Source organism: Lygodium microphyllum, chromosome 27 (assembly GCF_053477565.2).
Source record: "Lygodium microphyllum isolate KBCC chromosome 27, Lygodium_microphyllum_v1.1.10, whole genome shotgun sequence".
Classification (NCBI taxonomy): Eukaryota; Viridiplantae; Streptophyta; class Polypodiopsida; order Schizaeales; family Lygodiaceae; genus Lygodium; species Lygodium microphyllum.
This window is the reverse complement of record NC_141161.1, coordinates 69,804,464-69,876,552: the sequence shown is the minus strand read 5'-3', so window position 1 is coordinate 69,876,552 and position 72,089 is coordinate 69,804,464. Positions and strand designations below refer to the sequence as shown.

Here is a 72,089-nt window from a genome sequence, read left to right as displayed (position 1 = left end):
ATGTAATGAAAAAGCTTTAGGACACAATAAAACCAATGGGATTGTAACTGAATTGTTTTGAGTGCTAGTTGAGTTTCATACGTGTATGGGCTCAAACCTCGAGCTATGCCCTAGCGAGACCATCTAATTGCTCACAAAAAACGATTGTGGTAGAAGATATGAAAACCTTCAGTTAAAAGTTTTAGAGGGATTTTTAAAATTAAATTACATGTATTTGGCCATTTTTCAAACTATAAACATTGCAAAATTCATTTGTAAGTTCATGAGCACTCAACTATCAAAGCATGTTGAAAATGTTTTTTTGTGAACCGTTGGGTGAGTGTGAAAGTGGATGTGGCCTTGATAACATAGAGCTTTGATAACAAAGTTGTTTTAGATGCGAATAGATTAGTCCAATCCGAGAAGCATAACTCGGGTAGAAATCGAACTGGCATAGAGCCTCGATAACAAACTTTGAGATGCAAAATATTGTTTGTATTAATTAAATACTAGGCGCTCTGTGCCTAGACTCGCCCCGACGCTTTGCGCCAGGGTGGGCGCAATTTTCGCGGCGAGGGCGAGTGCTGGACGCGTGGCACCCGCCCCTAACCTCCCCTTAACTAATAGTAAAGATAAGCTTATATCGACAATTGTACTCAAGGGACACCCAAACCCTTGACCACAGATTTTACTAGTCCTATGATAACATCCATATTGGTGACTGACCTACTAGAGCCATAATTAGGTTCTTATATCCTACATCATACAAGGTGCCAAACTACTGCCTCTAGGACACAACCCATGACCTTGGGTTTATTACACCATTTCGCTACCACTAGAGCTAGCCATTCTTGGCTCCATAACAAAGTTTTTTAAAAGGAAAAGAGAACGTTACAATAAAGTTTCTTTTTAATTTTGAAGGAGGTCATGAGGGAGGGACTACACACTCGCGGTACATATTACATGATAATACATATGATGATACACACCGCCTCTCTCTTGCATGTCACCGGCCAGTAACCAGCTCACAAGAAACACAAAAACCAAGGCCCATATTCTCTCTCAGAGTAGAGTAGTACTGGAGGAGGGCTTCTCCGAAATTCCCCCACATGCTCTCTCTCTCTCTTTCTCTCTCTCTGTATATACATATATAAGCACATAAGACCCCATGATGTCTGCAGAATCAGCTAACTCAACTCTTTCCTGTTTAAATCTCGTACTTCTTCACCTTATACTTACCTTCCGGCTCCAGCTCTCTTGTTATTTCCCTGGGCAGCCGGCATTGATCTGCCATAACCCACTGCGCCCCACATTTGAGACTTCCAGACTCGTATTGTAAATACTGCATATCAGTCTGCATAGTGCTAGCTAGCTCTTCATCTGCTGGTCGTTGAGACTCAACCCGCGGCATAATCGTCGACAGCCATGGAGGTATGCACAGCTGCTATATTCCCTACGACAGCTTGCCCCATCTGCTTGTAATGATGCATTTGCTTACCTTTCCAATTCAACATCTTAACTTTGCAAGAATGTAGTGTAGCTCCTGAAGCGGTTTTACTCTGCGCCTTAGCGATATTTTGTTAACTAACTTGTGGGGTATAATTGCTAGTGCAGATGGTGGAGCTTCTGGTCCGAATGGACTGTGCCGGTTGTGAGAGAAGTGTGAGAAAGGCCCTGGTTAACCTCAAAGGTACAGGCAGCTGTTTCTTCTCTTTAATATGTTATGCTGCATGTGAATGTAAAGAGAGTTAACGTGTTAATGAAGACTGTGACTTATGAGCGCTCGTTAATCAACTGAACTGATTTGGAGATCACCAAGATTAGCTAACCAACTGATGAGATTAGGGACGTTTATGTTGAACGGATCAGCCCAAACATTTCTGAATCCTCAAGTGGTTATTGCCTATCAATAGAGCTGTTTGAGGTGTGTTAAATCAAATGCTGTGCTTAATCAGGGCATGTTCAGTGACAGTAAATGATCTGATGGTCTTAAATTCATGAATGGCAGGGGTGGAGAGTGTGGAGGTGGACCTGAAGAGATGCAAGGTGACGGTAACCGGCTATGTCGATAGAAAGAAGGTCCTCAAGGCAGCCAGGAAGACCGGCAAAAGGGTAGAGTTCTGGCCAGAGGCCCTCAATTATAGCAACTATAACAGCAGCGGCTATAATTACGATTATGGATCCGATAATTGCACTGACAACATGAATACCACCAACTATCACCAGCATCAACAGCAAGCTGCTGCTGTTGGCACAGACGGCATTGACACGGCAGTGAGCAATTACTTGAAGCACAGCAAGTCCTTTGCGCGGTCGTACAACTACCAGAAGCACGGCTACAACACTAGCAACACTAACGTGATCGCCAATCCTTCTCAATATGGCGCAGCCCATATAAATTATTACCAGAGCAGCACAAGTAGATACGGTGGACGTGATGACGATCTTGCGTCCACCATGTTCAGCGATGAGAACCCAAATGCTTGCTTCATCATGTAGATACAGAAACAGAGAACATATACCACCCCGCGGCCTCAGCCAGTGGACATTTTTGAGATCCACAGAGAATACAAGCTAACGGACGTTTTGGCATATTCCATGGTATCCTATCATAACATTCGACAGACACAATGTTGGCATCCTTTCTACGCGTGCATGTTGTCATGTCCCTTTCAATCAATAAGTGTGGCTCGTAGACTATTGAATGTTGGGATTTGGCTCGAAAGATGGCTTAGAATTTGGATTTGTGTTTGTTGGTAAAGTGGGGAGGTCGTGTTCAAAATCTACGAAAAGAAAATGGAACAAAGTGATTTTGATTGAATCTTCGAAAGTTAGAATTGAATTGCTTTGTACCGCAGTTACCGTTGCATTTTGAAACACAGCCTTTTAATAGCATTTGCAAGATCTTCCGGTTCATGAGGTAACCATACGTTGCAAACACTCCATCATCCATCTCTGATGAGCGTGTTACGTTTGTTTCCTCCTACATAGAGCTGGGTCAGGAACCCTTTTCAAGATTGTGCGAGAATGAAAAAGCCTAAATACATAGTTATACCTATAATTTCTCAAAGATATTGTGAGGATCAGTTAGAACAATCCATGTTGGGTTAAGTGGTTATTATCAACCACTCTTAGAAACACAAGAGAGAAAAAGAAGGCATCATCATGTATTTAAAAGATCTATTCAAGCTCCTTTTACCCTATCTTTTCTTCCATATTAGGCTCTTGCCAAGTTGGTAGCACTTGCCACATGGTCTCCCCTTAGCCCTCATAGGCCACATATGCCCTTGCAAGAGGAAACAATGTATGCCCAACATGAACAACATCCTAATATACACATGGAACAAATGATGCCTTCAATCAATTCCATGCTCTATCAAATGAACACTACAAATCACATGCTTTCTTGGTTTAATTATTTTGATCATATGACAAGCTATCATTCATGGATTGAAGAACAAAAAACCAAAGAAATAAGGACACTTCGAAGAAATAGCAACCATGTGGTATATTCAATAGCAAGAACATGTTAAAGAAAATTGGTAACAATTGAAACAATATCAGAATTGATTGCTACCTCTTCTTGATGAGGTGGAGGCTAGACGTGGAGGCCGTTAAAGCCCATAAAGGGCATTAACTACGCCTTAACTCCCTCCTCCGACTCGTGTTCTCCCCCCACTCTAAGCTCGCTCTCCATGCATGCATGGAGGCAAGAGAGGTGTCGATGGAGCCAATGCAAAGGAACAAACCATGATGGTGAAACAAAGAAGGAAGGATGAAGCTATGGAGGTCAACTATGTTGCTATTGGTGTAGATTTTGGCAATCCTACAAAGATTGAAAACTCATTGCAAGCTAACCAAAAGGCCTTCAACCAAAGGAAGAAGAGTGAGCTTGGCAAGGATAAGTTAGATTCTCTACTTTCCTAGATTCTTACTTTCTCTGCAAAGAAGGGGAACATTTTACTAGAGATTATCTACACAAGGAAGCCCCTAAGGAGCGCAACTCACAAGACAATGGGAAAAAACTAGACGTGTAGGCCATGCAATAGAAGAGCCTAGGATGCGAGAAGAAGGTAGAGAATGGCAATCATCAAGATGCCTTAGTCCAAAGAAGGAGCAAAAAAAGGTCCATGTGGCACATACAAGGGGTGAAGCTAATCAAAAGAGTGAAGAAGGAAACAAAGAAAATGTGCAACCAGCCACCAACAAAGCCAAAGGCAAGAATAGGAAGAAGGTTTAACTCCAAAAACTTGCCCGCAATTAGCCACTAGTTAACAAAAACTTCTATGTCATTCTTGATAAAAACGATGGTAAGAGTGAAGCTGCCATGTCAAAAGTCACAATGGTAACTTGGAATGTTAGGGGGCTTGGTGCTGAAGCCAAGAATGATGCATGTAGGAAACTCCTCGGATTGAGAAAGTGGACATGTTGGCTATTCAAGAGGTCAAGATGTGCACTGAGGATGCTAGAATACTAAGCTTTAAGGGATACAAAATATTTGGTTATCCTTGAAAGATTGTGAATACATTGCTAAAGTAATGACTAATCATCTAGCTACAGTACTACGCACAACCCCATACATGTTTGCAAATTATCATGCCAAAGTTACAACGTTCTTGGAGCCAAGTCAAGGTCTGTGAGAGAAGCCCTGGCACTAGTGAGGCCTTTCTCCAAAGAAGAACTCAAGTTTGCGGTGAAGAAGATGAAGAGGGACAAAGCCAAAGCCACAAGAATAGATGGCATTCCCTCGAATTTTACCACACACTATGGGATGCTTGTGTCAAGGATCTTATCAAATTTCTTGATCAAGTTTGCAAGGATGGCCACTTGCTTAAGGAGACCAACATTGGACTCATCAAACTCATCCCTAAATCTTTGGATAGAGCCAAGTTGAATGCTTGGAGACCACTCATAATGATGAATGTTCCTTACAAGATAATGGCCAAGGTTTTACCACTTACGATCAAATTCCTCCTTAGGCAGCTTATTCACCCTAACAGTACAGCTTCATCCATGGTAGGAAGATTCATGATAGAATTCTCAACTTAATCTTTTCAATTAACTTTGTTATGTCTTGTCGATCAAATTACCTGCTTATTAATATAGACTTTGAGAAAGCATAAACAAAATTAGCTAGGAGTTCATCCTTTAAGCAATGATAGCTACGGGCTTTGGCTCAAGCTTTGTGAACATGATTTGAACGCTCTTCTCTAATACTATTGCAATTGTACAAGTGAATGGGGTGTGTTTCAACCCCTTTGAGATCAAAATCGATTAGACAAGGATGCCCCCTTGCTCTTCCCTACCATCATTGACCCTCTCTTGAGATGCCTCAACCTAAAGGCCTCGAAGGGATTAATGAAAGGGCTCCCTATCCCTAGAAGCAAGCAATTTGTAGCCCAATTCTTTGCTGATGATAATTCCAACATAGTTATAGTTGAAAGACAATTGGTCCAAGAGCTGATTGCGCTCTATGAGGACTTTTGCAAGCTCTCGGGCTCTACATTTAGTGTACCCAAAACTGAAGTGGTCTTTCTTGGATTCTCCAATATCCTATGATGGGGCTCAAACTTGGGGTTCCAAACCATCCCTCATGAGCAAGTTTTCATGCACCTAGGTCACCCTCTTGGGGTGGAAATTTTAATGAAACAAGAAGCTAATTAGCTCCAAAACAAGGTCAGTGACAAATGGAAAGGGACCCCTACAAGTTGGCTAGTCAAGGTAGTGATTGTTAAAGTGATGCTTACATCCCTTATTGCCTTCCTTACCATGATCCTTAACCTAAGTTAGAGCCCTTGGAATTCCATAGAAAGAGACTTTGCAACCTTCCTCTAGCACAAACTACTTGGCAAGAGGGGATGGAGGTCCATCTCTTGGTCACTAGTAACTTCACCAAAAGTGGAGGGCAGATTGGGGGGTTCCAAGGTAGAGAGTGGAGGAAGATCATCCCTAATCAACATTGATTAGGTACTAGCTCTACAATTGCAAGATCAGAAGCTTGCCAAGGGGGTGATTGGTTGGATGGTCCCCATCCTCTCAAGGCAAAAACTAAATCTTATGGAAGAGGCAAAGTGGGCCGATGCCAAAGATAGATGAGGTGACTCCTCCCTAATGCAAGTCATATGGACCTCTTACTTCACCTATGACCCCCTGTGTGAAAAAGTGAACTAGAGAGAGTGAAAGAAGAGAGAGAAGGCTACACATGAGAGAGGAGTGTAGGAGAGAGAGAAAGAGAGCGATGAGGAGAGAGAAAGATAGAAAGAGGTGAGAAGCCATAGAAGCTGTGAGCAAGGTAATGAGGAAAGAGACTGTAATGTATTAATGTTTCAAAAGATGTGAAAAGTTACATGTCTCTCCCTTTTATACCTATGTCAATGTGACATGGTATAGGATGGATGGAATAGAGTACTACTCTGTTTTCAGCTATACAAATAGGAAAATGAATGAAAGATTAAAAACATATGGCCTGAAATGAAGGAATGAGAGTAAGCCTCAACTATATACATGATCAAGAGTGCCTCAAAAGTACTTGGATCCTTAAAGTCTTCAAATGATGGACTCAAAACGAAGTAGACAACTTGCTATAAGAACAAACCCTGCAGAACTAAATCTGCCATAACTTTTGATAGAAGTAACCAAACGAAGCGTGCCACATGTCAAAACATAGCTCTTGAAGAGTACTTTGATGCTATATAGGTGGTATAATTCTAAAAATTAAACAAAATAAAAACTATTCTAAAAAAATATGCTATCAAGACCTTGTCTACATCATAAGTAGCTCCATATCAGTATAGTTCAGCTACCAATGTGTCGCATACGTAAGAAAACTCATCTAGTATAGAATCAGGCCTCCAGGAATCTTACTCAAGTGGTGGCAAACCTCTCCACTTGATCAAATATTCAATGATAGAGTGAGAGCAAAGCTTCTTCTCACACTGACCTATGACATCCCCCTAGAATGTACTGAATAAGACCTTGTTCATCAATAGGTGACATCTCATCAATTATATCAACAGAATCACCATACAAAGGCTTGAGCTAACTAACATGGAATACATTATGAATCTTAGTGGAAGAGGGTAGCTCCAATCTATATGCCAAGTCTCCAATGCGCTTCAGGATCTTGTAGGACTCATAAAATCTGTGAGCAAGCTTATTACTAGTTCCATCCTTCAAAGTAGAATAACGAGACTTGGGCACCTTCAACAAAACTAATTCTCCTTCTTAGAACTATAAGGGTCGTCTTTTCTCATTTGCATATATCTTCATCTAGTCTTGGGCTTTCTTAATATTCATCTTACACTACTGAAGAAGGGTCTGCATTCTTTCCTATTCTACTTTACCGTGAGGATTGATTCTTTCATTGAAGATGACTATGGGTAAGGATATCTGATAACTATACATAGCCTCAAAGGGTGAAACTCCAATGCTAGCATGAGTGAAGTTATTGTAGGAAAACTTAGCCAAGTGTAACCAAGAACCCCATGAGTTGCGCACATTATAACAGAAATGGTGAAGATAAGTCTACAACCACTTGTTTACCCTTTCTATCTGTCTATCAGTTTATGGGGATGGTAGACTATAGAGGGAGCCAACTTAGTACCCATGGATGTGAATACTGCCTGCCAAAAGTTACCCATGAACTTTGAATCTTTGTCATGAACATTCACCTGCGATAATCCATGTAATCTGGGTCTTGGTTGGAATGAAATGGGTTGTCTTGGTGAGTCTATCCACCACCACATATATACTACTTCATCCCTTTTTGGTAGTAGGCAAGCCAATAATGAAGTCCATGGTAACGTGCATCCATTTGCTTGTATGAATAGGTAATGGCTGCAACAAACCACTTATCTTATGGATGTTATCCTTATTCTACTGACAATGCATGCATGACAAGGCATGCACTTCATAACAAAATCTTTGACATCTTTCCATAATCCCTTCCAATAAAAGCTTTTACCAATCCTATCATAGGTTTTGAAAACTTCAAGGTGTCCAACTAAGGCATAGAATGCAACTCCTCCATAATTTTTTGTAATCGAAAGGAACACTTCCACCTAGATCAAAAGAAAAAGTGTCGACAGGGCCATAAAAATATTCTTATCCAACTTCTTCCTCAACATCTTCATTTTCAGCAGTAGATACAAGTGCATTGACCTCATCAATGTCATCTTCAAAATCCTCAAAGACTAACATACTATGAACCTTGGCTTTTGCATTTTTGTATACACATTTTTTGTGGTGTGATCAGCTGTATACTTTTCTCCACATTTGAAGCATAATCCTTTTTCCTTTCGTTCTTTGTAGAGGTCCATAGGAATAGACTTTGGATTCATATTGGCTGAAATAGATTTAGGCTTGTTAAGTTGGCACTCTTAAGCTCCCACTTGGTGCATGATTGCTACCATAAACATTGCCAAATTGTCCTTGTTTTAAAATAGTCCTTGGTTGTCCATAACTAGGCTAAAATGGAAACTCCCTTCTTTATTTCCTTCCATAGTGCTCTACAAGCTCAATAGCTAGATTGGTAGGGTTTTGTGCCATAACATCAGCTGCTAATAAAGAAGGTTCTAAACCATACATATACTTGTGGAGTTTAGCTTCATCACTAATTCTCTCTACATACATGATAAGATTGAGGAATTAGCTTGTATAATCCATTATACTTAGGCCTCTTTGCTCTAGTCCATACCATCTCCGTGCCAATTTCTCTTTTTCAAGAGGAGAGACAAAAACCTCAACCATAAGTTTCTTGAATGCATTCTAATTCTCGACAAGTATGTTCTCCTTCTTAATGTATATCCACCAAGTATGTGCAAATCCCTTCAAATGCAAATATACAAAATGAATCTTCATATCATCAGTTCTAGGGAATATATTAAAGTAAGATTCCAATTTTGAAATTCATTCCTCTAGAACGGATGGTGAAGATGATAACCATTGTACTTAGCCAAAATGATCTTATCCTTTAGCTCTCTTTCATGAAAGGGTTGTTGTCCCAAAACGGACAGCTCGTGAGTATTTGAAACTCCAAAATAAGATGGTACTCTCCCAATAGGTGGCTGAGAACTAATATGAAACCTTCCCATTGGTAGAGGATATCTAGGAAGTTGGGTATTCAGTCCAAAAGCTTGGGAGTTAGTACCATTCAAACTGCCCAAATAGTCATTATGCCTTTGTGAAGTTTGTTCATGTTGATCTCCATGTTGCTTATCAAGTTGATTAGTATGGCAAGACCAAGCCACCATACTATTGCTTAGTATAAATCACATGCTGTAACAAGCAATGCTAACAAATTATGAACAATGTGATGATGGAAATTAATGTATGACTCCGATTGGTTCACATAGAAATAAAGGGATACATAAACCTCCCTAGTGTGTCGGAAGTGATTGGCAAAGGCCATCACTAAATCCACTTTTATGAGTTTAAAAAAGGGCTTCACTACAACAGAAACGAGGCATAGACGCGCATGTTAGACGCACAAAGTCGGGCGCATCTATCATTGCGTCTATAAGTATGTGTAAACGTGCATGTAAATAGACGTGAATTTTGCGTCTATATATCCGCACAAATAGATGCCAATATAGACACGCTAGCAGACACACAATTATTTAACCACCTAAAATTGCAATTCACATAATTAAAAAACCAAAGTTAATAATTATTTAACCACCTGAAATTGATTCTTGAGCATGCACGTGTGCGCATGATAAAAACCATAGAATTAAGAATACACACTGAATCGTTGAATTAAAAAAATAGAGTTAATAATTACTTTTTCATTGCTCTCTAATGAATGGCAGTTCCTCAAGTTGAAAAGCCTGATATAAGTAATTAGCGACAAGTGACAGAAACCTTACAATTAGTAGCAAGCATTGCAATATATATCTCGTAATTTCTCTACTTGAAGATGATAAAAAATACGTTCTTTTTATCATGGAAAATTCAATTTAGCTTTAAACTTGACTATTGATTCTTGAGTATGCATGTGTGCGCATGATAAAAACCCATAGAATTAGGAATACACATTGAATCAATAAGCAAATTAAGTATGTTACAGTGAATGATCCATCTCATCTTCAATGAGATCAACCCTTGCTAAACTATCTACTTCTAGGTCTATGTTACCAAGAGGTAACGAAACAAATAAGTCTATCCCACTATCAGATGTGTTGCTATATTGCTTAATAACTTCATCAATATCATCGACAATCACATTATTGTCTTCTTTGCGTTTCCTTGAACATCCTCGCGAGGTTCATCTTGTACTATATCACGCATATCATCCATTATGGTGTCATCATGCACATCATCATTAATTGTTGGATTGTCATCTGCTATCTCCATGTCGGTAATATTACCATATATTGGTTTTGAACGGTTAGATATAGGGATGACATACCACCATCAGTTATTGTTTACCATTGGATGATACACAACCTGTATTTGAAAAACAAAAGTAAAAAACTTAATTGTACTTATTATATTGTGTATATGTATCACATGTATACATATAAAAAAATTAGCCTTTGCATATATACTTGCTCGCATTGTTGAGGTAGTACTAATGTGTCATTCTTGTTTTGGTGAAATTTTGTAGAGTCAATGATTAAAAAAACCACTTGGATTATGTCTGATTGTACAATGCTCACCATTTGTTACCACTTCTTTAAACCACTTCACATCCAGTACATATATAAAGAATCATTTGAAGTCAAGCTTCAGAATATCTTGGATCAAGCCACAATAACCTTCCATGGTACCATTGGCATCCTCGAAGTGAGCAAGGACACCACAATCTTGGGTATTTCTCTTTTCATCTATACGTTGAGTTCGAAGATGTTTACCCTCACACCAAAGTGCATTGAATAATGTGCACTAGTAGTAAAAGATAAAAGATCAAACATGTCAATTATTTATATAAAATAAAACTTATAGAAACAAATTAATTGATAGTATGTCTCACCTTTGATAAGCAACCTCGTGCGTATTCCCACTCTTCTTGAGATATATTAATTTCCTCCTCTTTTTCCATTCTCTCCATTTCCTCATGTAACCAATCTATATCAATATGACGTGGGAGCGCATTTAGATGATCTGGAAATGAGACATTACGTCCATATCTAGTGCGAAATTCTTGTCTTTCGCTTTTTCTTCTTACCCTTGCTTCATTATATAGTGTCACCCATTTGCTCATTACATCACTATTGAGCACACAAAAACTATTTAACTTACAAAGTTCTTCTTTTGTTAGCACTTTACTCATTCCTTTTCCTTGAGGTACTATAGAGGTCATCCTCAAGTCTTCATCATCTTTCCATAGTCATGGTTGAGAGGGATCCACTTCAGCAAGATATTCAGAGATATAAACAAGGGATGATTGCACTAACCAACCCTCAGCCATGCTTCCCTCAGGCCGTGCTTTTTGCCTCACAAAATCTTTCAAGGTTTTCATTAAGCACTCAAGAAAAAACATCCACCTTACATGAATTGCCCCACAAAGTGCGATCTCATCAATCAAATGTACGAGTAAATGTAATTGAGTAGTCAAAATGGATCGAGGAAAAATTTCCTCCACCAAACAAACCACCTCAACAAATAATACTCGAGCATCTTGCAATGTGTTTGGAACAATTTCCTTCGAGCTCACGTATCTGTCAAGATGTATTTGAGAATTGTTTATTTTTGTGTAGAAATTCAAAGATATATAATGAAAAAATACAATGTATACACACCTCACAAGCTCTCCCATCTTGTAAATGATATCACCTACATCTTTGGATACACAATGGGATATGCTAGTAGGAAGTACAAACTGAATGTAAACAATATTCATAGATCAAATGATTAGTTGAGGAAAAAGTCATCATACCCTAAAGTTTACACATAGTTACTCCACTAATTACTTATATATTCATGGTTAGAGATACCCTTACTTGAATCATTTTGTGCCAATCGTGGGACTTCAAACCAGATAGTTGCTCCACACCTCTTTTCTTTTTCTTTATGAAGGCTCCCTTGAGACATCTCATACATCCTGTGGGTGTTCGAAAGCTATATATTTGTTCCTTCACTATTTTTTCCTCGTTCTTTGACAACATCCAAGGTGCATGGGTAGCTCAATCTTTCCTCTGGGTCCAATGTGTGGCCAAGCTCGTCTCATGCGACCAATGTTACGTAAATCCTCCCTTACATTAACTGAATCACGAGCCCCTATCAAGTGATCCCATAATGCAGATACAACATTTTTGAATATGTGCATGGGGTCCAACACATGATTGATCTTGAGTTCAATCCAGTATGAAAGACGAAAAAATATAGAGAACCTAACAAACAAATAATATATTATGTAAACAATTCATCATGCTAAATACTTTAAAGTCAATCGAGAGAAATGCACTTCTTACCGACTCATGCCAAGTGGAGGGTTGCTGTCGGCATTAATCCATCTCTCCTTCCAATCTCGAATGGTTAGAGATTGTGGAGTCATTCCATTAGTAGGGAGAACATATTTGGGATGGTCAATAGGAAGAAATCGATGATGATTGTCGTAGATAACCTTCTTTAAACGTGCCGGCCTAGAGGAAACTAGAGAGGGACCGCAAATAGGACATGCATGATATCCTGACGTGGTTAAACCTGAAAAAACAAGTGAATTCATAAAATTCAATTGGTTCAAGTCTTGAATTTCAAATATAGAGTTATATACATGTACTTGAACACTCTCCGTATCTTGGAAAGTCGTGCATGGTCCACAACAACATGGCCTTCAATGTGAAATCTCTAGAGGATGCAGATGCACTTGTATCTTGCACCTCAATACCTTCCCATAACATTTCTAACTCTTCAATCAAAGGCTTTAAGTAAATGTCCATGTTTTTTACCTTGTGCTTTCCAAGAATCAGAAGGGACAACATTACATGTCCCTTTTTAATTGCCATGGATGGAGGAATATTATAGTTCACCAATACCACTGGCCATACACTGTATGATGTGATTTTGATGCCAAATGGATTGATTCCATCCATACCTAAACCAAATCTCAAATTTCTTGGCTCTTCTTTGAAAACGGGCCACAAATTATCTATATGTTGCCATGCTGGTGTGTTTGTAGGGATCCTCCATTTTCCATCACTTGAATGATGACTAGCATGCCATGACATGAGCTTTCCAATAGACTTACACTTGAACATAAGTTTTATACGTGAAACAATCAAAAAATGTCGCAAAACCTTATGAGGCACATCCGTTGACTTCATCTCCACTTCGTTTCTTGATTCGCCACAAACAGGACACTCTTGTGCGAACTCATGAATCCCACGAAATAAGACACAATCATTGACACATGCATGGATCTTGACATAATCGAGGCCTCCTAGAGATGTCAAGTAATGTCTTGCTTGCTCTCTCTTAGATGGCAATTTGTTTCCTTTTGGAAGCATTTATGATAATAACCTACATATATTTTTGAAAGTGAGTTAAAAAACCACCAACGTCATATATTTCTGTCTGATTTCAAAATAGAATAATTAATATTATGATTTATAAGCCAAACTGAATTGATATCTACTTCAATAACGCATCCAAACTGACATTACTCCATCTATAAATTGTTTGCAAGTTAAGTATCTCGAGGGACACACGAAGAACGGAGTACGTACAACCTTCATACAACGAAGTAGATGATCTACATATACTGGATCATCTGGCTTCGTAGAGTGACCTTCTCCCTGAACCGGTTGCGAAAATAGATAGTGTACCGTGTTGTCCAAAATCTCATCCTCTACGACTTGATGGGGCATTTCATGAGGGCTACTATCATGGTCGTCAGTCTCTACTCTTCTTGAAGACTCTGCCTCCTCGCATCGACGTTTTGCAACCTCTCGACACCCGGAAGGGAGCATCTGAGAATGTGGCACCGCATCTTGCTCAACCACAAAAGGGAGTTTCATGTACGTTGATATATAATTCCCGTAACATAGACTAGCAATCTTAGTGGTAAAAAAACAATGAATACCGGTCATTTTTCTCGGTCCCATTCTCCATACAAGCTGAGGTGTGACATTGCAATTCAACGTGCTCGAAAAATACACCCTCGACAATGATCACACATGCATTTAATTTTTCATCGTAGCCATGCATCTCGATTATGAAGAGGCAATGTTTCATCCTCACTTGAGGATGTGCTCATTGACTCATCAGCATGCACTGCACTAGGTGATGACGACGACATGATTAAATCTAATTCATGACAACATCAAATTAAAATATTTGTCATTCATATGTTTACATAAGATCTCAATTTTAAATACACAAAAATCATCATAAATACATTAAAACTTATGATAAGAATTCACTATTAAAAATTATCTTAAAAATAAAAAATTATGATAAAGCCTAAATGTGCGTCTATATTCGTGTTTACCTACGTGTCTATATTCGCGTCTATTTCCACGTCTATATTCGCGTCTGTCTGAACAATAGACGCGCATACACACACAAAAATAAACGCACACGTCAAAATTCAAACCATACTTAAATCATTTCTTTTCAAACTGTGCCTTTCCTTTCCTGCGTTTTTTGTGGTTCTGAAGCTTGACTTTAGCCGACATGCAGTCTCTTCATGCCTCACCTAGTCTCTTCATGCCTCACCTCCTCATGACTCACCTCTTCTTTCATTTCAAACACACAAGAATGGAAAAAGGAAAGCCAAGGAGAGGAAGAAAAAGAGAACAAGAGAGAGGAGAACAAGAAGAACTAGGGTAAAGGATGGTTAACCGGGCTTAGTTAGAGACTAAACTACAATTACTTTTCAAAAGAGGTCTTCCTTTCCTATTTCTTCAAGCTCTGCCCAAGCTTCCATGGAGTTTGCTGGCTGAGAACTCTTCTTTTCTCACTAATCCTTACTCTCCATCAGCAATGGCCTGCATAATGGCACTCTAGACATCAAATGCAACAAATAGAGCACCATTTCATGCCCTGTTGAAGCTGCCACGTGGCCTGGACAGCAGCCCGAAATTTGCGCTGATTTTTTTCAGCCTGTTCTTCATCTTCCCTCAGTTAATCCTCAGCTATGGAGCTTCTAACTCATCCTTGGCAGTGATTCCTTCAAGTTCCTGGTGTGTTTACTCCAAAATAGAGCTATATTTCTCAGCTTTTCACTCTCTTGAAACCCTACATGAACAGTCCATGGGCAGCCATGAAAGCTTCAGCCCAAGCTTTCATTTCTTAACAATTTCTTGAAGATTCTTCATCCTTTTGGCCCGTGGAATCATCTCAGCAAGGATTCTTCAACAAATTGCAAGGATTAAGCACGGAATGGTTAAAGATTGAAGATCAAGAGCTTCTATGGAGTAAAAATTTGGGGGAAACGGGTTTAATGCTTCAATTTCAAGCATTTGAAGCTTCAAGATTGGTCTCAAGCACCAGATAAGCAAGCCTTATGGATTATTTTACCAACATTGGACAACCGGGGGCTCTATCAAGCATTTGAGATTGATCAAGTCATCTTCAGCCATGTCAAAGGTACTTTTCTTCAATTCTTAATCTCTCTCATTAATCCAATTGCTGAGCTTAATCCATTTGATTGAGAGATTAAAGAATTGAATATTATTCATTAAATTCTCAGCCAACCTTTGCTTGAATCCATCTATTCATGAATGCAATGCTTGCTTAATGCATATTAGTTCCAATCAGTGAATTAGAGGCTTCAATCTGAAATTTCAGCATAACACTTGAATCCTATTGACTGAATTCATTGATTGATGCCTTTGTTTACTCTAATCCAATTGATTGGCTGAATTTCTTTTGCCCAAATTGAAATATTGTAAAAGGGTAAGTACTAGCAATTAGTGAGTCACTGAATTGCATCGGTAAGACTCTTCTCTTATCCCAATTGTTCTAATCTCAATCAATTGCATCTCATGAAAGGCTAAATGAATATTTCTGAATTGCTTATCATGTTGATTGCTTAGCACACTAGCCTCTGCCATGTTGATATTCCTACCGAGGAAAAAGGTGGATGCCGGGGGAGATAGTGGGACAAAAGAGAGGTGACCCTCCCTCACTATCGAAGATCTCGAAGGGGTGCAACCAACCAACCCGGGGGGAACTTTGCCCACCTCCCGGTGATTCGAAGCCCGTGTAGGGAGCCTGTCATGCCGTTTTATCCCTCACACAGGTACAGCGAGTGGAGGATTGAAGATTGAAGACTTTCCAAGGACTCAAGTACCTACAGGACCAAAACAGGGTAAAACAGGGAATTTACAAGTCACTTACAGGGTATTTACAGCTGGTTATAGGTACACCCTTCATTGCTGAAGCACAGATGCAGGTACTACAGGGTACCCTCAGGTCCTATATACCCTTTTGGAGGGTTTGGTAGCCATTTGGGGTTACTATCTTGCATTACAGGGTCAAAATAGGGCACTTACAGGTCTAGACAGGTTGCAGGACTGGACAGTTCAGACTCTGAAATCCAGCTACAGAATTTTTTTTCCTAAACCTGTTATAGCGTGCTATAGCTCATCTCGAAGAGGACATTGTTAGCTTCGATTCACACAAAAAAGTTTTGAAATCGGAGCTTCCTAGCCAAATTTATAGCCATTTTACTGATAGGGGGTACTGCAGGACTGCACTAGTATGGCAGGACATAAAGGCAAAAATAAGGTCCAGGAGCTCAGCAAATCAGGGATTCCATGATGGATAGCACACTTCAAGAGAACCCTGAAGAGCTTCAATAACAAGGAGAAATCAGTATACTCACTGATACTTTGTGTGCCCATGAACAAAGACATAGGGAACGACATGAGGCCATCTTATCAAGAATGGAGCAGATGGTTCAATCTACTGGTCAGACCAAGGCTTCTATTGATAAGTTGGTAGAATCCAACGACCAACTCATGGCACAAATCTCTAAACTCATACAATTGCAAATGGCATCAAAAGAAGCTAATGAGAAGGCTTGTTCAAATAGTGGCCCTTCAGTCCCACTTCAACCATCTAACCAAAATGGTCATGGAAATGGGATTATTGGAAGAAGAGGCATTCCAAATAGTCAATATGAAGTAGGAGAAGCTTCACAAAGGCATGATGACTATTTGGGCAGTTTGAATGGGGCCAATACTCAAGCTTTTGGACTGCATACTCAAAATTCCAGGGGTACTTTGCCGACAGGAAGATTATATAGTAATTCTCAGCCACCTGTTAGAAGATTTCAGTCTCAATTTGGAGGTTCTGTACTTGGAAATCCTGATCAGCCAATTTTGGGACAGCAACCCTTTCATGAAAGAGAATTCAAGGACAAAATTGTTTTAGCCAAATTTAATGGCCAGTCATCTTCACCATCTGAATTAGAGGAATGAACCTCTAAGATGGAGTCTTACTTTGATATATACCTTAAAACTGATGATATGAAGATTCACTTTGCTTCCTTGCATCTAGAAGGATTTTCCCATACTTGGTAGAGGTATATCAAGAAAGAGAATGTACTTATTGAGAATTGGGAAGCTTTCAAGGCACTTATGGCTGAAGTCTTTGTTTCGCCTCTTGAAAAAGAGAAGCTAGCACGGAGATGGTATGGTTTGGAACAAAGGGGCCTAAGTGTAAGAGAATATACAAACCAATTCCTCAACTTGACCATGTATGTAGAAAGCATCAGTGATGAGGCCAAGCTTCACAAGTTTATGTATGGTTTAGAGCCATCTTTGTCAGCTGATGTTATGGCGCAAAATCCTACTTCACTTTTCAAGGCTATTGAGCTTGCGAAGCGCTATGGAATAAAGTATAAGAAAGAGTCTTCATTTCAGCCAAGTTATGGACAGCCAAGGACTGTTTTAAAGCAAGGACAAGTTGGTAACATTTATGGCAGTAATCATATGCCTAGTGGGAGCTTACGGGTATCAAATTATCCTCCATTCAATGCTTCTAGGTTTCAAAGTAATTTCAGGACAGCAAACAGTCCAAAGGTTGAATTTAAGCAGGGTGACAACTAGCCTAAGTCCACTTCAGCTAATACAAATCCCAAATCTATTCCCATGGATCTTTACAAGGAAAGGAAGGACAAGGGTTTATGCTTCAAGTGTGGAGAAAAGTATACTCCTGATCTTGCTTCAAAGTGTGTATACAAAAATATCAAGCCAAAGCTCCAGAGTATGCTAGTTTTTGAGGACTTTGAAGATGACATAGATGAAGCTAATGCAGTGGCAATCAATGCTGAAAATGAAGATTTTGAGGATGATGGTGGACAGGAGTACTTTTATAATCCAGCCGACTCTTTTCCTTTTGATCCAGGCGGAGATGTTCCGTTTGACCCTAGTGGATTTTGTGATGAGTCGCTTGCTGCCACTAATTGTTCTATCTCTATGGATGCTTAGACGGGATCTAAGAGCCCTAATAAACTTCGTATGAAGGGAAGTATATGTGGAAAGCCAGTGTTCATCCTAATAAATAGTGGCAGTACTCACAATTTTGTCAATAAGTCCATCATGGACAAGTTAAATTGTGTTCCCACAGACTTACAGCAGTCCATTAGAGTACAAGTGGCTAATGGTGAAGAAGAAATCAGCACACAGATTTGCCCAGAGGTTTCTTTGCAGTTGGCTGAAAATTTTGAAGTCAAAGTAAACCTGATCACTTTGGAAATGGGGCCCATAGATATTGTATTTGGTTGTGATTGGTTGATGACATTAGGCAGGATCACTATGGATTTCTCACAGTTATATATGGAGTTTTTCTCCAAAGGACAGCTCATCCATTTACAGGGAATTCCTAGTAGATCTGATTTTCAACTTATCACCATTCAACAACTCAAGAGAGAGTACAAGAAGCGCTCACAGATATTTGTTTTGCATTTGAACAAAGAAACACAGGATCAGCCCAATAATTCAACAAACCATCCAGCCTTGATAGCTCTTCTTGAGGAGTATAGAGATTTGTTTGAAGTACCTACTTCATTGCCTCCTAAGAGAGCGGTGGATCACCCCATTGATTTGGAGCCCAACTCAAAGACAATCAATAAGCCACCTTACAAACTATCAAAATGTGAACGAGAGGAAATAGCCAAGAAAATCAAAGAGCTTCTTGAAATGGGATTCATTGAACCAAGTTCTTCACCTTATGCATCTCCAGTCCTGTTAGTCAAAAAGAAAGATGGATCTTTCAGAATGTGCATTGACTACAGGGATCTCAATAAGATAACAGTGAAGAATAGGTATCCTATACCCAGGATTGATGATTTGCTTGATGAACTTAAGGGGGCTCGATTTTTCACGAAGATTGATTTGAGATCAGGGTATCATCGGATTCACATGAGAGAGGGTGATGAAGTCAAGACTACTTTTAGGACTGATCGTGGGCTCTATCATTTCTTGGTAATGCCATTTGGCCTTACAAACGCTCCAACTACCTTTCAAAGCCTGATGAATAAGACCTTGCAACCTTTCCTCTTTCAGTTTGTTTTGGTGTTCTTTGATGACATCTTGATCTATAGCAAGACTTTACAGGATCATTTATCACATATAGGAAGGTTTTTGATGTGTTGAGACATCATAGGCTTTTTGCTAAGGAGAAGAAGTGCTCTTTCATGCAGACTGAAGTGGAATACTTGGGGCATATAGTCAGTGAAAAAGGAATACAGGCTGATTCCAAGAAGGTGCAATGCATAAGAGATTGGCCAACGCCTACTACTACTACCTCTCTTAGAGGATTTCTTGGTCTATCTTCATTCTATCGCCGATTTATAAAGCATTATGTGGCAATTGCAGCTCCTTTGACTGATAGGTTGAAGAAAGAGGCTTTCTTTTGGGATGCTCTTGCAGATAGCAGCTTCAACCAGTTAAAGGAACTACTTACTTCTGCTCCTATCCTAGTATGCCCGGATTTCTCCAAAGAGTTTACTATACAGTGCGATGCTAGTGGCCGTGGCATTGGGGCTATTTTGCTTCAGGAGCATGGAGTAATTGCATTTGAGAGCCGTAAGCTTACAGATGAGGAGATGGCCATGAATGTTTATGACCAGGAAATGTTGGCTATCCTACATGCAATCAAGAAATGGCACCATTACTTATATGGCAGTCGATTCAGAGTACATAGTGATCACCGGGTACTCAAGTATTTCCTTACTCAGTCAAATCTCACTCCAAAGCAACGTCGATGGGTAGCTACATTACAGAATTATGACTTTGACATCACTCATACAAGGGGCAAAGATAACATAGTGGCTGATTCTCTTTCTTGTATGTGGGCCTGCAAAGTGTCAGCCATGACAGAACTACATAATGATTGGATTGAAGAACTGCAGGAGGCCTATCTTTTAGATGAGGAATTCAGCCACATTTTTCAGAAATTACAACAAGGTCTTATGGAAGAAAACTCGCATTACCAGCTTAAAAATGGTCTTATTTGGTGGAAGGGCAAGATTGTTATTCCCTCTACTTCTTCTTTCAAGCGAAAAATTATGGAGGAGTTACATTCTTCGCCTTTAGCTTGACACTTGGGAGTTTTCAAGACTTATGACAGGATCAGCAAGAGCTTTTATTGGAAAGGACTGTGGAAAGATGTCAAGGACTTCGTTATGAAGTGTATGCCTTGTCAACAAAATAAGGATAGCACCCATAAGCCAAGAGGTTTGTTATAGCCATTGCCTATTCCTACGGGTAAATGGACTCATATTACTATGGACTTTATCACTGGCTTACCTACTACTAAGAAGGGGTGGAATAGTATTTATGTGGTGGTTGACAGACTCACCAAAGCAACTCATTTTATCCCAACAAAAATTCAGTTTACTGCTTCTCAAGTGGCCAACCAGTTTATGGAGCATATTTTTAGACTACATGGATTACCACAGGTGATTGTCCATGATAGGGACTCAAAGTTTATGAGTAACTTCTGGCAAGCGGTATTTACATCTATGGGCACTAAGTTGGCTCCATCTACGGCTTATCATCCCCAAACTGATGGACAGATAGAGAGAGTTAATAAATGGTTGGAGACTTATCTTCGCCATTTTTGTTGTGATGTCCAAACCTCATGGGATTCTTGGTTACACTTGGCTGAGTTTGCTTACAAAAATTCCACTCATGCGAGCATAGGAGTTTCACCCTTTGAGGCTTTGTATGGTTACAAGGTGCCCTTACCCATAGTCATCTTTAATGAAAAGATCAATCCTCATGGGAAGGAAGAGTTGGAAAGAATGCAGACCCTTCTTCAGCAATGTAAGGTGAATCTAAGGAAGGCTCAAGATCAAATGAAGATGTATGTTGATGAGAAGAGGAGGCCTTTAGAGTTTCAAGAAGGAGAGTTGGTTTTGTTGAAGGTGCCCAAATCCAAGTACTCTACGTTGAAAGATGGATCCAGTAATAAGCTTGCCCACAGGTTTTATGGCCCTTACAAGATCCTTAAGCAGATTGGAGATTTGGCTTACAAACTAGAGCTTCCCTCTTCTATAAAGATTCATAACGTCTTCCATGTTAGTCAGCTCAAGCCTTATTATGGTGATCCAGTGGATATAGTTGATGAGCTACCACCTATTGGTGAAGATGGTCTTGTTCAGTACATCCCAGAGGCTGTTATAGGTCAGTGCGAAAAGAAGCTTCAATCACGTTCTATTGTGGAATATTTGATCAAATGGAGAGGTTTACCATCGGAAGAGGCTTCTTGGAGACCTGATTCTATATTGGATGAGTATCCATACTTGAGGGAGACATTGGTGGCTGAAGCCTATTGCTTATGGAGCTAGTATTGATGCAGACTGGTTTAGGACAGCACGCTGTTTTAGAACAGTTTTTATCGTACCTAATTTTTAGAATTAAGCTATCTATATGGGCTTAAATTACTCTTCAAGAGCTTCATTTTGATATATGGTACATTTCATTTGGACACTTCTATCAAAAGTTATGGCAGATTTGGTCCAGCAGGGACTGTTTATTCAGCAAGCTGTCTACTTTGTTATGGGACTATTTGTTGAAGACTTTATGGCTCCATTTGCTTCTGAAGTACTTCAAATCATGTATATAGTTAGCCCTTACTTCCGTTCTTCAAATTCAGCTCTTGTAATGGTCATTCTTCATTCATCTCCCATTTGTAAAGCTGTAAAACAGAGTAGTACTCTGTTCTATCCATCTCCTCTCTAGTTGTTTTTAGGATTGTTTTTTAGGACAAAAACTTTTGGGAAGGGATGGATTGTAAGAAGCTGGGAATAGCAAATAAGTGTTAATAATGTTGATATTATGCCATGTCACACTGATATTGGTATAAAAGGAGAGAATATGTAATTTTTCACATCTTTTTGACATATTAATACAATTTTAGTCTTTCTCTCCCTTCTTGCTCACAGCTTCTATGGCTTCCCCTTCTTTCTTGTCTTTCTCTCTCTAAATCTAGTCTTTCTCTCTCCTCGTCACTCTTATTCTCTCTCTTCATGCAGTCTTTCTCTCTCCTCTGCAATCTTCTCTCTCCTCTTTCTCTCTCCCTAGTTCTCTCTCTGACAGTAAATCATCAATGGCGGTCGTCGGGCTAAAATCAGCCGACCAAGCGCGTCTGATAGTACGTCTAAATTTCAGTGTAGACGTAGATATAGACGCGAAAAATGTTTCCTCTCCTAGCGTCTGAGGGCGTGTCTTAGAGCGCGTGTGCTCTGCAGTCTACACGCGATGATACACGCGCGTGCAGAGCATTGACCTGGAATGTGCATCTGACAGCGCATATGTGCTACATCTTAGATGCGAATATAGACGCGCTGGACAGAAGGTTGACTTTGGGAGCACGTTTGAGGGCGCGTCTAACTTGCAATTTAGATGCGGGGATATACGCGCCAGGTCTCCCAGTTCTGATAGTAAACAATATATTTTTGCAATGATGAATGTGACCAATCCCATGTTTGTGTTTATTAGTTTTCTTGTTTATGAGAAGCATTAACACTTAAGTTTTATGCTCAATGTCTAAAGAAAGCTCTTTGAAAATGTAGGTAATATATAATTTTTTGTATCCAAATAAATTTGTCTTTTTCCTGTGTTTTTCTTGCAGATGTCGTATCCTGGTTCATCTAGCAATGACCCGGATTTGGATCGCATGAATGATACATTGGCCTCGTTTGGTAGGGGGGTCAATGCATTTTTTGGAGGTTTTCCTAGTAGGGAAGACTTCATGGGAGAGATGACCAGACACCTTGGCCGCTCTCCCACAATGGACGAGGTGTTCAGTGTCATGTGTGGAACGCCTCTGACGTCTTTGCCTGGCACTACTTCCCAAACTCCACATGTAGGTACTCCACATGCAGGTACTCCATATGCAGGTACTCCATGTGCAGCACCTGTACGTGCATCGGCTGAAGCACAAGCATCTGCAGAAGCACGTGCATCTGCAGAAGCTCGTGCGTCCAGCGAGGCAGAGGGTAGTCGACAGAGAGGGAGGAGGGAGAGTCAAGGGGGAGGACGAGGCTTGTGTGGGGGTTGCCTAGGAGGTGGCGAGCGATCACCCTCACCAGTAGATCATGTAGAGGAGGTTGTACGCCAGTACTATAGAGTTACAGATGCTGGTGGCATCTTTCATGATGATGAAGGAAGGGATGTGTAATGGCGTACATGAGGAGCGTCGTGCATGCGACGTATAAAGATTGTTTCATTGCCTTCAAAAATCAGAAAAGCGGCTTGTGACAGGAGGTGTTGAGGGCAGTCCATAGGAGGTACCCAAATCCTGAGGGTCAGCGATTCTTGGATGATTGGGGATGCACAAAAGTAAGGGATATGCTTCACAACAAAAGATCCCACCTCATGACACAGGCCAGGGACTCACTACGGAGGCAGGAGGAGGGGCGTGGAGCCTATAGCCAACCACCTATGTGCCACCACATAGAGTGGAAGAAAGCCAAGAAGAAAGCAGTAGAGAAAGTGAAGAGTCGCTAGCACGCAGAGGTGCGACGAATCCAAATGGAAACCATGGGATCATCGCATTACGAATCGGGCGGCAGAGAGTCGTGGGAGGCAGAGTTTGTAAGTATATTTTGATTTTTAGTTTTTTAAATTTTATATTTCTTTCAATTCTTTATATATTTTATTCTAATATATTGTGACTCATAATTGTTTGTATATATCGTAATTGTTTTGCAGACTACCATCGTTGGTAGAATACCTACTCCTAGAGAGGTAGGTTACCATCGAGGCCATAACCGCACAGCCACATGGCTTCACTTCTATGAGGAGGGTCTCATCACTGAGGACCAATACAACCGGGCCATGAGGATTCGACAGCCAGAGGAGGTATGTTTTTCTTACTTTCCTATTAAAAGTATAGCTAATTATAACTTTTTCTCCACCATGTCTATGTAAGCAACCTTGATCTTTTGTGTGTGTAGGCGAACCTGGATGTGGAGCATAGCGAGGAGGGGGATAGCGATGCTAGTAGCCATGGTGGTACTAGCGAAGATGTTTCCTCTTGTGATTCATAGAGGAGCACCATACCTCCTCATGAGGCCTTCTTTTCTTGTATATGTATGATCCATCTTTGAGCCTACTACTTGCGGCCATGCTTTGGGTCGCAAGCACTTAAACTTCCCATGTAAATGCTTTTGATCTATAATGAATACATAGACTTTTATTTTCAATTCTCGTGCCCGTAAGATACATTGTCTTTTTCCCAAATGCACAATCTGATGTATGTTTTTTTTTTCCAGTTCTGTTTTGCGCGTCTATCTGTACGTCTAAATTGCAAATAATCTGTGTTTGTACGCGTGTCTACACTGCAGATTACACGCGCTTATACACGCGCTCCATAATTCAAATTTAAAAAAGAAATTAAATATATATATATATATTTTTAATATCATTTTTTATTTTTCGTTCACGTCTACCAGTGCTTGTAAAAACGCGTCTACCAGCGTGTCTATATGCGCGTGTATATGTGCGTCTATTGCGCGTCTATTTTTGCGTGTAAATTCGTTGATACATGCGATTATAGACGCGAAATGGTAGACGCACAAATAGACGGGCGGATAGATGCGCCCGTAAGATTTTCTCTATATTCAAAAACCGCGTTTAAATGTGCGTCTATGAGGCCTTTTTGTTGTAGTGCTTCTTTCATTATCTACAAAGTGCTCATTTATGCATGACTGTATCGTCCATTTGTATGAGGCTTGGTCACCATAGAAACATCACCAAGAGAATAGTTACTTGCTTTTTGTCTGGGGTAAAGAAAACCTTTATGTTAGCTTTAAAACTATTTCCCCTATCATTCCATTCTAGCTTCTATAAGACATGTAGGCTTTCACCTTTCGGCATATAACCATACAATAATGTATAGTCGTGCAAAATGCATGTATATGTGCGTGAGTGAATGCAGCTATGGCAATGCTTATTTTCCGCAATTACAAGATTGTGAGATATAACATGGTGGGCCATTTATTATTGAAAAACATGGCGATGCTTATTGTTCGTTTCAGAGGTATTGTCTCATATGACTCGTTATACAAAAGCATGCATATGGAAAGGGCAAGTACATGCATTCCACCATGACAGGTAGTCTCTCATAAAGGTTGATGAGACTTTTACATGCTACGTTAAAAACTATGACTAGTTAAGGTCTCTGTAATAAGTCTGACTAAATTTGATAGTCTTGAAGAATTTTTGAAGAAATAATGGTAGATTCCTGGTCATTTTGGTGGTTTGTGGTCAATTTGGGACCATTTTGAAGGATCATGGACTTAATTGAAGCCTAAATAGGGTTTAGAGAGGTTAAATTGTAGTTACTTTTTAGGGCAATCTTCTCTTTCCTCTTTCTAATCTTCTTGCTGAAAACTAGCATGGAGATATCTACTCATTTCTCTCTGCCATGATCATTTCTCTTCAAGCCACCTACTGGAGATGATTCTTGATACCCTGGGCAACATATGGACTACCTATTTGATGGTTCTTCATCAAGATGATCATCACGTGATGTAGAAGCTTCTAGACAATTTGTGCCAGTGTTTAGTATGTTGTTGACCTCTTAAATTAGTTCACTACCTCATCTTGAAGCTATGCCCTCTCTTTCCTAATCAAATGCAGCCCTGACCTAAAGTATTAGTCATCTCTTATTTGATATTTCACTTTCCTTCAGCCTTGAAGCTTCCTTCACAACCCTAGCTATGGCTGAAAGTGGACAGCATAAAGATCTTAACATTTTCTTGAAGTTTTGAGTCAATCTTGGTCTCTTTTAGCTTCAAGAAGTGGAAAGCAAGCATCTACAACCAACATTGGGCAAACATTGGAGCTTCTAGTCAAGATTGAAGCATTTTCCTCATCTTAGATTGGAAAAAAATAGGGCAGCCATCAATCTTCATTAAATTTTGCTTCATTGAGGCTTCAATTCATGGGGCTTTTGTTTTCTACAACCTCAGGAAAGTTTAATTGAAGGTATTTCATAAAGATTGGGCTTGCATTGAATAATTTCTTCAAGATTGAAGGCATTTCTAGCCTCTTCTACATGGCAATGTTTGAAAATTTTTGGAATCTTTGATTCTAATAGGAATTTACATTCTTCAAAGCTCAAAGGATCTTCTCCAACAAGCTATTGTAGACTTCTATCTTCTCTGATTGCATTGCAGCAATCTTATTGATTGGGAGCTGAAGATTACATATGGGAGCAATCATATTGGACAAAGCTTTCTTGAATTTGGTCTTATAATCGTCAATCTTGGTCCATTGATGGTGGTTTATGTTGAATATTGATTGGTTGGATTCATCTACTACTCTTCATCAACATTAAAGAGGTAATTCTATTGCTTTCAGCTTAAACTCTCTTTTCATCTAATTGTTGAATCATTCCTATTGTTCATAAGAGAGATTGAGTGTAATAGAACCTCTTAATTCCCATTGAATGGTATGTAGAATTCATCCCAGGACTAATTATGATGATTATGATTTCTTGATGAATTTCTTTCATATCCATTCAAATATTGATGTTGAATTGATTGCATAAATGCTACTCACTATCTATTTAACTTGGATTTTTGTTGGATGATTGAACATTGATGTTATAGGAATAAAATAATGATGAAAATGGTATGTGGGAATCTTGTAAAAGCAGTGAGTCACTACAAAAGGGTAATGCCCTATCCATAGCTCTTTCAATTTAGTTATTTCCCAATACCCACTTGCACTTCATTGAAGAATTTAAAGGCTTTTTTAGTCAATGCATAGCATCCTTGTTTGATTAGCCATTAGAATGTACTTTCCATGTTAGTTCCCATGAGGAAAAGTGGATTCCAAGCAATTCAGAAAGATAAAAGAGAGGTGACCCTCCCTTCTCGATTAAGACCCTGAAGGGGTGCACAACCCGGCTTGAGGTGGAACTTTGCACACCCCTCTTATCTCGGAGCCCATGCAATTTTCAAATTTAGGTGCAGGTACATTCCCCATTACCAAAGTTTGGCAGTAGTACAATAGCGATCAGCCCTATTTAGGGTACCACGAGTGGTTGAAGGTCCATTGGAATAAGATTGGAAGAGGTGTAAGGCATCTCCTATTTTCAGGATACCTACAGGTGTTAGACAGATTTTTTTTACAGGTCATACAGCATGTATATACCAATCTACATGTTATCCTTGAGCCCTACAAGTACCCCATAACCCTCTTGTGGTCTCTATAGTGGTTTACAAGGGAAAATAAGAATAACCAAAATAGGATTATCTTAACAAAATTTGCATGTTAACATCTACCTATTTTAGATATTGCAAAGTCTACAAATTGATGCTCATTTTTTGGCATAAAATGTGCACATCTACAACAAAATTTGCATTTAAACCTACATTTATATTTAACATGATCCTATTTAAATAAGCACTTAATTACACTTTTATATAGATAAACACCAAAAAATAAAAATAAAAGAACAAATTAGAAATAGTTAGAAAAACCATGAGTGTGTTTAAGACCATGCTTAAATTGCATACTATTAAGTTTAATTAGTTTTTAATCCTTGGTTTTTTTTTCTATGAGCATGACAAACCAAAGCTTGAAACCCTAATTATTAATAAAGAGGAACAAATGATCCAATCTCCAAACAAAAACTACAAGCTTGAAAGAAAAATTTGCCAACAATTGATTATGTGAACACATGAAGTGAAGCATACCCTAAATCTTTCAAGAAGAGGCTTCTCTTGTTGCTATGAAGTCTCCTCCAATAGGTCTTCATGCTCTGAAATCTAGTGATTTGTGCTTGTACCATATTCAAGTACCAGTGAGAGAAAGACTTCAAACAAGCAGTAACCAGCCAGCCAACTGTGTAACTAGCAATAAATCAATCCAAAAAACTGAGCATTCAATGCTCATAACCATTCATAAATCATCCCATAACCATGTGGTAACATCCAAGCATTTATAGGTACCAAATAAGCTTCAATGAGCTTCAAGATGTCAAGTCCATGAGCTATCATAGATTCAGAACATCATCTTGCATGTAAAATGCATCGCATGTCTGAGCTTTAAACACTCCAAGCATACCCAAGTACTCACTTCCCAATGCCAGTAGACAAGCAATATCTTTGCCTAGATAGCCAAGAGGTGTTAGATGCCACAAGCATCAAGTGATGTAGCCATTTATCATTGCTAAGATGAAGAAAGAAACAAGCACCATGGATAGTATTCGACCATCATTCTCAAGTGAGTAACTCAACTAAGGCCTAAGTCGCATATATAGAATGAACTAGTCATTGTGCTATAGTATAACTACAATATCAACTCCATACATATACTCAATGGAGTATTTCTTTTGTGTTTTGTGTCATGATGAAGCTTCTAGTCAAATGATGGCATTGTATACACACTTACTTTAAAATTTATGCAATTTTTTACATTGTTATACAAGTTCTACGCATATTGTAATGGGAATCCTTATATGCATTTCATGTCTACAAACATATATTCAGAAACCACCTATCTATTTTACATTATTATACAAGTTCTAGGCATTTTGTAATGGGAATCCTTATATGCATTTCATGCCTACAAAAATATACTCACAAACTACCTATCTATTTTAAATAGTTATTGCTTTCTCTTTTGAAATCACAATGTCATCTCCTCTTTTTAAATAGTTGTTGTCTCCTCTTTTCGAATTACGATGTTGGGTGCTATTTTATGGGTTCATCATCTTTGAAGTCTTCTTTATGTTTCCATATTATTTTTAGCTAATTATATGTGTGTAGGAATCTTTAGCTATTTATCATTCTATATGTGTGCACATGAACTATACAACTTCATGTAGCATATAGAGGCTAGTAAAGTGCTAATCACATGAGGTCACCAAACCAGACTTTTAAGAAGGAGGGGTCATTTAATTATTTCCTAACACATAGACTAAGAGGTCTTTTAAATACCCCTTGAATGCATGTGATATATGGGCTTTCTTATAGATGCATTCCCAAAGACACACACACACACACATATGCACAAAGAGAGAGTGTGTGCATGAGTCTATGTATCCTTTATTTGAACTAACATTTTTCCTTTCTCATATATGTTACTATAGACATGCCATGATTAAGAAGATGTGAACATGCTATGAGAGACAAATGAACAATAGCTAAAAAACGTAGACCATAAAGTCTCTCTTGAAATAAACAACTAGTTTAGTGATCACTACAAGATATAGACCTTATACCGACGTTTAAAGCGACGAAAATACAAACAACAAAATTTTCCCCCGTCGTCGCAAAAAGCGTCGTTATTGATGATGCCATAGAAACGTCGCTATTGGCGTCGCTATAGCAACGCCAATAGCGACGCGAGTAGTAAATTTGCGATGCAAATAGCGACGGTAACAGGGGAAAAAAAAATTTGTCATACAAAATAGTTTCTGCACTACTGTATACAAAGCACTTGCAAACAAAAAGAATGTATACTGAAATCATAAAATTGATACATGAAATAAATACATGATCGCATAAAATGCGATTGGTACAATCATGACAGAATATCACTAATACATAGAAAATGTATACATAGATCAGGCGACTAAAAACTAAAGGTGTGTGAGCTCCAAGGATCCAAGGGCGAGCTACAAATCCTCGTCCCCCGAAAGCTCGTCCCGCCGCAAAGGAGCATCAAACGGATTCTGCAGAAAAAGAAACAACACATCAATCTACCATACAATAATGCATTCAAATATCTCATGGTAACTACGGACAAGAAAGATGAATGACTTACAGGGCCGCCGCGTCTATACAATCAGTCGATCAATGCATTGAGATCGTGCCTCTCTGCATATCGAGTCTCAAGGCCTTGCGAATCACGATTTGTAATGGAGTGCTGCAAAGAAAACAAAATGCTAACTATTAGAAACATGATTGTCAGTACAAAGAATATTTCAAAAAAACAAACAAGCAAAACAAAAGAGAAACTTACAAAGTCCTCCAAATATGTCATGTGGCCGCCACTCCCAAGATGATGGACCACTTCAGCCTCGAGTCGTGCCCTCGCCGCCTCCCGCTCTGACTTCAACGTCCTGGAGAATCTGTAGCCTCCTCCCTCAGTCGGCGCCAGTCGTCTGCATCTAACCACTCGGGCTTTGCAGCCCCACTCTTGATTGCCTTGCGTGCGTCGGATCGTCTATGTGACATGTATGCACGCATGTAATCCATCATCCAGCCCGTAGAGAATCTATCTACTGCGGCTGGCACCGGAAACTCCTCGTGCAAGGATGCTACTATGTAGTCCTTGCTCCCCTCCGGTATGTTCTTCCAATGATCCAGGACGTTGTGCCGAAAAACTTGTTGGCACAACTCTCTCATGCGAGCCATCGCCCTCCTCCCCTCATCATTCATGATTATGGCTCCTGACCTACTATCAACCAGATATCCATAACCCCTAGGAGTCTGCCTAAGATGGGTCCTCTCCCATCTCCGTCCATGCTCCTGGGCATATCCAGGAGACCCCTCTACATTCGGTGTACCGATGGGGGTAACCTCTCTCGGAGTGGCACTCAAAGGAGTGCCAGCAAAAGGGGTGCCACCTGCTGACGGCTGCGCAAAAGCCGGAATAACTGGAGTAGACGTCCCCACATGTGTGACAAATCCTGGAGGTGACGTAGCTCCAGCTGAACGATGACACGAAGACACCACATCCGTGTCTCCACAGTAGCATCCCCCTGATCCCGATGCAGTCCCTCCCTCTGGTCCAAGTCGTGAGCGTCGAGATCGTCTGCTCGAAGCTAAAGCATTTGATCATGTTGAAGCAGATCTAGCAGAGCACCCTGACGAAGAACGAGACAGCTCCTGGTCTGCCATCTCTCTGAATCTCGCGAGCTGGTCTGGAGACATGCGTGCCATCATGTCCTGAAACTCCTCATCGCTTATCCCTCAACTCATCCTGAAAATGTCACCTGTACAGATAAAAAATGGTGTTAGAATAATCAATTTAAACTATACAAAGCACAGTAATATAAATCATTTTTTAAAAATCCCTCTTAAAATGCATATCTTATGTACCTTTATGGAAGATCTAAACAACGAATTAAGTAATACAATTCTCCAAGAATGAAGTATCCTATGGTCCCATGTTAATCTCCTAACACAACTCTGCATACACTGGAAGGTTGATAGACATATCACCACAAAAGAATGAGTCTGCCTTGTTCTCAAAAAATTCTTGGACTCCTGTATTTCCATCATTGTTAGCCGATGCAGGCTCCAAGCTTGTGGCAGCCTCCACCCCTTGTAATATCGACCCCTCTATTTGTATATTATCTTCACATATGCCCGGAACATCGCTTTGAACATATACTCTCACACTTCGAGAAGTTGAAGGTATAACATACCACCATCGAGGTTGTCGGGGGTTTGGATAGAAGATTACATGTTCACAAACACGTACAAAGCGAGTTCAAACCATTGTGACATAAACCATGTCGTATTACAATTAGCAAGCAAATGACTCTATGCACCTTGTTCACGATGGGCCGGCAACACAAAGGTGTCGCGCAAATCCGTCCCTTTTTTTTCAGAATCTATTTCAAGAAATCCAGATGGACCTCGTCGAACTGTTGCTCCAGCTCCTCCAAGTACCACTTTGAACCACTACACATCGAATAGTATCATGGAGAAGCTACGGTAATCCACCGTAATAATACTTTGCAAGTTCCCAAAATACTCCATCTCATCCACAAATGTGTAAGATCCGTTGCTCGTCGCCAGCTCTCTTGCTCAAACCTTGCCATGACACCACAGTCCATTGTGGAGCGCATTTTGTCAATACGCTCCACGTGAAAATGTCATTCGCGTGACCACGCTGCACTATATATTTTGTACTGTACATTGAAACACTCAAATTAGATGTCGCATATAAAATTTAGATACGACATATTCTAAACCCCTCATCACCTTTGGACTACATCCCCTCGAGAACTCCCACTCCTCCATTGAGACCTCTGCCCCTTCGCTGAATCCTGCGGTCAAGGCTCCATGCAACCATCGTGTTGACATAAACCGCGGCATCTCCTCCATGCCTTCGGGATATTGAATCAGTCGATGACGCATACTGCGTCGGAATTCAACTCACGCTTCGTCTCGATCTTGCCTTGCAATTTGGTACTTGGCGAGCCACGTCTCCATGGAGGCATGGTGTAACATACAAAAGCGATTCACCTTCTCTTCCATTGAGGCATCCATTCTTTTTTCTACCCCATTTCCAACCACCACATCTCCAGTCAGTCTATCATCGTCCTTCAGCGTCCATAGCATTTCATTGTCTGGTTCCACCGTTGGTAGCCATTGTGAGATATGCACTAACGCCTCTGACACCAACCAACCTTCGGCCATGCTACCTTCTGGCCGAGCTCGTTGTCGCACAAAGCCTTTCAGGGTTTTCATGAAGCGCTCTAGGAAGAACATCCATCGCGTATGGACATGTCCAGCAATCTCCACTTCGTCCACAAGATGCACAAGAAGGTGGACTTGTATCGTGAGCATGCTAGTGGACAGATATTTCTCAAAGAGACAGACCGTCTCCACTGTTCCTTGCCTCGCGGATTCAATAGAGGACGTCTTAATCTCTTTCTGTGACATCCATTGCACCAAATTCGACAACTTGTAAATGGCCCCGCGAATTTCTGGAGTAAGGCATCATGCGATCGTGATCGGTAGGACAAACTGCCACAAATGAGAAAGCATTATGAATAATGGCCACTTTTTAAATTGCAAAATGCCCATGCTAATTACAATCCATTCTATTCACAAACCTGACATATCTTATGCCAATCATGGGATTTTAGCCCCGACAATTGGTCATCTTTAGAAAATGTGGACCTGAGAGAACGCATCATATCCGTCGGAGTGCGGATAGACTTGATTACTTGCTTCACAATGAGCTCTTCTTTGGTGAACAAAACCCAAGGAGCGCGAGGAAGCTGTACTCCTCCTTCAGCACTCGTCTGCAGCCAAAGCGCCTCCATCTTACCTACCTCCTTCAAATCCATTCGTGGTCTATAGTGTCTCTCTTTCCTGTGATGTGGTCCCATAGCAAGCTGCCCACATTCTTGAAAATATGCATGGGATCCAACAAGTAGTTAACCTGTAAGTGGGTCCAATATGGCAACTCGTAGAAAACAGAGAACCGTCGCATTCCATTTGGATGTGATTCCGGGTTTACCATTTTCAGCTCGTACCAACTTGCGGTGTTCATACGTGTTGGAGGTCGTCCAAGAAAACCTTCCCTGAGTTCACGATCCTCCGGCAAGAAAGCGGCATGTCCTTGATATACCATCTTCTTCATGGTTCGTGACCTTCGGGAGTCTAACTATGGCCCTGGTGCGCAGATCAGATGATGTACGCTCGCGTAGTGAATGCCGGAAGGTCCCCAAGAACAATAGAACTCTACTTTTTGCACAAATTACAAGGTAAAAAGCATGAACGACAAGAGCAAGAGACCAATTGGGTGCAATCTCCCCCCATGCCTTGTGTGAGCGCTCCACAAAGCATGTATTTTATGTATTATTCATCTTCAAGCTCAAATAATAGCCCAAATTACAAAATAGCAAGCTTTTAGCTTTTGAGTTTGCTTTAACACAAAATAGGAATAAAGCTAATGGACGGTGCCCAAAGAGTCTGGCACGCCCAATACAATGTCCAAATAGAAATTAATCGTGCGCCCATGCGCATACAAAATAATAATAAATATCCGACGCCTCAATAAATAGGCGTAACAAAATATAGGCGCCATGCCTAAGGTATGCGCCCATCAAAATATAATCCATAAATCGAATACTCGCTATCCTCCAATGCTTTCCTCCCTCCACTGCTGTTATCTCTACACATCAACTGAAGCATTCACAATCGTTAGTAAAATAATACAATTAAACCGACAAAAGTGAATACCTAGCAGTCTTCAGCTACATAAATAAATCAACTGGTTAGAAATAAATCCTAACCTATTACGAGTGCGCACTCTAAACTCATAAACGTTTATTAATTTAATATGCATTTTGCGGAATCACCCATGTACACACTAAATTAATGAAATGCCTGAAAAGGACATGCGTCTCCATCAACTTCTCGCACAAAGAATCCACTTTGTGTATGAGCCCCGGTCATCAAAGTTTACGGAATCCACCGTAAAACCTCACGGAATCCACCGTGGCACGGAATCCACTGTGAAATATGCCTCCTGGCATCATACCCCCGGGATGGGATAGCAATTGACCTCAATTGCTATTAGCTCAATGTGGAGCTAATAGAGTGGGGAAAGCATTTAAGTCTCTAGCGTGCATCCATTGGGCTTCTTCTACAGGATGGTTCTTAAATTTAACTAGATATCTAGAATATCTTTGGCCAGTTCTAGTGGTCATAAAGTTAGTTTCTATGATAGCTTTTGATTCAAGTATTTCAGTCTCTTCCTCTAACAAAAGTGGGTTTTCATAAACAGGGTGTACAGGTAATTGGTCTCTAAATGGTCTTAATAAACTAATGTGAAATGTGTTGTGAATTTTCCAATGAGGTGGTAATTCTAACTTGAATGCATTATCATTAATTTTGTGAATGATCCTAAATGGTCCATAGAATCTAAGGGCTAATTTCACAACTGGGTGTCTATCTACACTTTGTAGTCTACGTTTTTCTATTCTCAACCAAACATAGTCATCAACTTTGAAATTCATTGCTTGTCTTTTCTTATTGGCTTGTTTTGTATATGATTGCTGGGCTTTGGCAATCATGTCTTTAGCCTCATCAAAAATAGTATTATGCATACTAGCAATATCATCAGTACTCTGAATTCTATTTGACAAAGATGCAACAGGTGTAGATAATCTATAACCATAAATCACTTCAAATGGTGCTTTCTTTGTAGATGTGTGTGATGTATTGTTATATGCAAACTGTAATAAATGCAAATGTGTCTCCCATGTCTGAGGTTTAGAAATAGTATAAGCACGTAAAAGATCTAGAATAGTGCTATTAGTGGCTTCTGTTTGTCCATTAGTTTCAAGATGAAATGCAGATGAGAAATCAATCTTTGTGCCTAGGTTAGCAAACAGAGTAATCCAAAAGTTGTTACAAAATCTAGAATCAAGATCTGAAATAATAACTTTTGGCAATCCATGGTTAGTGAAAATAGTTTTTAAAAACAATTGTGCTGCTTGTGATGTTGTTAAAGTTTTCTTACATGGAATGAAATATGCTTGTTTACTAAATCTATCTACTACTGTCCAAATCATATCATGATTAGATTTAGTATTAGGTAAACCAGTAATAAAATCCATAGAAATTTGTTCCCATGGTCTAGATGGAATAGACAAAGGCATAAGTAATCCATACTGTTTACCATGATGTCTCTTAACTCTTTGACAAATCAAACATTCAGAAACAAAGTTAGATACATCAGTGTCCATATGCGGCCAATAAAAATCTTCAGTTAATGTACGTAAAGTAGATATGATACCTTTATGACCTTGGTATGGAGGACAATGAATTTCATTCAAAACAAAAGATCTGAATGGAACTGTAACACACAATCTCTTTTCATAAAATATAAATCCATCGTTATATGATAGCGAATCAATAGGAATCAAGTTATTTTGAACTAATTTATTCCAATCAGCATGAAAAGTAATATCCTGATGATAAGTATCTTTCATAGCAATCAAAGAATCAAAAGATATAACAGAAATATTATGAATGGCATGTCTTCTACTTAATGCATCAGTCACTACATTTTCTTTTCCGGGTTGATATTGAATGATAGGATGAAAACTCTGAATAAAGAATGCCCATTTGATATGTCGGTCAGATATTTGGGGTTGACTAAGTAAATGTCTAATACTTTGCTGATCGGTCTTAATCATAAATTCTGAACCCATTAAATAGTGTTTCCATTGTCTTAATGCTTGTACAACAGCTAATAGTTCTTTGTCATATGTGGAATATTTCAGTTCAGAGGGTTTCAGCTTACAACTAGAATAGACTATAGGATGATTGTCTTGCATAAGTACAGCTCCTATTCCTAATCCACTAGCATCAGTCACTACTAGAAAGAATGGTCTATTAAAGTCAGGTAAGTGTAGGACAGGGGCATGGGTTAATGCATGTTTCAATAAGTCAAAGGATTTCTGTTGATTTTCGGACCAATGATAGACAATACCTTTCTTCAGAAGTTTGGTTAATGGTAAAGCAAGTAATGAAAAATTACGTACAAACTTCCTATAGAAACTAGCAAGACCAAGGAAAGATCGTAATTCATGCACATTTTTAGGTACATGCCAATTCAATATTGCATCTATTTTCTTAGGGTCAACTTTAATTCCATCAGATGATACAATATGACCTAAATACTCAATTTCTGTTTTAAAGAATTCACTCTTTTCAGGATTTGCATATAGTTGATTATCTTTTGGTAACTGAAAAACCAATGACAAATGCTCATAATGTTCTTTCTCATTTTGACTAAACACCAAAATATCATCAAAGAAGACAATTACACAATACTGATATTTCAAAAATATACGGTTCATCATTCTACTAAATATAGCAGGTGCATTAGTCAATCCAAATGGCATCACTAAAAATTCTAATGACCAAACTATGTCCTAAATGCAGTCTTGAATATGTCTGACTTATCTAGTCTCACCTGATGATAACCAGACTTAAGGTCTATTTTACTAAATATAGCAGATCCTTGTAGTTTGTCCATAAGGTCATCAACTCTAGGTATGGGATACCTATTCTTTACAGTGATCTTATTTAAAGCTCGATAGTCAATGCACATACCATAGGTATTATTCTTTTTCTTGACTAACAGAACAGGTGCACCGAATGGAGAACTACTAGGTCTAATCAATCCTCTATTTAGTAATTCCTCAACTTGACTCTGAATTTCTTTTTGCTCTATCTGGTTATGTCTATATGGTGCTTTACAAGGTGGTTGTGTGCCAGGAATCAAATCGATTTTATGGTCTTCTGGACATGAAGGAGGTAAACCAGATGGTAGGTATTCGGCAAAACAATCCTTAAAATGTGCAAGAAATTCGTTATATAAGCCTAGGATGCATATGATTTTCTTTTACTTGCAATTCATTCACCCAAATGAGATAGGATTTACTACTCTTGCGTAATGCACGTTTAGCTTGAGTATGCGAAAGCAGTGGAAAAATATTATATGCATGCATACCATATAATGTAATATGTTTTCCTTGAAAATTAATATTCATTGAATGCTTGGAATAATCTATATCTGGGTTATGCTGATGTCGCCAAGGCATACCTAAAATAATGTCACTCGACTGTAATGGAACAACTAGAAAATTTCTTCTTTCAGTGTATTGACCAACTTGAATCTCTAAATCATGCACTTCCTGTGTACCATTATACCTAGTGCCTAAGAATGCTGCTTTGATGCGATAATGCATAGGCACAGTCTGCAAACTTCAATTCCTTAACTAGCTTTACTGAAATAAAATCATGAGTGCTACCGTCATCATGCAAAATAATCTTTTCCTTTCCATGCACTAAACATTTCATAGTCAATAAAGAATGTGGAGTTGGCATACCTGGTAAAGTATCCGAAGGAGTAATAGTGTCGTCCTCATCTTCCGTGAAATCAGGTATATCTTCATGTTCTTCATCGTCCATTGCTCCAAGGTAGTTGATATGGACAGGTGGCTTCTTCGAATGGCAATTTGCTGCTAGATGTCCAGGCTGGTGGCATTTATAGCATACTATTGGTTTGGCTTTGGTTACATTGTTTGCAATGGCGGGAAGTCTAGGTACATTAGGATTTGGCTATGGAATAGGCTTAGGGTTTGGATTGACATTGGATGGTAAAGCAGGTGGTTTTGCCCAATTTTTACGGAAAGATGATGAAGTGAAATGACCTTGATTAAATCTTCTAAAGTTTGAATTGAATTGTTTAGATCCATAGTTACCATTGGCTTGAAATTGCTGTGGACGTCTGTCTCTACCTCGCAGCTTGTCTTCAGTGTCGTGAGCTAGTGAAATGGCGTCTTCAAGAGTAGCAGGCTTGAACATGTTAACTTCAGCGTAGTAATGCCCAAGGAGTCAAGACATATACTTGCGCTTGTGTGTCGCTTCAGGTACGTCTTCAAGCATGCATAACTGGAGTAATGCATTCCAAAAACACTCTGTGTACTGAGGAATAGGCTCACGATCCCATTGCTGAAGAAGATCCCATTGCTTTTTAGCTTTCTCATGAAATTGTGGAGGAAGGAAATTCTGCATAAATTTCTTCGTGAAATTCTCCCAGGTAGCGGGACAATCTATACTCTTGCGTACTACAGTCCACCAAATAGATGCTCTGTCCACTAAATGATTAGTGACACACTTGATTTTATCTTTTTCTGCATAGGTTTCCTCATACGAGCCCTTCGTTCTTCATCCAATTGCATCATGATTAAATCCAGCTTTTGCTCCATCGTAGGTTCAGGTAGGTCTCCTTCAGCCATTAAATCGTCCATATGTGGTTCCGTCATCCTGCAAAACTCAAAAGACCTTTCTCACTCTCAAAATCAAGTTAGCGGGATGAGCATAGCTCAAGTTCGGGAATACAAGGCTTATGTATTTTTTGGTGTGGCTTTCACAATCCTCGAAAAATCTACGTTTTATCCTTCTTCGTATGCTGAAAATGATTCAGCAAACCTGCGTATGGGTAGAGTACCTTCCAATGAACAAGTTTGCAGTTCGGAGTTTCTGCGCAGGAACAGTCCTTCTATGAGTTTTGGACAGAAGTCAGTTTTGACTCCAGTTGACTTGTCTGACTTGCAGAGTACCAGACTAATGTGACTTGCAGAGTTTGTAGACTTGCAGAACTTTGACTAAATAGACTTGCTGAATCTGAACTTTGCAGACTTGCAGTACTTGCTGAGTTGAGAGACTTAAGTAACTTGTTGCTTTGGTAAGTAAGCTTTATCTTATTGACCAAAACGTAAAATCGTGGGGGGAGGGGGGCCGTTTTTCAGCCAGCAGCGCAAAAATCCTCGGTCTCTTGATACCTCGTGATGACGAATTGAAGCTTTTAAGCTTCTTAAAGCTTATAAAGCTTTAATACTAACTTATGAATCATAAAAGCTTTTAAGCTTTTGGGCTATGGAGGCTTATCTCTGTGTATGAAGACGACTTGATGAAGAAGAGATAGAAGTGGTCCTGCGCCTCTGCAGACTGGTCCTTCGTGATCCGATGATGGAAACAGGGGTTCTTGATCGCCAGAAATCTGCCTGTATCGACCGTTCGCGACGAAATTGATCGTAGAGCCCAATCGTTCCAGGAGCTCCGCCTTCGCACGAGATGGGCAGCGATTGGAAGCTCTTGATCTCAGCCTCGCTCTGATACCACTGGTGCGGAGATCGAATGCTGTACGCTCACGTAGTGAATGCCGGAAGGTCCCTAAGAACAATAGAACTCTACTTTTTGCACAAATTACAAGGTAAAAAGCATGAACGACAAGAGCAAGAGACCAATTGGGTGCAATCTCCCCCCATGCCTTGTGTGAGTGCTCCACAAAGGATGTATTTTATGTATTATTCATCTTCAAGCTCAAATAACAGCCCAAATTACAAAATAGCAAGCTTTTAGCTTTTGAGTTTGCTTTAATACAAAATAGGAATAAAGCTAATGGACGATGCCCAAAGAGTCTGGCATGCCCAATACAATGTCCAAATAGAAATAACATAATCGTGCGCCCATGCGTATACAAAATAATAATAAATATCCGACGCCTCAATAAATAGGCGTGACAAAATATAGGCGCCATACCTAAGGTATGCGCCCATCAAAATATAATCCATAAATCGAATACTCGCTATCCTCCAATGCTTTCCTCCGCCACTGCTGCTATCTCTACACATCAACTGAAGCATTCACAATCGTTAGTAAAATAATACAATTAAACCGACAAAAGTGAATACCTAGCAGTCTTCAGTTACATAAATAAATCAACTGGTTAGAAATAAATCCTAACCTTAATTTATTATGAGTGCGCACTCTAAACTCATAAACGTTTATTAATTTAATATGTGTTTTTCACCTGCTATGGAATCACCCATGTACACACTAAATTAATGAAAGGCCCGAAAAGAACAGGCGTCCCCATCAACTTCTCACACAAAGAATCCACTTTGTGTATGAGCCCCGGTCATCAAAGTTTACGGAATCCACCGTAAAACCTCACGGAATCCACCGTGGCACGGAATCCACCGTGAAATATGCCTCCTGGCATCAGGCCCACACAATGGACATGCATGATAACCTGAGGTAACCATACCTGTAAGGCGAGCCACGACCTAGTGAATACTTGATTGAATGAGATAAAATATAGATATTACCAGCGAGAACGGAGGTCTGCTTACCTGAGCACTCTCCCAATCCTGGAAAGTAATGCATCGTCCACATGAGAATGGCTCGAATATTGGCTAACCGCCGACCATCGCGCCTGCTCATATCTTACACAATGACCCCCTCCTCCCACAAAATCTTAAGCTCATCGACTAATGGACGAATATACACGTCCATATTTTTTACTTTGTAGCGGCCTGGGACGAGCAAGCTAAGGATGAGATGTCCTTTCTTCGTAGAAAGCCATGGAGGGATATTGTAGTTGACAAGCATTATATGCCACACACTATAAGAAGTCGAGTGCAGACCGAATGGGTTCACACCATCCATAGCGAGACCGAGCCGAAGATTCCTTGGCTCTCGCGCAAAGCCTGGGAAGGTAGAGTCAATGTGGCTCCATGCGCGCGAATCCGCTGATATTCGTTGAACTCCATCCATGGACCTATTTTGCACATGCCACGTTGTCAAGCTTCCCATGCCGGACGTGCGAAACATGTGGTTTATGCGGGGGATGAGCGGAAAGTGTCTCAGAACTTTTTGAGGGATGGTTTGCCCTTGCAAGTCCTGTCGATACTCGTGAGCACCACACTTTGGACATGTCTCCATAGTCTCGTATTCATCTCGAAACAGTATGCAGTCGTTGATACATGCATGGATGTTATTGTAGTCCATGCCAAGCTTCCGTAAAACATGTCGTGCATCATCACGAGACTCAAGCATGGTATTTGCAGGTGGTAATATATGATATTTCAATAACCTGAAAAAAATCATAAAACACCTTGAAAAAGCACAAATGTTTGCAATAATAGTGTCAAAAAAAAAAATCAATGAAGCCTATGTGCAAGGTACCTGAATAACTCGGTCACACTCGTAATATCGCTCCACCCGTATTTTGCTTGCACACTTAAGAGTGCAAGCAATATCTTCAACCGAGATACTCAGCACCCATCATATAATGGTATGGATGCTTCCTCTCTAAGCGGGTTAGATGTCTCGACATCCATGGGAATCAATGCATCGATCATTGCCTCCATCTCAGGCTCCAAGATTGTAGGTAGGCTGAGAAGGTTGTTTGTCTCCTCTGGCATTGACAGTATAGATGGGCCTTGCGAGTGGTGGATTGGCTCATGCAATCCATCCATCGCACGTCCACGAACTCTTCTAATTGGCCGCAAAGGGTGCACTCCGCCTTGGGTCGAGACATCACCCCCCTGGATAGAAAATTTGCCAACAAGACCCAATCTTATTGTGTATGGTTTTCAATTAGCTTGCAAGTACAATGCATGATTAATATTAACTTCAAATTATCGTTTGCTGAAAATCCGCAATCGCCTGATCAATGATCTTAGATTGAAACTCGCCAAATCGTCGTACGTGTTCTATAGACAATCGGCGTTTTCGTCTAATTGCCAACTTACATTGAGAGCAAGGACATGGGACACGCTGATTAAGATATGTCTCGCGATCTTGAACAATAACACCTTTTTCGTTTTCCATCTTATCTACATTACAGCAAACGAGGCTTAAATGGATAGCTTTATGGAGATGTATGTCAAGTTGCAAGTTGACCATAAATCTTGCATTGTACATAGTAGTTGAGAGATTTATTGATGTTATATCTCGGCCCTATATCATGCTCAAGGATTTGTTTGTCCCGGTAGATAATTATTCATTATTGTAAAAAACTGCACTAGAGGACTTTGAGTATAAGTAATCCATTTATGAGCATCATTGAGGATCTCTTAGTCTAATAATAAATCAGTCTCAACAAAAAGCATCTTAGAAATGTGGTTTTTTTGTCCTAGGATCGCATATTAAAATTAATGCCATCTATGAAATTTATCAACTATAGTAATTAAATTTATTTCAATCAATTTTACTCATAATCATAAGACCTGAGAGAAAATATCCTATACTCAATTTAAGGGATTCTTCTTCTATAACAATACTTTTGAGTTCATTTTGATGAAGTACCGTAATGACCATTAGCTAGGGTATCATTTTCTTTTAGTCCTTCCGTTGACTAGTTGGCATGATTTCTAATTTGTTATGCCTATAAAGTTAATACAAAAACAATGAATTATGCATATCACAATTAGATCCCCTACTTGGACATTATGAAGGGCATGACCAATTTCAAGCCATCTTAAAGAGTCACCAATGTACGTGGCCCATGGTAAAGCACATTGCATACCATTATCGATAAGTCTATTATCGTGCATCTTAAATCTCCTAATTAGACTTTATAAAGTGTATGACTAATTTTTAGCCCTCTTAAGGAGTCGATGTAATGGTACCCATAAAAAAAGTAAAGTGGATACCATTACCATAATCATGGATATGCTATCATTCCAATATATGTTATCTTTCTCTTTCTCTCCCTCTCCCTTCCTCTCTTTCTCTTTCTCTCGCATTTCCTCTCCTTCTCACAATATATCTTAACACTCTCCAAAAGCAAAAGGGAGAGGGAGAGAGAGAATGCACTCTCCCTCCCTCTCCCTCTCCCTCTCCCTCTCTTTCTCTCTCTCTCCCTCTCTCTCCCTCTCCCTCTCCCTCTCTTTCTCTCCTTCTCTCTCATTTTCTCTCCTAAACAAGCAAAAAAGAAAGTGATTTAAACCTTTAATAAGCAAAAGGGAGAGGGAGAGAGAGAATGCACTCTCCCTCCCTCTCCCTCTACCTCTCCCTCTCCCTCTCTCATTTCCTTCCCCTCCCTCTCCCTCTCTTTCTCTCCCTCTCTCTCATTTCCTCTCCTAAACAAGCAAAAAAGAAAGTGATTCAAACATTAAACAAGCAAAAGGGAGAGGGAGAGAGAGAATGCACTCTCCCTCCCTCTCCCTCTCCCTCTCTCATTTCCTTCCCCTCCCTCTCCCTCTCTTTCTCTCCCTCTCTCTCATTTCCTCTCCTAAACAAGCAAAAAAGAAAGTGATTTAAATATTAAACAAGCAAAAGGGAGAGGGAGAGAGAGAATGCACTCTCCCTCCCTCTCCCTCTCCCTCTCCCTCTCTTTCTCTTTCTCTCCCTCTCTCATTTCCTCCCCCTCCCTCTCCCTCTCCCTCTCCCTCTCTTTCTCTTTCTCTCCCTCTCTCTCCCTCTCCCTCTCTTTCTCTCTCATTTCCTCTCCTAAACAAGCAAAAGAGAAAGTGATTTAAACCTTAAACAAGCAAAAGAAAGAGAGAGGGAGACTTACCGATGAGATATGGCGAGCGTGGGGCGGCTCCTCTTTGCAATGAAGGCTCCTCCTCTCCTTCGCGAACAACGGTGGCGGCGGCGGCGGCAAGTCTCCTTCCTCTCCTTCTCTCACGACGGTCGCTCTCTCCCTCGCTCTCGCTCTCAAAACACACAAACCGCAAACGCGAAATGAAAATCGCGCTCGGCTTCGGCCCGCTTTTTTTCCCTGTGGAGTGTCGCTAATAGCGTCGCAAATGCGACGCAAATAGCGACGCTATTAATGACGCCAATAACGACGCCAATAGCGACGCCGCTATCAGCCGTCGCTAATCGGCGTCGCTACTAGCTCAAATCCTTGTAGTGGATGCAAAGAACATTTTTTTTTATGTAAGAAACCTCCTTCCCAATCTACAGTTAATCATAAGTCTTGTTTTTTTTATTAATCATCCTTAAAAATGCCATATGGTTGTTGCCTTTGAAGAAACAGTACTTCCTACTTATTTTGAGCATTTAAATATTAAACTTGATTGCGTGTCTATGCACTCGTTATTTTAAATTTCAAACTCACTTTCATTGTGTTTCACTCAACTTAGTAACAAAACATGGTATGCACCCCACAAACTACATAGGGAAGGGGAAACAAGTAGGACTTTTGTTTAAACAATAGCAAAGTGGTTTTGTTAGATTCAAAATATGTATTTGTAGCTCCCAAGAGGATGTACAAAATAGCCAAGTTCCAACGTAACATGAGAGAGAGAATGGTATAACTCATTCAAGAAGCTTGAATAAGTAGAACCTTACTAGCATGCGTGATTTTCTTTTCTCGGAGAAGATGTGCATGCTTGTGACTTTGGGGAAAGGGCCAACAATGTTATATTAGATACATTTTAATATTGTTGTGAATGACATAGAGTATTATAAACAACTAGAGTCTAGAATGGTCTAAAGAATAACTAGACCTACACAATAATTTGTTGACACAAAACACAAGAAAACCCTCAAAATGTTTGTGAAATTCGATTTTAGCTTGAGACAAGTTTAGTAATAATGTAATGAAAAAGCTTTAGGACAAAATCAAACCAATGGGATTGTAACTGAATTGTTTTGAGTGCTAGTTGAGTTTCATACGTGTATGGGTTCAAACCTCGAGCTATGCCCTAGTGATAGCATCTAATTGCTCACAAAAAACGATTGTGGTAGAAGATATAAAAACCTTTAGTTAAAACTGTTAGAGGGATCTTTAAAATTAAATTACATGTATTTGGCCATTTTTCAAACTATAAACATTGCAAAATTCAATTGTAAGTTCATGAGCACCCAACTATCAAAGCATGTTGAAAATGTTTTTTTGTGAACCGTTGGGTGAGTGTGAAAGTGGATGTGGCCTTGACAACATAGAGCTTTGATAACAAAGTTGTTTTAGATGCAAATAGATTAGTCCAATCGAAGAAGCATAACCCGGGCAGAAATCGAAATAATATAGAGCCTCGATAACAAACTTTGAGACGCAAAATGTTGTTTGTATTAATTAAATATAAGCTTATATCGACAATTGTACTCAAGGGACACGCAAACCCTGGACCACAAATTTTACTAGTCCTATGATAACGTCCATATTGGTGGCTGACCTATTAGAGCCATAATTAGGTTCTTACATCCTACATCATACAAGGTGCCGAACCACTGCATCTAGGACACAACCCATGACCTTGAGTTTATTATACCATTTCACTACCACTCGAGCCAGCCATTCTTGGCTCCATAACAAAGTTTTTTAAAAGGAAAAGAGAACGTTACAATAAAGTTTCTTTTTAATTTTGAAGGAGGTCATGAGGGAGGGACTTTCCCAGCTCCGAATGCGCGTTTGCGAATTAGCTGTCTCTCAATATGTAAGGATAAAACACCCACACACTCGCGGTACATATTACATGATAATACGTATGATGATACACACCGCCTCTCTTTTGCATGTCACCGGCCAGTAACCAGCTCACAAGAAACACAAAAACCAAGGCCCATATTCTCTCTCAGAGTAGAGTAGTACTGGAGGAGGGCGAGGGCTTCTCCGAAATTCCCCCACATGCTCTCTCTCTCTCTCTCTCTCTCTCTCTCTCTGTGTGTATACATATATAAGCACATAAGACCCCATGATGTCTGCAGAATCAGCTAACCCAACTCTTTCCTGTACTTTAAATCCTCATACTTACCTTCCGGCTCGAGCTTCTCTTGTTTTTTCCCTGGGCAGCCGGCATTCTGCCATAACCCACTGCGCCCCACATTTGAGACTTCCTGACTCGTATTGTAAATACTGCATATCAGTCTGCATAGTGCTAGCTAGCTCTTCATCTGCTGGTCGTTGAGACTCAACCCGCGGCATAATCGTCGACAGCCATGGAGGTATGCACAGCTGCTATATTCCCTACGACAGCTTGCCCCATCTGCTTGTAATGATGCATTTGCTTACCTTTCCAATTCAACGTCTTAACTTTGCAAGAATGTAGAGTAGCTCCTGAAGCGGTTTTACTCTGCGCCTTAGCGGTATTTTGTTAACTAACTTGTGGGTATAATTGCTGGTGCAGATGGTGGAGCTTCTGGTCCGAATGGACTGTGCCGGTTGTGAGAGAAGTGTGAGAAAGGCCCTGGTTAACCTCAAAGGTACAGGCAGTTTCTTCACTTTAATATGTTATGGTGCATGTGAATGTAAAGAGAGTTAACGTGTTAATGAAGACTGTGACTTATGAGCGCTCGTTAATCAACCGAACTGATTTGGAGATCACCAAGATTAGCTAACCAACTGATGAGATTAGGGACGTTTATGTTGAACGGATCAGCCAAACATTTCTGAATCCTCAAGTGGTTATTGCCTATCAAATATAGAGCTGTTTGAGGTGTGTTAAATCAAATGCTGTGCTTAATCAGGGCATGTTCAGTGACAGTAAATGATCATGATGGTTTTAAATTCATGAATGGCAGGGGTGGAGAGTGTGGAGGTGGACCTGAAGAGATGCAAGGTGACGGTAACCGGCTATGTCGATAGAAAGAAGGTCCTCAAGGCAGCCAGGAAGACCGGCAAAAGGGTAGAGTTCTGGCCAGAGGCCCTCAATTATAACAACTATAACAGCAGCGGCTATAATTACGATTATGGATCCGATAATTGCACTGATGACATGAATACCACCAACTATCACCACCATCAACAGCAAGCTGCTGCTGTTGGCACAGACGGCATTGACACGGCAGTGAGCAATTACTTGAAGCACAGCAAGTCCTTTGCGCGGTCGTACAACTACCAGAAGCACGGCTACAACACTAGCAACACTAACGTGATTGCCAATCCTTCTCAATACGGCGCAGCCCATATAAATTATTACCAGAGCAGCACAAGTAGATACGGTGGACGTGATGACGATCTTGCGTCCACCATGTTCAGCGATGAGAATCCAAATGCTTGCTTCATCATGTAGATACAGAAGCAGAGAACATATACCACCCCGCGGCCTCAGCCAGTGGACATTTTTGAGATGCACAGAGAATATAAGCTAACACATGTTTTTGGCATATTCCATGGTATCCTGCATTCGATAGACACAATGTTGGCATCCTTTTTACGCATGTATGTTATCATGTCCCTTTCAATCGTTAAATCTGGCTCGTAAATTACCAAATGTTGGGATTTGGTTGGAAAGATGGCTTAAGATTTGGATTTGTGTTTGTTGGTAAAGTGAGGGTCGTGTCCAAGATCTACGGAAAGAAGATGGGACAAAGCGATTTTGATTGAATCTTCAAAAGTTAGAATTGAATTGCTTTGTACCATAGTTACCGTTGCATTTTGAAACACAATCTTTTTATAGCATTTGCAAGATCTTCTGGTTCATGAAGTAACCATACATCACAAACATTCCATCATCCATCTTTGACGAGCGTGTTACGTTTGTTTCCTCCTATATAGAGCTGGGTCAAGAACCCTTTTCAAGATTGTGCAAGGATGAAAAAGCCTAAATACATAGTTATAGCTATAATTTCTCAAAGATATTGTGAGGATTAGTTAGAACAACTCCATGTTGGGTTAAGTGGTTATTATCAACCACTCTTGAAAACACAAGAGAGAAAAAGAAGGCATCATCATGTATTTAAAAGATCAATTGAGAATATTCAAGCTCCTTTTATCCTATCTTTTCTTCCATATTAGGCTCTTGCCAAGTTGGTAGCAATTGCCACATGGTCTCCCCTTAGCCCTCATAGGCCACATATGTCCATGCAAGATGAAACAATGTATGCCACACATGAACAACATCCTATATAAATGGAACAAATGATGACTTCAATCAATTTCATGCTCTATCAAATGAACACTACAAATCACATGCTTTCTTGGTTTAATTATTTTGATCATGTGAAAAGCTATCATTCATGGATTGAAGAACAAAAAACCAAAGAAATAAGGACACTTCGAAGTAATAGCAACCATATGGTACACTCAATAGCAAGAACATGTTAAAGAAAATTGGTAACAATTGAAACAATATCAGAATTGATTGCTACCTCTTCTTGATAAGATGGAGGCTAGACATGGAGGCCGTTAAAGCCCATAAAGAGCACTAACTACGCCTTAACTCCCTCCTCCGACTCATGTTCGCCCCCCCCCCCCCCCCCCCCCCCACTTTGAGCTCGCTCTCCATGCATGCAGGGAGGCAAGAGAGGTGTTGATGGAGCCAATGCAAAGGAACAAACCATGATGGTGCAACAAAGAAGGAAGGATGAAGCTATGGAGGTCAACTATGTTGCTATTGGTGTAGATTTTGGCAATCCTACAAAGATTGAAAACTCATTGCAAGCTAACCAAAAGGCCTTCAACCAAAGGAAGAAGGGTGAGCTTGGCAAGGATAAGTTAAATTCTCTACTTCCCTAGATTCTTACTTTCTTTGCAAAGAAGGGGGACATTTTACTAGAGATTATCTACACAAGGAAGCCCCTAAGGAGCACAACTCACAAGACAATGGGAAAAAACTAGGCCATGCAATAGAAGAGCCTAGGATGCGAAAAGAAGGTAGAGATTGGCAATCATCAAGATGCCTCGGTCCAAGAGAAGGAGCAAAAAAAGGTCCATGTGGTGCATTCAAGGGGTGAACCTAATCAAAAGAGTGAAGAAGGAAACAAAGAAAATGTGCAACCAACCACCAACAAAGCCAAAGGCAAGAATAGGAAGAAGGTTTAACTCCAAAAACTCGCCCACAAGCCACTGGTGAACAAAAACTTCTATGTCATTCTTGACAAAAATTATGGTAAGAGTGATGATGTCTAGATTTATGAGTGAAGCTACTATGTCCAAAGTCACAATGGTAACTTGGAATGTCAAGGGGCTTGGTACTAAAGCCAAGAAGGATGCATGTAGGAAACTCCTCGGATTGAGAAAGTGGACATGCTGGCTATTCAAGAGGTCAAGATGTGCACTAAGGATGCTAGAAGACTAAGCTTTAAGGGGTACAAAATATTTGGTTGTCCTTGAAAGATTGTGAGTACATTGCTAAATTAATGACTAATCATCTAGCTACAGTTGTACGCACAACCCCATACATGTTTGCGAATTATCATGCCAAAGTTACAATGTTCTTGGAGCCAAGTCAAGGTCTGTGAGAGAAGCCCTGGCACTAGCGAGGCCTTTCTCCAAAGAAGAACTCAAGTTTGTGGTGAAGAAGATGAAGAGGGACAAAGCCAAAGCCACTATAAGAATAGATGGTATTCCCTCAAATTTTACCACACACGGGATGCTTGTGTCAAGAATCTTATCAAATTTCTTGATCAAGTTTGCAAGGATGGCCACTTGCTTAAGGAGACCAACATTGGACTCATCAAACTCATCCCTAAATCTTTGGATAGAGCCAAGTTGAATGCTTGGACACCACTCGTAATGCTGAATGTTCCTTACAAGATAATGGCCAAGGTTTTACCACTTAGGATTAAATTCCTCCTTGGGCACCTTATTCACCCTAACAGTACAGCTTCATCCATGGTAGGAAGATTCATGATAGAATTCTCAACTTAATCTTTTCAATTAACTTTGTTATGTCTTGTCGATCAAATTACTTGCTTATTAATATAGACTTTGAGAAAGCATAGACAAAATTAGCTAGGAGTTCATCCTTTAAGCAATGACAGCTATGGGCTTTGATTCAAGCTTTGTGAACATGATTTGAACACTCTTCTCTAATACTATTGCGATTGTACAAGTGAATGGGGTGTGTTTCAACACCTTTGAGGTCAAAATTGATTAAACAAGGATGCCCCCATGCCCCCTTGCTCTTCCCTACCATCATTGATCCTCTCTTGAGATGCCTCAACCTAAAGGCCTAGAAGGGATTCATGAAAGGGCTTCCTATCCCTAGAAGCAAGCAATTTGTAGCCCAATTCTTTGCTGATGATAATTCCAACATAGTTATAGTTGAAAGACAATTGGTCCAAGAGCTAATTGTGCTCTATGAGGACTTTTGCAAGCTCTCGGGCTCTACATTTAGTGTACCCAAAACTGAAGTGGTCTTTCTAGGATTCTCCAATATCTTGTGATGGCGCTCAAACTTGGGGTTCCAAACCATCCCTCATGAGCAAGTTTTCATGCACCTAGATCGCCCTCTTGGGGTGGAAATTTCATTGAAACAACAAGCTAATTAGCTCCAAAACAAGGTCAGTGTGACAAATGGAAAGGGACCCCTACAAGTTGGCTAGGCAAGGTAGTGATTGTTAAAGTGATGCTTGCGTCCCTTATTGCCTTCCTTTCCATGATCCTTAACCTAAGTTACAGCCCTTGGAATTCCATAGAAAGAGACTTTGCAACCTTCCTCTAGCACAAACTACTTGGCAAGAGGGGATGGAGATCCATCTCTTGGTCACTAGTAACCTCACTAGCAGTGGAGGGTAGATTGGGGGTTCCAAGGTAGAGAGTGGAGGAAGATTGTCCCTAATCAACATTGATTAGGTACTAGCTCTACAATTGCAAGATCAGAGGCTTGCCAAGGGGGCTGATTGGTTGGATGGTCCCCATCCTCTCAAGGCAAAAACTAAAGTTTATGGAAGAGGCAAAGTGGACTTATGCCAAAGATAGATAAGGCGACTCCTCCCTGATGCAAGTCATATGGACCTCTCACTTCACCTATGACCCCTTGTGTGAAGAAGTGGACTAGAGAGAGTGAAAGAAAAGAGAGAATGAGTGCAGGAGAGAGAAAGAGAGCGATGAGGAGAGAGAAATACTAGAAATGGAGAGAGAAAGACAAAAAGAGGTGAGAAGCGATAGAAGCTATGAGCAAGGTAATGAGGAAAGAGACTACAATGTGTTAATGTTTCAAAAGATGTGAAAAGTTACATGTCTCTCCCTTTTATACCTATGTCAATGTGACATGGTATTACTATTATTTCCACACTAAACAGCTATTCTTCTTAGCTTTTTACAATTCAGCCTCTCCCAAAGGTTTTTTCCCTCAAAAACAAATTTACAAAAGTTGGAAAAGGATGGATGGAATAGAGTACTACTCTATTTTCAGCTATACAAATAGAAAAATGAATGAAAGATTAAAGACATGTGGCCTGATATGAAGGAATGAGAGTAAGCCTCAACTATATACATGAACACGAGTGCCTCAAAAGTACTTGGATCCTTAAAGTCTTCAAATGATGGACTCAAAATGAAGTAGACAGTTTGTTGTAAGAACAAACCCTGTTGAACTAAAGCTGCCATAACTTTTGATAGAAGTAACCAAACAAAGCCTGCCACATGTCAAAACGTAGCTCTTGAAGAGTACTTTGATGCTATATAGGTGCCATAATTCTAAAAATTGGACAAAATAAAAACTATTCTAAAACAATATGCTATCAAGAGCCTGTCTACATCATAACTGGCTCCATAGTCCTATAGGTAAGAAAACTCATCTAGTATAGAATCACGCCTCCAAGAAGCTTCCTCAAGCAGCAGAAAACCTCTCCACTTGATCAAATATTCAATGATAGAGTGAGAGCAAAGCTTCTTCTCACGCTGACCTATGATATCCCTTTGGAATGTACTGAATAATACCTTGTTCATCAATAGGTGGCATCTCATCAATTATATCAATAGAATCACCATAGAAAGGCTTGAGCTAACTAACATGGAATACATTATGAATCTTAGTGGAAGAGGATAGCTCCAATCTATATGCCAAGTCTCCAATGCGCTTCAAGATCTTGTAGGGTTCATAAAATCTGTGAGCAAGCTTATTACTGGTTCCATCCTTCAAAGTAGAATACCGAGACTTGGGCACCTTCACAAAACTAATTCTCCTTCTTGAAACTATAAGGGTCGCCTCTTCTCATCTGCATATATTCTCATCTAGTCTTGGGATTTTTTAAGATTCATCTTACACTACTGAAGAAGGGTCTACATTCTTTCCAATTCTACTTTACCATGAGGATTGATTCTTTCATTGAAGATGACTATGGGTAAGGACACCTTATAACTATACATAGTCTCAAAGGGTGAAACTCCAATGCTAGCATGAGTGAAGTTATTGTAGAAAAACTCAGCCAAGTGTAACCAAGAACCCCATGAGTTGTGCACATCATGACAGAAATAGTGAAGATAAGTCTACAACCACTTGTTTACCCTTTCTATCTGTCCATCAGTTTGTGGGGATGGTAGGCTGTAGAGGGAGCCAACTTAATACCCATCGATGTGAATACTGCTTGCCAAAAGTTACTTATGAACTTTGAATCTTTGTCATGAACAATCACATGCGATAATCCATGTAACCTAAAAATCTGCTCCATAAATTGACTGGCCACTTGAGAAGCAGTAAATTGGGTCTTGGTTGGAATGAAATGGGATGTCTTGGTGAGTCTATCCACCACCACATATATACTATTCCATCCCTTTTTGGTAGTAGGCAAGCCAATAATGAAGTCCATGGTAACGTGCGCCCATTTGCTTGTATGAATAGGTAATGGCTGCAACAAACCACTTGTCTTATGGATGTTGTTCTTATTCTATTGACAAGGCATGCACTTCATAACAAAATCTTTGACATCTTTCCACAGTCCCTTTCAATAAAAGTTTTTACCAATCCTATCATAGGTTTTGAAAACTCCAAGGTTTCTAGCTAAGGCGTAGAATGCAACTCCTCCATAATTTTTCGTGATCAAAAGGAACACTTCCACCTGGATCAAAAGGAAAAGTGTTTTACAAGGTCATAAAAATATTCTTATCCAACTTCTTCCTCAATATCTTCATTTTCAGCAGTAGATACAAGTGCATTGACCTCATCAATGTCATCTTCAAAATCCTCAAAGGACTAACATACTATGAACCTTGGCTTTTGCATTTTTGTATACACACTTTTTGTGGTGTGATCAGCTGTATACTTTTCTCCACATTTGAAGTATAATCCTTTTTCCTTTTGTTCTTTGTAGAGGTCCATAGGAATAGACTTTGGATTCATATTAGCTGAAATAGATTTAGGCTTGATGTCCCCTTGTTTGAAATCTACTCTTGGATTGTTTGTTATCCTAAAATTTCTTTGAGGTCTTGAAGCATTAAATAATTGATAAGTTGGCACTCTTAAGCTCCCACTTGGTGCATGATTGCTACCATAAACATTGCCAACTTGTCCTTGTTTTAAAATAGTCCTTAGTTGTCCATAACTAGGTTGAAATGGGGACTCCCTTCTATATTTCCTTCCATAGTGCTCTACAAGCTCAATAGGTTTGAAAATATTGGTAGGGTTTTGTGCCATAACATCAGCTGCTGATAAAGAAGGTTCTAAACCATACATATACTTGTGGAGATTAGCTTCATCACTATTGCTCTCCACATACATGATAAGATTGAGGAATTAGCTTTTATACTCAAGTATATTTAGGCCTCTTTGCTCTAGTCCATACCATCTCTGTGCCAATTTCTCTTTTTCAACAAGAGAGACAAAGACCTCAACCATAAGTTTCTTGAATGCATCCTAATTCTCTACAAGTATGTTCTCCTTCTTAATGTATCTCCACCAAGTATGTGCAAATCCCTCCAAATGCAAAGATGCAAAATGAATCTTTATATCATCAGTTCTAGGGAATATATTAAAGTAAGATTCCAATTTTGAAATCCATTCCTCTAGATCAAATGGTGAAGATGATAACCATTGTACTTAGCCAAAATGATCTTATCCTTTAGCTCTCTTCCATGAAAGGGTTTTTGTCCCAAAATGGGCTACTTATGAGTATTTGAAACTCCAAAATAAGATGGTACTCTCCCAATAGGTGGCTAAGAACTAATATGAAACCTTCCCATTGGTATAGGGTATCTAGGAAGTTGGGTATTCAGTCCAAAAGCTTGGGAGTTAGCACCATTCAAACTGCCCAAATAGTCATTATGCCTTTGTGAAGTCTCACCTACTTCATATTGACCATAGGGAATACCCCTTTATCCAATGATACCATGACCTTGACCATTTTGGTTAGGTGGCTGAAGTGGGACTAAAGATTTTATGGTTGAATTAGCTTTCTCCTTAGCTTCCTTGGTTCCCATTTGCATTTGTATCCATTAGAAGAATTGAGTCATTATTTAAGCATTAGATTCTACTAATTTATCAATAGAAGCCTTCATTTTAGTAGTATAATATCCACCAACTTCTCAATGGAAGACTTCGTTTGATTAGTAGGCAATATCATCTGCTCTACTCTAGATAATAGTCTCATAATAGGTCCATATGCCTTTGAGCATGCCTATTCTCATGTTCACACATGCTATTATTGAGTGCATTGATTTCACCTTATATTTCAAGCTCTTCAAAGCCCTCTTGAGGTTTATTATCCAGCATGGAATCTTTGATTTGTTGTGCATACTCATCCTCAACCTTACTCTTTCCTTTATGACTTGCCATAGTAGTGCAGTCTTGCAATACCCCCTGTCAGAAAATTGGCTATAACTTGAGCTAGAAAACTCTAATTCCCAAACTTTTTTATTCAAATCAAAGCCAAAAATTATCTCTTCAAGATAAGCTATAGCATTTGATAACAGGTTTAGGATAGAAAATTTTGCAATTCAATATCTGAGGCTGAACTGTCCAAGCATGCACCTTGTTTTAACATGTAAGTATCCTATTTCCACCTGTAAGAGAAAATTGGTAGTAACTAATGGCTACCAAACCCTATAGGAAGTTGGAAAGGACATGTGGACATCATGTAGTACCTGCATGTATATTTCAATAATAAAGATGGTACCTCTAATGACCTGTATATACCCTGCAATGTCCTGTAAATCTCCTGTTTTACCCTATTCTGCTCTTAAAGGTACTTGAGTCTTGGAAGTGCTTCAATCTTCAATTCTCCACTCATTATACCTATGTGAGGGATAAAACGGAAAGACAAGCTCCCTATATGGGCTCCAAATCACTGGGAGGTGGGCAAAGTTCTCCTCGGGTCGGTTGGTTGCACCTCTTCGGGATCTTTAATAGTAAGGGAGGATCACCTCTCTTTTGTCTCACTATCTTTCCTGGCATCCACCTTTTTCCTCGGTAGGAATATCACATGGTAGTGGCATACTATTCTAATCAATCAGCATGAAATAGATTACTGAAATGTCCATTCAGCTCGTTTTGTGAAATGCAAGAGAATTGAAATTTTGGCAAAATGGATGGAAAGAGGGTCTTATCAAGCAGTCACTACTAACTTATCCTTTTACAATGGGGTTATGATATATTTTTCCATGAAGGAACAATCATAAGCAAATCAATGGATTAGAGTAAGCAATATTTTCAATCAATGGGGCTTAATCAATTGGATTGAATGCAATGCTAGAATTTTCAATTAGAAGCTTCTAATTCACTAATTGGATCCAATATGCATCATCAAGTAAACATTACATTACATGAATGGGCTGATTTAAGCAATGGTTGGCTAAGATTTGATGGAAATTATACAACTCTTTAATCTCTCAATCAATTGGATAAAGCTTAGCAATTGGATGAATGAGAGAGATTAAGAATTGAATACGAATACCTTTTATATATTTGATGAAGACTTGATTGATCCCCAAATGCTTGATGAAACCTCCGGTTGCCCAATGTTTCTAAAATAATCTTCAATGCTTGTGTATTTAATGCTTGGAAGCAATCTTGAAACCTCACATGCTTAAGACTGAAGCATTAAACTTGTTTCCCCAAAATTTTGACTCCATATAAGCTCTTGAGCTTCAATCTTTGGCCACTCATGCTCAATCCTTGCAATTTCTTCAAAAAATCTTTAAGAAATTGAAAAGAAATGAAAGCTTGAGTTGAAGCTTTCATGGCTGTCCATGGCTAGGGTTTCTCAGAAATGGAAGAAGAGGAGAATACCAACTTTGCCAATAATTTATGGAAGCTTCAGCATCCCAAAGGTCAACTTCAACACCTTGGCTTGGGGGATGAGCAGCAGGACCAAGAATCAAGCTAGAATCGATCCAAAAAATGCACTGCATTTTTCGAGCTTGTTCTATGCTTCATAACTAAGCTCTTTTGTGGAATATTGGTATCAACATGAAGATTTTGAAGCAGGGAAGCTTGATCAAGTGTTGCTTTGTCAAGAGGAGTAGGAGTTTGAAAGACAGAAGAAAATATTGGTAGCATACTCCATGAAACCTATAGCAAGAAGCTCTAAGAAAGAGGAAAGGGAACCCTCTCTTGAAAAAAGTAACTAGACTTTGTTTCCCTTCTAAGTCTAGTTAACTCCATTTGACCAAGTTACCTTCAAAATTGCATGAAATTTTGATGGCGACCTGCTATTTTGTCCCTCCCACCACCATATCTATTTTGATCTCCAGATATAGTCTTCTTCCAATTGTAGATGTCATGCAAGCCACTGCTATCATTGTCCATGTCTTGTACCTATAGTACTTGTCTGAAATTGGTTTTTATGGTGAAATTTTGCACTAAAATAGAAGAAAAATGGATCAAAGACCAATGCTCTAATACCACTTGTCAAGAAGTGGACTGGAGAGAGAGAAAGAAGACAGAGAAGACTATAGAAGAGAGAGGAGTGCAAGAGAGAGAGAGAAAGACTAGAAATGGAGAGAGAAAGATAGAAAGAGGTGAGAAGCCATAGAAGCTGTGAGCAAGGTAATGAGGAAAGAGACTGTAATGTATTAATGTTTCAAAAGATGTGAAATTTTACATATCTCTCCCTTTTATACCTATGTCAGTGTGACATGGTATTACTATTATTTCCACACTAAACAACTATTCTTCCCAACTTCTTACACCCTGTATGGCCTAACACACAATAAACCCAATCTATGCAAAAGCATGGCAACTAAAGGAAACTTGCCATGTGGAAGGATGTATGGGATACGAAGAGCTTTTCTCTCAAAAATCTTGTAACCAATAAAATGCAGTTAACCATAATGAGGGTGAAGCACAATTCCTACAAAGAGTTATGAACAAAGCCAAACCCATTTGGCCTACTTCATTAACAATCAACAATGCCAACACCACCAAATTCCTTAGGGAACCACTGGCACTAAGTGATAAGATTTTATGGATCTATAGGGAGCCTAAAGACACCAAGCATTGGTCAAAGGATTAGTTTCTAAAAGTAGCAGTGTACTAGAGAATATGGCACCCAAAAGCCAAAGTTAAGACCTAGGAGAAGAGGGTCAAGAGGGTTTGGAGAGCTACCCCTTCAAGGAAGCTAAACTTTCAACTTTTGAGAGTTTCATGAATAAACTCTCTACTAAGAAGAAGTTAAGCAAGGTCTTTGGGTCCTTCTCCCCTCTATCTCTTCTGTAAAAGGGGAGCCCAAAACTATCTGGCACCTCTTTTGGGAATGTATTGAAGTGCACGGGCTATGGAGACAGATCAAGAACTGGATAAGAAATGCAAGTTTGGTGACCAAGTTGGCTGCAAGATTGCACTTTTTGGTGACAAAGGAGTAATGAATAAAGAGTGTATGAAGCTCTTGAACACTACTACAACCATTTTGATCAATGCTATATCCCATGCTAGAGATGACAAGGTCTTTGGTAAATCCTGCTAGACTAGCTCCCTTTAGGTAAGTGGTTGATTATTAAGGTTGATGTTCTAACAATTTGTAAAACCTTTGCAAAAAAATTTTCTCTTTTTCCTTGGAAAGAGCCTGAGGGACACCTCCCTGAAAATGCCACCTCTTAGCACATTGTACATATTTCATCACCTATGGTTAATATACTTACCGTGTTATAAAAAACAAGTAAAACAATATTTAGTAAGGCACTTTCCAAAGCAAAATATCACACAATCTACTCTTAAGAGATTATGAGAGTGTGAGAAATTGCCTAGTGAAATAGTAGCACAATTTGCTATAAATTTCAAATAATTACAGTAGCAGCTCCAAGAGTATTAGAGTTCATGAAGTTGTTTTTCATTTGGCCCCCAATTATGATCAGATGCCAATTGTCATGCACCAAAGACAAAGGGCTTAAGTCTTTGCAAGAGGCTATATATATCATACAATAGAGATTGGGAGCAATGGAAGACATGGCAGTCGTGTCAAATGGGCCAAATCTAATGGACATTGATGTACAAAATTTACAAATAGCAAATAAACGAGCACTACCAAATCAAGATACATGATGGCATCTGAAGTGTTTCTATTGCAAAAAATATAGACACGTCAAGAAATATTGCAACAAACATGGATATATTGAGAAATATTGTAAATTTTGAAGTTTAAGCAAACCTCTACTCAAAATGTCAAGAAGTTTTAGCAAGTCTAGAGGCAATACGAGGAAATATTTGAGTGAATGCTTACTAAGGCATAACCATTGATGCAAGTTTAAGCCTCTAGTGTTATAATAGAATGTAATTAATAGTTGTAGTCACTATATATATATAGTAAGAACAACAATCACCATACTTTTAGACTCATGAGCATCATTTTGATCTATCCGACATTCCTTAGCACAAAACTTAAATATTACAAAAGAACTTCCCAAACCAATTCCAGCTCTATTTGGCTTCTCTCAACATCTTTATCATTCTAACTAAAAAGCCATAGTTGCATTCCCATTAGGTGGGCATATGTTGTATCATAATGTATATATTATTTTGATGCAACTATCCCCATTAACCTTAGGATCTAATTGGCTTAGAATACATTAGGCAATCACTCAATTTTAAGGATGAAGCATTAGAATTGCCTAATATGCAACCAATACCATTTATAGCTTTGCCAATGAAAAACATTTGCATCAAGTACAAATTGATGAAATATCTAAAGCAAAGACAAAGAGACATTCAACAACATTTTCAAAAGTATATAAGTATGTTGTGATCTCTAGAGAAGCAAATAGTCATCAATGCACAAATTTTTTATGAGCTACCAATATATCCAAGCCCTCCAATCTAAATACCTATGAGAAGACAACCACCAAGGGGGATACAAATAATTAATGAAGCAATCAGCTACAATGGATGAGGGCAATATCTAAGATTAAAAATGCATGTGAATTTATTTTAAATGCTAGGTCCTTCCATCTAAATGGGTTTTGGTAAAAGCTTTGATCTCTTCGTGAAAGTATAAGCATTAAAATACATGTCAAAAATATGCATTTTAATGCATACACCAATGGAAATTTTGACATTTGGTAAAAAACCTTTTTGAGAATTACATTGATGCAAAAAGGTAAAACATTGTCCACTACTACAGAAGCTTAATGATATATATTGCATAGCTTTTTTTAATGTTTTTTTGGCAAGCTATTGTATTATTTCACATGTTTCAAAGTTGACATTTGTACTTATCTTTTCTTCTCTCTAATCTTCTAACCTATGGTGCAGATTTGAAAAATGTACATGCTTACTATCATTCTAGGAGTTCATTTCTTGTTTTGGTGCTTTCTAATCTATGGGCAAGCCTTCATACTCATATATGTGGTTGTAGTAATGTCATTCTGTAGATTCTTAACTTTATTTTGCCAAATATTTGCAAAAGCCGACTTTAATGAGCTTGTTGCAAGCCAACATATCTTCTATCTTAGACTAGGTGATTTAAAATCTTGCAACTATTGCAAACATTTTCTTTTTGCAAGAATCCTATAAGAGTAGAGTAGACTAAGAGTATGGCATAGACTCTACTTGTTGATAGGATGCATGGGTTACGCACTCTAAATTTTAAGGAGATATGTTGTATCTTAAAGTTGGCTACACTGCCTCTTTCTAAGAAAAAGAGCAACCTTTTTTCTTGGTAGCTATTACATGCCTCAAGTCTACATGCATACCACATGCCACCACATCAAAGGTATAGACTCACAGAGAGAGAGAGGGGGGGAAGGACCTCAACTTGGGCCTCTTTCCTAGCCTCGGCCACCCACTTGCTTGCAATTGTCTGTGCAAGGAGAGAGAGAGAGAGAAGGCAGGGCCATGCTTCCCATGTCTTCACCCACTCACACCTTTTGCCTTGCTCTACACACACACACACACATAAATGACTATGTATCCATTACCCACACTAACACGTACTAGCCCCACCCCACTCCATTGACACTTACACAGATAGATATGTATCCACTACTTGCACTAATATGGACTATCCCCACCTTGCTCCATTGACTCTATGTGTGTGTGTGTGTGTGTGTGCGTGTGCGTGTGCGTGTGCGCGTGCGCGTGCGCGTGCGCGTGCGCGTGCGCGTGCGCGTGCGCGTGTGCGTGTGTGGCCTCAACTTGGGCTTCTTGCCTACCCTCCACCATGTTGAGAATAGCAAATGATGCTTGCCCATAGAGGCTACAAGATAGAAAAATAATGTATGCTCTAGGAAGAGATGTTTAGAATCCTGTATGCATAGTGAGGAGAGTGGTACTATCCAAAAAGCTATAAAGGCATGTACTTGGTTGGCACTCATGACAAGGGTAATGGTACTATCAGTTTGAGTCATTGTCAGTGTCATTATCCATCTTACACAAGAATGTGTTTATGAGTCCAAGCTTCCATCTTGGAACCTAATTCACTTGTGTAACAGTTTATATAAGTCTATGTTATCATGAGTTGTGTATTCATCTCCCATCCTCCATAGCTCCTGCCATGCTCTAGATCTAACATTTTAACATGGTATCAGAGCTCAGTTGAGTATGGCCTGGCTCTCCTTTCACTCCTCTTAGCTCCTCTCCATCTCTGCTCAGCTCAGTTTGAGTGATGGACCCCATCTCCAACTTCATTTGCATTTCTATCTTCAATGAAGCTTCCATGGCAGCCATAGCTAGCAGTACCATGTCAGCTTGAAGCTTTCATATCTCTCTCAATAGGCCAAATCTCTCTGAAATTCCTTCTAGAGAAGTGTTTCTCTATTTTTAGATCTCCTCCCTCGCACCTCAATCATTGAGATTGGGCAACTATAGCTTCAGCATTGCCTCTTTTCAAAGTCCTTGCCATTACTATATCTATGGACAACAACACCTACCTAACCTGGAGGAGTTGTATCTCCACATAGAGGCCATATCTCTCCAAGGTCTCTTCTAAGCAAAAATTCTTGAACTCTAGGCACTCCTTCCTAGCAATTACAATGGGACATTGGCCCCCCAGCTACTCAACATTGTGCAAATTTGAAGACACTGCTTGATCTGTGCCTGATTCTGCACATATAGTTGTTCTCTCTCCACGGAGTGTGATTCCCACTTAGACCATAGGGATTTGGAAGGTCTACACCTAAACTCTCTCCCACTCAAAGGGTTTTTAAAATTCCTACCTCTGTGAGCTGCAATGAGTGAAAAATCAAGCCCTTGTCCTGAAACCCTAAAGGGCAACAACCATAGCCAAGTTTCTTCAAGCTCATAAAACACTTCAATTTCACCTACTGGAGTTCCTGCCACTCTAACCTCAATTTCCAGCAAACATTCAACCATAAAATCAACGAGGGGAAGTTGTGAATTTTTTTGAAGATCTTCAAGTCAAACTCAAGCAACAAACATCAAATTTCAAACTAGTATCTTTTAATACTACACTACCATTGCTTGTGTCTTTTGACACATACAAAGATCAACTCATTGGTGTTGATTAGTTGCTAATAAAAAATGGAAGATCTTGAACAAATAGCAAAGTTCCAAGGAGAAGGCTTCCATGCCTGGAAGGAAAAGACCATGTACCACCTCATGAGGAAAGACCTATGGGATCTCTTTGAAGATGATGAAGGTGATATAGATGATGAGAAAGAAGATTCAGAATCCGAGATCTTTGCAATAGCTCCACCAAAAACCAAAGAATGGAAGAAGATGAATAACAAGGCACTAGGCATCATTGCCTAGGGACTAAATGATGATATGCTACATCATATCTCTAGCATTAGAGATGCTAGAACTGCTTGGGAGGAACTTGACAAGATGTTTGGTACCCAAGCAAAGAATTCAAAGGTAAAATTACTCATGCAGTTTTATAAACTAGATATAAAGACAATGCTTCCATGACCATACACATTAAAAAGTTCAAGAGCATAAAAACCCAGCTTGTAACTCTTAAAAAGAATATTGATGAAGATGAAGCAATAGTCCTACTGCTTGCGAGTATAAACAAGGATCCATATGAGAATCTTGTGTCCACCCTAAGTAATGTTCCAAGTTTCTCACTTAAAAATATTGAGCACTTTCTTCTTGATGAAGAGAACAAACAGAAGAACAAGAATGCAAAACATGGTATCCCATCATCTAGGGAAAATCTCTTATACACCAAAGGAGCTATTGGACCCAAAGGAAGAGGTCGAGGATTCAACACCAACAAAAAAAATCGGATGACATGTCATTATTGTGGTAATACTGGCTATATAGCCAGTGAATGTTTCCATAAGAAAAGAGCACAGCAAATGCAGATTGATCACCACCAAAACCAATTCATGAATGAAGAAGAAGAAGAAGATGCTTGCGCTACCATCAACAACTCTAACAGACTATTCTAAACGAATTTTCATTGTATCTTTCATATGTTTTTCCCTTCGTGGATTTTCTCTGTAAAAACCCTTGCCAAAGATGTAAAGTTTCAAGCTTTAACTTGACTAGGCTGCATATGAGCTAGTCTCCCCAGCCATGTCATCATGAAGGGGGGGCAAAAGCCAGCAAGTGTAGGAACTCATCATTTGACGAGGGTGTTGAGAATACAAAATGATGCTTGCCCATAGAGGCTAGATGTATGCCCTGCAGAGGCTAGAAGATAGACAAATGATGTATGCTCTAGGAAGAGATGTTCAAAATACCATATGCACAGTGAGAAGAGTGGTACTATCCAAAAAGCTATAAAGGCATGTACTTGGTTGACACTCATGACAAGGGTAATGGTACTATCAGTTTGAGTCATTGTCAATGTCATTGTCCATCTTACACAAGAATGTGTTTATGAGTCCAAGCTTCAATCTTGGAACCTACTTCACTTGTGTAACAATTTATCTAAGTCTATGTCATCATGAGTTGTGTATTCATATTCCATCCTCCATAGCTCCTGCCATGCTCTAGATCTAACATTTTAACACACCATCCCCACCTACTTGTAACTATGCACTGAGAGAGAGGGATGGAGGGATGGAGAGAGACCAAAAGAAAGAATATGAAGGGAACAGGTCTTCCCATCCATGCCATCCACTCTAACACGTCCTCCTTACCTGTTCTTGAACACGCACACACGTGCGCACACACACACACACACACACTCTCTCTCTCTCTCTCTCTCTCTCTCTCTCTCTCTCTCTCTCTCTCTCTCTCTCTCTCTCTCTCTCTCTCTCTCTCTCTCTCTCTCTCTCTCTCTCTCTCTCTCTCTGTGTGTGTGTGTGTGTGTGTGTGTGTGTGTGTGTGTGTGTGTGTGTGTGTGTGTGTGTGTGTGTGTGTGTGTGTGTGTGTGTGTGTGTGTGTGTGTGTGTGTGTGTGTGTGTGTGTGTGTGTGTGTGTGTGTGTGTGTGTGTGTGTGTGTGTGTGTGTGTGTGTGTGTGTGTGTGTGTGTGTGTGTGTGTGTGCGCGCGAGCGCACGCGCATGCGTGCGTGCATGTAAAGTGTTTTCTTTAGTGAATGCATGTTACAAAAAGAAAAAGAGACTAATAAACTCTTTAACAAAAGAGAGTAATAAACTTTTTTTCATTCCAACAATATTTATAATTTATATCCTTTAGCAAGAATGAACTATGAGTGTTGCCTACACCCACCCTTCAAGAAAAATATTTCTTTTAATTTCTTTTGTAGGATAATAAACCTTTCCTATAGGCTCAGGATCTCTCCTCCTTATGTCACATTCACTCAAGAGCCTTCTGGTTGGTTTGGGAGGGTCCCAAGCTAAAGCTTTAAATAATATATAGAACAGATGCATATTACAAAGACTCAAATATATTTCAAAATCAGTAAATCTATACTAGTAAACTTAGTTCACAATTGTTTTTCATGTATATGTGATAGAAATTCTCTCTCTCTCTCTCTCTCTCTCTCTCTCTCTCTCTCTCTCTCTCTCTCTCTCTCTCTCTCTCTCTCTCTCTCTCTCTCTCTCTCTCTCTCTCTCTCTCTCTCTCTCTCTCTCTCTCTCTCTCTCTCTCTCTCTCTCTCTCTCTCTCTGCAAAGAGAAGAAACATGAAATAAGGATTCAAAGCTCACCTCTTGGCTTGGGGATGATATGGAAAAATGAGGTCCTACATCTACCAAAAACCCCATAACAACATGAGAAGAAAACATAAAGCATGAAAAAATGAAGAAGAAGAAGATATGGAAGCACATTGCTTAGCAAACAAAAACGTTACAAAATGAGCAGAGCAAGGTGAGTTTCATTTTAGTTTATGTAATTTTCATCAAAATAAGCACTAGTATATTTTTTCAATTTACAATAGTATGAACACCAGTTAAAGCATGGGAATCTATTATTTAAATAAATAACCATATATGATGGTATAATGATTGAACAATGCCAATGGTCATATCGACATGCATTCTGAGGCATATATCAATGCCAATAGTGAGATATCAATGTGCTAAATATTTTTAAATTTTGTGAGAAGTTTGTATCAGTATTCTCCTCATCCCTTTGTAGTGGTTAAAGATATATTATGAATGGATATCTTAATGTCATCAAAAAGTCCATGAATAATAAAACCACGTCCTATGATGAATAACAATGGACAATATAGATGTTGGGTGGATGATAGTTCTTTTCATAAGGCTACAATAAGACATTTATATCCATCACTAGGATTCGATGATCCTTTAAACTAATTAGACCATATAGACTAATTAGATACTTGCAAATAGCATTAAATAAAAAGATATATTTAAAAATAACTTTTTGAATATTAATGGTTCTATTCCAATCTATTTCAAGATCTCATTGAGAGAAAAGTCCTAGTGATTTGTCTAGATGATATTCTCATACAAACCTCATACATGGCAAGAATATTTTTGTGTTTTAGGAGAGGTACTTTTGGGCATTGGACAAGCATAATTTAAAGATATAAATTTAAAAAATGCACTTGGGAAGCAACAAATCTTAAATTCTTGGGATATTCTCCAACCCATAAATTGTATACTACCAAAATCTAAGGAAAATACAAGGGAAAATCTTAAAAATGTTAAGCCTCATGATCGATATATGCATTGGCATAAGAATAGGCATGGATTTCTTATAAAGGTTTCGAAAAAGGCCCTAGAATGCATTGATATATATTTATGCTTGTACCAACATGTACTTTGACATATGCAAAAAATCATATTAAGGCATATATCAATGGGTGCAACTAAAGAATTCTTTTAGGAGGGATTTGGCCCCCCTACTATCTATATTGTGACAAACTCAAACGAGGGTGCTTATGTACTATTGTTTAAATTGTATAAATCCCTAGCCATGCATGCAAATAAAATTAGTATTATGTACTATAACAACTTTAAAGGAGGGTACTTAGACTTTGTATTAAATAACAAAGATAGTATTTTTCATTAAATGAAAGTATTATGTACAAGTGATATAACAATAATAAATGAATATGTATAAATTAAAAAGATATATTTATATACAAAGTATAAACTAATGAGATCCTTAGTTAGCAATCTCATGCTTTTGTAATGCCTCCTACAAGTATGTAGAATTCTATAATAGGCAAGTACCTCCCATCTGATATACCGTAGCCTCTCCACCACGAGTTGTTTTATCATGTGTAATATTGCATATTCCTTCTCTAGCTTGGACACAAAATGATCGATAAATCCAAAGTTAAAAAAGTAGTGTACACATACGATACCTATTACTTATAAAATTTTAAATGATTTAAAAATTAATTGGAAAATAATGTACCTACAAAGTTATCTCAAAAGAGGCCCAACCATTGCTTCCTTGATAGTCGACAAGTCTGAAACATCACCTTAAACAACCACCCCATACAAGTAGTAGCTAAGATACTAACAAGAAAGAATAGAGAAAAGGGAAAAAAGGAACCAAGGAGGATACATGAGGAACACATCAAAGATATTTGATTAAGGAAAAACACAATTATGCAATGTTGGGTCAAGTACAACTTGCATACCTGCAAGGATGAAGTGTTGAAGATTCTTCTTCACATAAGCATGCTCCCCAGCCAGAATCAAAAGCATCCATATATAGAATAAGGGAAAGGTCAGTTGGCAACCTTAATGGTGGAAGATTTTTCATAATTTTTTTACTGTTTTGAACTGCCAGTGTGTGGATGTCTTGCCAATGAAAATTATCTTTACGAACTAGGAGATATAATTCCTTATAGTAAAGGGAAATATTTGGGGTTGAGGAATTAATCCAATTCAAGCAACCTAAGAATTGTTGTAGTTTCTTAACACTGGCTAAATTGTCTAGCATATCAAGGATTTTTATTAGTACATGATTCTGCAGTTCGATTTGTCCTTGGTTGATTTCAATTCCCAAAAATTCTATAGAGGTCTGGAACATAATTGATTTTGTTGGCGACAAAACCATTCCAGAGTCTTCAACTGCCTCGATGGCAAACTATGAGAGGTGGTCCAAGTGGTCTGGAACTATATCTGAAAATACAAGAATATCATCTATATATGTTAAACAAAAAGGAAACTTGTCGAACACAGAATCTATCCATTCCTAGAATTTTGTTGGGGCAACTTTTATTTCAAAGGAGAGGACAGTCCACTGGTAGTGTCCCTGTGGTACACATGAAGTGGTTTTGTACCTATCTTCTTCTTTGATAGGCAACTGCCAAAATCCAGGCTTTAGATCAAATTTGCTAAAGACATCTGCCTTCTTAATTTTCTTCAGTAGCGAGTCCTTTAGTAGAATTGGGTGACCATGCCCAATCAAGAATTTATTCAGTGGTTTGTAGTTGATCACCATCCTTTTCTTACCTCTCTTTTGTTCTAATTGCTTGTTAACATAAAATGCCTGACAAGCCTAGGGGGAATTGGTTGGCTCTATTAATCCTTTTTCTAGAAGAGAATGTATCTCTTCTCTGCACAAGACCAAGTCTTCATCTTTCATCCCAGAGTGGACTGCTTTAGTTGGGATGGCATTTTGGCTGAATTGGAAGAGAGATGGCATACTTTTCTCTTTTTTCCCTATAGATAAGAGGGTCTTCATGCATAAATTGCTTCAAATGAGCCTGTATCTTTTGTATTTCTGCATCATGCTTTTTCATTTCCACCTTTATCCATTATTCTTTGGCATTTTCTTTGGAGGGATTAGAAGCTTTTGATATTGAGTAGAATGTTCTACCAATCTTGGGCAATAAGGGAATTTCAGTTTTTTTGCCTTTGTAGGATATGCTAAAATGATCTGACCAGAATGTGTAGGGTACTAGATGCTACAATATATTTGTACCAATAAGAAAGTCATACCTCATTTGTCGCATCAATTGGATTTCTATAGGCACCTTTACTTTTCCAAGCTGCAAATAAGCCTATGTAGCATGCATAAGTGTGATTTTTTTGTTATTGGACAACTCGACTATAATTGGAGTAGTAGCTTTTATACAACTTTTGGGGAAAAATTCAAAGGGGGCTATTGTCAAGCTAGAACCTGTATCTAACAGAGCATCCACAAACAATGAGAACTGTGGCATATTTCTAAATTGAACACATACCATCGGTTTGGGTCCAATGGTATCAAGTGCATTGATCTTATGAGTCTTGGGCTCAGATAATCTTATTTGATTAATAGGGGCTGTTGGTATTGTAGAAGAGGAAGATGAAGTGTTGAGCTCTCGAAGGATTGTTGTAGTGCCTTGAGCTATTTCTTTCTGGCTTGAAAGAATTCTTCTATGTATCTTGCACAACGAATGTAGCTCTTGTTGCATTTGAAGAAATGCATTCACTATTTCATTTCTTGCTTGTTGTATGCTTGAAGTCATTGGAGGGAATGACTGAAGAAGTTGCAATGAGGTTCTGGGCTGATGTATGTTTTCTAATTTGTGGAGTATGAACATGTTGGCTTGACCTTTGGTTTCTCGACCAAGAGTTTCAAGATCGGGCAGGTCATAAGGATTAAAGAAAAACTTTTTTCTAATTTTATTTTTATGCTTTTTGTTCTTTGATGAAGATGTTGATGATGTGTCAGAATCACTTGATTCAGAAGAGCTGATTTTTACATGTTTTCCTTTTGCTTTCTTTGAAAAATAACATTTGAGATATGAAGTCGAATCAGAATCCATAAACTTGTCTTTCTTTCCTCGGAAATATGATTCATGGGCATTGACTGGATGAAAGCTTGAGGAATGAATGATATCATTATCGCCTGATTCTTCAGTTATATCAAAAGTTGTAGTATCATCCATAGTTTCATCAACTATATGCCAAGAAGGGTTACTTGAAGAAGTTGATTCTTCAGTTATATCAGAAGTTGTAGTATCATTCGTAGTTTCAACTATATGCCAAGAAGGGTTACTAGAAGAAGTTGATTCTAATTTTGTTTCTGATTCAGTTGATCCAGTAGATTCTTCGGGACTTTCATTGTTGGTTGAATCATCATAAGAGTAGCAACTCTCAGTATCAAAAGAATCATCTAAGAAGTCTTCTGCAGAGTCAATCTGATAATAGTGCATATTGACTTTAGCAGAATTGTTTCACTCCTTACCCTTCTTTGGACATTTTCTTGCCAAATGTGAAGAACTTCCACAAATAAAACATTTGAGTTCTTGCTTTTTTGTACTTTTTTCATTTTCTCTGTATTTGTCAGACGTGCTAATATTTTCATTTTCTATATTTATGTGAATTTCTTGAGTACCTTGAATACCTGTGGATGTTCTCTTGTTTATTGAAATAAAACCTTAAATAAGAAGAATTTCTATGATGTCTGGATGAATGCCGATGTCTTTGGTTGGAATGACCATATTTGTAGCTATTGTCATAGCTACACTTCTCACATCCGAAGTCAGCATCAAACTTGGAGGCATGCTTGTAGATAGACTGTGGAAATTTATGATTTAGCTGTGTCATCTTCTAGTGATGACAAACTTCTTTTATTGTTTGCTCAATGGTCTGAATTATTTGACCAACGCTGTCAGTGAAGTCTCTGTTCTCAGTCTTCATTTTCTGCTTGCAATAAAATGGTATGGGCTAGAACAGACTAAGTGTTCCTTCATGGAGCTATCATGAGCTCCAAGGCCTTTATACAAAAGGTCTCTCATATAGATTAGGTACTCTTTATACATTCTCGGATCACAAAATTTTGACTTAAAAAAGGCTTCTCTTGCCTCTAAAACATCATTTAATTTATTACCCACTAGTTCTCCTAGTAGTAGCTCAAAAAATATATATACAAGATTAGCATGTTGTACTATAGCCATTTTCACTTGTGGATGGATTGAAACCCACCACTGCTTTAAACCGCCGACAAAACCATGTGTCATGGCGTTGAGGATATCAATCCTATTTGTATGTGGTTTCTCATCTTTTGGCCAACATATACATACATCATATAGATCAATAGCTTGATCTCTTCGGGTGTCTTTCCATCAATGGACCAAATTGAGAAAGAACCCGACCTTCTCAGGGACTCCTATTTTCTTGTAGAATTTGTTATAATAAGGTTTGGATGATGAAGCAGTACTTGTGGCATTAAGCGGCATAGTCATATTGGCAGTAGACAAAATTGGTTCTTGTTTACTTACATGGTGACAATGATGATGATGATGATTCATATGTACTCTGAGTAGCACTGATGTGGGGGATGATCGTATTGTGTGTGGGTTGATTGGAATAAAAGCTTCTTCTATAACACTATCTCCATCCTCATCTGATGAAGACAAAGTGTATGCTGCATTTTGTTGGAAGGATCCTTGGCCACGGAAGTACCATGCTAGGAGTTCCATTGAAGGCATATTTGGGGGATGTTGGTCTATATATCCATGAAATTTTGATGTTGGGAGTTCCATTCAAGGCATATTTGGGGGATGTGCAAAAAGGGGCATCTTATATCCATGAAAGTTTGATGAAGAGAGGATTGTTGGAGCTTCTTAACAACTTTAAGGGTTGTTTGTGGACTTCCAAGAGGAGTTTATGGATTGATTTGAAGAGGATATATGATGTCTTAAACGAGGTATGAATACTGAATTCAATTTATTTCAATCTCTTCAAGGATATCCAAGCTTGAACAAGCAAGAATAACTCTTGAAGGAATGGTTTAGAGTTGTCAAAAAGGGGAATTTTGCGGCTTCCTTGGGTTGAGATACACAGGTTTTTGGCAAGGTATATAGTAGGGTATACTATACATAGAGGTTTATGAAGCCTCTTTCATTGAATCAAGGTCTTGACTTGAAGCATCTATCTCTTAAGAACAGGTTGGGAACTTGTGGGACTTTCTTGTAGGGTAGGAAAGGAGGGGAAAAGAGAGAAAAGCATTAGGAAAAAAATGAACTCACAAATGGGCCTTTTAGCCCCCCCTCTCCTCCTTAAAACAAGGAAAAGAAAAGAGAAGAATAGTAAAATAGTCATCCTCTCTCTCCACTTTTGCAATCTTGTTTTGCCTTTTTTATATTATCTACAAAGATATACTCAGATTCCTTCTCTCTCCTCATTGAAAAAGTCTTTTTCAACCAAATTTTATATTCAAAAAGGAGTTAGTTACGGAAGTGTAGTGCTTCGTTTTCAATGCAAAATGATTAGTAGATACAAGGTAATTGATTTTTTAATCGAGAACAAGGAAAATGAAATTTTGGAAGTTCCTTTTAAGATATTTTGGGGATTTTTTATATCCTAGCTTTTGGTCAAAAAACAAACCAATTGGTTGAATTTTGTGTTTTTTGGAGATGTTTTTGGAGGCAAAATAGAAATATCTAAAATACAAAAAGTCTTGGATATCCCTACCCTCTGAGCTATTTCCCCCCATATCTATACTCTCTCATGGCTCTATTGTGACCTCTTCTCTGTGTTTATGCAACCTTCATTAACAAAGTGAATTACTTACACCCTCCTTTCCCTTGGCACCTTTCTGTGCCTCTCTGTGCATCTCCACTCTACCCCTTGTGATAACCAAGTAGGCTCCCCATTTCTATTAATAATAAAATGAATACAGGAAAGAAAGAGCTGCATATTGAGGTAGAGATTGAATATGCCCCATTATTCAAAAGAACCCAGCATACCAGTGTCAACCCTCAAGTTTTGCAGAGTTACAGGCAAATGGGATTGAAACATGTGGATTTGTGGGTTGATGGGGGAATCTACCCAATTGACCCCTTAAACAATAAACCTCCAACTTTCTCAAGACTCACAAATTTGCTGAAGTATATGTGCAAGGGTGAAAATGGGTTACTTGATTATACTAGGCGGCTCAATGATCAGGCGTTCAAAGTATTTACAACTTGTCAGGAAACCATGAAAAATTGCCACGATGTGATCACTGCACATCAACTTCATATACAATAGCTCATAGGACAAGTGGTACAACTAGAGCAATCATAAGTTTAAGATTGTGAAGGAAAAGGTGATTGAGTGCACATTAAAAGATGTGTCAAATGAGTTCTCAGCTATGGATGCACAATCTATTTGTGATAGAGCCGGCATTAGCACAACAACTTACTCAAAGATGTTCAAAGGTGTGAAGGCTAGGTTTGGTCGTGTGCTGAAGAGAAATAGAGTTGTGCCTCTTCCTCAACCTTCAAAGTTAATAGAGGCCCAACGTCAACTTAATACAAAGGTTTTGGGGTTGATAGGAGATCCCATGCATGTTCAATGTATGGAAACAC

The 72,089-nt window shown here is 39.2% G+C and overlaps 2 protein-coding genes across 3 annotated transcripts; both read left to right on the top strand.

Annotated features, from left to right (window-relative positions):
* Nucleotides 1-1,077: 1,077 nt before the first annotated feature.
* On the top strand, nucleotides 1,078-2,864 carry LOC148012439 (heavy metal-associated isoprenylated plant protein 28-like). 2 transcript variants are annotated; one of them, XM_087669070.1, is made up of 3 exons: nucleotides 1,078-1,457; nucleotides 1,594-1,669; nucleotides 1,988-2,864. In XM_087669070.1, exons 1-3 carry the CDS (start codon nucleotides 1,413-1,415, stop codon nucleotides 2,476-2,478), a joined length of 612 nt encoding a protein of 203 aa, XP_087525196.1. In that variant the 5' UTR covers nucleotides 1,078-1,412; the 3' UTR covers nucleotides 2,479-2,864. The 2 variants fall into 2 exon arrangements, with proteins under 2 accessions (XP_087525196.1, XP_087525197.1); XM_087669071.1 differs by having other exon boundaries at nucleotides 1,083-1,410; nucleotides 1,988-2,862.
* Nucleotides 2,865-46,052: 43,188 nt separating this feature from the next.
* LOC148012438 (heavy metal-associated isoprenylated plant protein 28-like) lies at nucleotides 46,053-47,622 on the top strand. Its single transcript, XM_087668932.1, has 3 exons — nucleotides 46,053-46,354; nucleotides 46,537-46,612; nucleotides 46,931-47,622. Exons 1-3 carry the CDS (start codon nucleotides 46,349-46,351, stop codon nucleotides 47,419-47,421), a joined length of 573 nt encoding a protein of 190 aa, XP_087525058.1. The 5' UTR covers nucleotides 46,053-46,348; the 3' UTR covers nucleotides 47,422-47,622.
* The last annotated feature ends 24,467 nt before the right edge of the window (nucleotides 47,623-72,089 follow it).

Bases quoted from the DNA above. Each gene is read 5' to 3' on its own strand.
- LOC148012439 (XM_087669070.1), top strand. From the start codon at position 1,413: ATGCACAGCTGCTATATTCCCTACGACAGCTTGCCCCATCTGCTT. The intron at 1,458-1,593 runs GTAATGATGCAT...TTGCTAGTGCAG, and splicing joins ACAGCTTGCCCCATCTGCTT to ATGGTGGAGCTTCTGGTCCG. The intron at 1,670-1,987 runs GTACAGGCAGCT...CATGAATGGCAG, and splicing joins GGCCCTGGTTAACCTCAAAG to GGGTGGAGAGTGTGGAGGTG.
- LOC148012438 (XM_087668932.1), top strand. The intron at 46,613-46,930 runs GTACAGGCAGTT...CATGAATGGCAG, and splicing joins GGCCCTGGTTAACCTCAAAG to GGGTGGAGAGTGTGGAGGTG.